This window comes from Polistes dominula, unplaced genomic scaffold (assembly GCF_049000335.1).
Source record: "Polistes dominula isolate Pdom_NZ unplaced genomic scaffold, Pdom_raw_medaka contig_32, whole genome shotgun sequence".
Taxonomy (NCBI): domain Eukaryota; kingdom Metazoa; phylum Arthropoda; class Insecta; order Hymenoptera; family Vespidae; genus Polistes; species Polistes dominula.
In genome coordinates, this window is record NW_028300880.1 from 3,411,328 (window position 1) to 3,483,416 (window position 72,089).

The 72,089-nt window shown below is 34.5% G+C and overlaps 3 protein-coding genes across 7 annotated transcripts; all 3 read left to right on the forward strand.

The window, feature by feature from the left end:
- Positions 1-6,473: 6,473 nt before the first annotated feature.
- LOC107073541 (nose resistant to fluoxetine protein 6-like) lies at positions 6,474-23,426 on the forward strand. Of its 2 annotated transcripts, none has more exons than XM_089176776.1 (13): positions 6,474-7,005; positions 18,300-18,544; positions 18,626-18,819; positions 18,905-19,029; positions 19,266-19,493; positions 19,609-19,825; positions 20,462-20,627; positions 20,718-20,797; positions 20,911-21,006; positions 21,991-22,120; positions 22,225-22,399; positions 22,483-22,625; positions 22,718-23,422. In XM_089176776.1, exons 1-13 carry the CDS (start codon positions 6,798-6,800, stop codon positions 22,841-22,843), a joined length of 2,133 nt encoding a protein of 710 aa, XP_089032902.1. In that variant the 5' UTR covers positions 6,474-6,797; the 3' UTR covers positions 22,844-23,422. The 2 variants fall into 2 exon arrangements, with proteins under 2 accessions (XP_089032902.1, XP_015189712.2); XM_015334226.2 differs by lacking the exon at positions 6,474-7,005 and adding an exon at positions 12,421-13,628 and having other exon boundaries at positions 22,718-23,426.
- A 984-nt stretch (positions 23,427-24,410) lies between these two features.
- Positions 24,411-34,324, forward strand: LOC149033570 (uncharacterized). Its single transcript, XM_089176770.1, has 3 exons — positions 24,411-28,958; positions 29,315-30,471; positions 33,412-34,324. The coding sequence occupies exons 1-2, from the start codon at positions 28,355-28,357 to the stop codon at positions 29,455-29,457; spliced, it is 747 nt and encodes a 248-aa protein (XP_089032896.1). The 5' UTR covers positions 24,411-28,354; the 3' UTR covers positions 29,458-30,471; positions 33,412-34,324.
- Positions 34,325-54,115: 19,791 nt separating this feature from the next.
- On the forward strand, positions 54,116-67,844 carry LOC107073464 (nose resistant to fluoxetine protein 6-like). 4 transcript variants are annotated; one of them, XM_089176777.1, is made up of 14 exons: positions 54,116-54,237; positions 59,175-59,321; positions 62,782-63,026; positions 63,110-63,303; positions 63,392-63,516; positions 63,756-63,983; positions 64,100-64,316; positions 65,314-65,479; positions 65,571-65,650; positions 65,748-65,843; positions 66,828-66,957; positions 67,062-67,236; positions 67,320-67,462; positions 67,555-67,844. In XM_089176777.1, exons 2-14 carry the CDS (start codon positions 59,183-59,185, stop codon positions 67,678-67,680), a joined length of 2,064 nt encoding a protein of 687 aa, XP_089032903.1. In that variant the 5' UTR covers positions 54,116-54,237; positions 59,175-59,182; the 3' UTR covers positions 67,681-67,844. The 4 variants fall into 4 exon arrangements, with proteins under 4 accessions (XP_089032903.1, XP_015189628.2, XP_015189629.2 ...); XM_015334142.2 differs by lacking the exon at positions 54,116-54,237 and having other exon boundaries at positions 58,859-59,321; XM_015334143.2 differs by lacking the exon at positions 54,116-54,237 and having other exon boundaries at positions 58,859-59,321; positions 64,100-64,217.
- The last annotated feature ends 4,245 nt before the right edge of the window (positions 67,845-72,089 follow it).

A 72,089-nucleotide genomic window follows, 5' to 3' on the forward strand; every position in this document is an offset into this window, starting at 1 on the left:
TAAATTAAAGAAGTCCAATTAAAAGTAAATTGTAATTTATTATCGTAAATTGCACTTTTTACAAGACTATAAATTTCTCTAGCATAAGTAGAATTAAAAAACAATAAATAATAGATGTAATAAGAATAATAAGTTCATTAATAATTTATGACAGTTTAGAGTATTTGCGAAGATTTTTTGGTTTCAACTTCCGATCGTTTAAAGTACGATCCTTGACTCGTCCACTTATACACCCATGAACAATACATTTCTTTACCATTTTTAAATAAATATTACTTTTTATAAATTAAAAAAAAATTATTACAATTGCTAATGATTCAGTATTGTCAACAATTGTCAATGAAAAATATGACGTCATAAACCTGACTTTGTAGCGGTACGACCGAAGGTCGCGCCCTCTAAAGTTACTAGAAGGCTAGGGAACCACGCTAACAAGTAGTGGTCACCAGACTAGAACAGTCTGTGCGTAGCCGTTGAGAAGTGTACAAGAAAGAAAAGCAAGTAGCATCCTAACAATAATAATCATAAAATAAAATTCAGTCTAATATTATCTTTACTATAGAGAAACCCTCTACAGTAAATTGGTGCCAAAACCCGGGAACGTCCACGTAAAAAAATAAAAAAATAATACAACAACTAAAATAAAAAAAATAATAAAAAAGAAGAACAATGGCGCAACCAACCAGCGAAGCCGAGGTGACCCGTGCCGATACAAAGGAAGTCAACGCCAGTGAGTTTAGAAATGTAACGCTTCCAGCTTTTTGGAAAGAGGAACCAAATTTATGGTTCGTAATGTTGAAAAAGGAATTCACGGCGTACAACGTTAAATCGGATGCCGTAAAGTTTTCAGCGGTGATAAGGAATTTGGATACCACGCTGATAAGAGAGGTACACGACATCTTAGCATCCCCCCCGAGCAATGTACGTATACACATTTAAAGGAAGCCTTAATACTCAGACTAACTAAATCCGACGAACAACGGCTAAGGCGATTGTTAATGGGAATTGAGTTAGGAGACAAAAAACCGTCCGAACTTTGGAGAGAAATGAAACGCCTAGCAGGTGATAGTGTTAGCGAAAAAATGCTCCTAACGTTATGGATGCAAAGGATGCCAACGAGGATACAAGAGATCCTCGCCATTGCAGACGAAATTACGTCACCTGCAAAGTTAGCGGAAATGGGTGACAAGATCCTCGGGAGAGAGCGTCTGCCGGAAACGGCCGCCATTACTGAAGCAGCGCCAATAAGAAGTACCGCTCAAACAACAATCAACAGCGAGGTAGCGGAAATCAAGCGGGAAATCGCGCAACTAACGAAGAAGATAAAAAACCTAATGCGCGGCAGAAGAAAGTACCGAAGTTCCCGCGGAAGATCCCGAAGTCGAAGCCGATCGTCAAGCAAACACCGAAACAATGACGGCCTATGTTACTACCACTGGAAATTCGCGGAACAATCGTGGAAGTGCAGATCCCCGTGCAAGTGGACAGGCCCGGATAAAAGAAAGCCTTCGGAAAACTAATGCAAGCGTCTCAAATAGAGGCAGTTGACGACGCGACGAGAAACCTGCGCCTCATAGTAAATGATAGAAAAACAGGAGCATGTTTTCTGATAGACACTGGTGCAGACGTCTCAGTGATTCCACGTACTTCGATAAGTGAAACCAAAGACAATACGTGTAAGTTATATGCGGCAAATGGTGCAGAAATAGACACATTCGAAAAAAAACTTTTAAACTTAAATCTTGGACTCCGTCGAGATTTTTCATGGAGATTCATTATAGCGAATGTTTCTAAAGCAATAATAGGCGCCGATTTCTTGCATTTTTATAATTTATTACCTGATTTAAGAAACAAAAAATTGTTGGACGGCAATACATTGCTTTCTAGGAAAGCAGAATTAGTAAATATTGACGTTCCAACCATTTTGACCATTAATTGCAATAGTCCGTATTTAGAACTTTTTAGGGAGTACGCAGATTTAATGAAACCAACTTCAAGGAAACCCATCAGCCACACGGTGAAACATCATATAATCACAAAAGGTCCTCCAATAGCAGAGAGAGCAAGAAGACTAAATCCGGAAAAACTGCGAATCGCACAAGCCGAATTTCAGCAACTAGTCAACGAAGGAATCTGTCGCCCGTCCAAGAGTCAATGGGCGAGCCCTCTGCATATGGTACCAAAGAAAAATGGCGAATGGAGGCCATGTGGAGATTATAGGCGATTGAATAGCGTTACGGTACCAGACAGGTACCCCATTCCACATGTACACGACGTCACGCAACAATTTCGTGACTGTAATATATTTTCCACAATAGACTTGTCTAGAGCATATCACCAAATTCCGTTGGCTGAGGAAGACATAGAAAAAACAGCTGTAATTACACCTTTTGGTCTGTTCGAATACACAGTGATGCCTTTCGGTTTATGTAACGCGGCGCAAACATTCCAAAGGTTTATGAACATAGTATTAAGCAAATTAGATTTCTGTGCCTGTTACATAGATGATATAATTGTAGCGTCTAAAAATAAGGAATCCCATGAAAAACATCTGCGTGCAATATTCGATAGACTTAGGCAATATGGACTAACAATAAACATTTCAAAGTGCAATTTTTTTCAAAATAGCGTAAACTACTTAGGTTATAAGATAGATAATAAGGGTATAGCGCCGTTGGATGAGCGAGTCCACGCTATACAAAACTATACCAAACCAAAGACTGTTTCAGATATGCGACGTTTCCTTGGGGTAGTGAATTTTTATAGGAGGTTCTTACCAAAGGCTGCAGAATGGCTTGACCCACTTAACAAATATATGGTAGGTGCCAAGAAGCACGACGAAAGACTGATAGAATGGAATCAAGCAGCGGAAGAAGCTTTCAAAAAAGCCAAAGAAGCAATTGCCACAGCAACGTTATTGGCATACCCAAAAGAGAAAGCAGTGTTAAAATTAAAGACTGATGCTTCCGATAACGCAATTGGAGCAGTGTTAGAACAATTCTGCGATAACAAATGGGAACCACTAGGATACTTCTCAAGGAAACTAGAAAAAGCGCAAATTAGATATAGTGTGTATGATAGGGAATTATTAGCTATCTATAAAAGCCTAAAGTTTTTTAGGTATTTTGTAGAAGGAAGAGAATTAATAATAGAGACTGACCATAAACCACTGTCATACGCTTTTAAGCAAAATACGGACAAAGCAAGCCCAAGACAAGCCAGACAGTTGGATTATGTAGGACAGTTTACTTCCAAAATTGTTTACGTTGCTGGAAAAGACAATGTGGCAGCTGACGCTATGTCAAGACTGGAAACCATAGACATGCCAGTCCTGGTATCAACAGAAGAGCTAATGGCAAAGCAACAAGAGGATGACGAACTAAAGAATATTTTGGCAGAAGAAAAATGGAACCTGCAGAAGATTTTCCTCGATAGCTCTGATAAATATATTTATGGCGACATAGTAGGAAAAAGCATACGACCATACGTCCCAGTCTCTTTACGGAGGCAGATTTTTAAGAACGTACACAATTTGTCACATCCCAGCGGCAGAGTAACAAAACACCTTATAGGAAAAAGCTTCATGTGGCCAAAAATGAACAAAGATATTGCAGAATGGTCAAGTACATGTTTAGCATGCCAAAAGTGCAAAATAAGCCGTCATAACAAACAGGTACCTTCGAAAATAGAAGTACCACAAGGACGTTTCGAACATGTGCACATAGACATAATAGGTCCATTACCAACGATTAAAAATATGAGATACTGCCTAACTATGATCGATAGGTTTACTCGATGGCCAGAAGCAATTCCAATGCCAGATACCTCAGCAGATACAGTGGCAACAACATTCTATTCGCAGTGGATTTCAAGATTTGGTTCTCCTATTACAATTACAACTGATCAAGGAACACAATTTGAAAGTCAACTATTTGAAGCGTTAACCAAATTAGTCGGAGCGAAAAGAATTAGAACAACAGCATATCACCCTGCGTCAAATGGAATGATAGAAAGATGGCATAGATCACTTAAAGCAGCAATAATGTGCCATGAAGAAAAAGACTGGGTAGGAATACTACCAACAGTGCTCCTTGGTCTACGCACAAGCCTAAAGGAAGATATAAAAGCTTCAGCTGCGGAATTGGTATATGGTGAAAACATCAGACTACCAGGAGAATTTTTCCTCAGCGAAGAACTATTACAAGATCCACACATATTCCTAGAAAAATTAAGACAACATATAAGGCAAATCAGACCGATACCCACAGCGCACCATATCAAAAAGAAACATTTTATTCAGGATAGGTTGTATACATGTACGCACATATTTTTAAGGGTCGACGCTGTAAAAAAACCATTAGAAGCGCCTTACGAAGGTCCATACGAAATTATACAAAGAATTACAGATAATATTTTCAAAATTAACTATAAAGGAAAACATATAAATGTATCTATAGAAAGACTAAAACCAGCGTTCGTCGAAAAAGATTGCAATACCGATTCGTATGTACCAATTAAAACTTATTAAGTTAGGATAGAGATAGTGCAATATTTTTATATATCTTTATATATTTTTATATATCTTTATATATCTTTATATATTTTTATATATCTTTATATATCTTTATATATTTGTAAATATCTATAATTTTAAGTTTCGCATTTTATGTAATAAGAAAAATGCTCCGAAGGGAGTAATGTAGCGGTACGACCGAAGGTCACGCCCTCTAAAGTTACTAGAAGGCTAGGGAACCACGCTAACAAGTAGTGGTCACTAGACTAACACAGTCTGTGCGTAGCCGTAGAGAAGTGTACAACTAAGAAAAGCAAGTCGCATCCGTTAAATAAAAATCATAAAATAAAATTCAGTCTAATATTATCTTTACTATAGAGAAACCCTCTACAACTTCAGCGAACATAACGAAACCTAGCGGCGTATTTCCGAAAATAATCTTTCCTTTTCTTTCCATTCGTATTTGCTAGTTATTTTCCTATGTCGTTCGCATATTTGAACAATGTGTAAAACAATGCGTATTGTGTCCATGTATTTCTCCACGACGCGTGGTGGGGGTATTATTTCTCCTTTGTCGCGCAGCTACCTCGGCTTCCCTGCAGTGCTGTCAGATCGTGGGTAAATCTTACCCTCTCCCTGTGCCACTGGGATTGCACACAATGAAAGTTTTCCATGTCCGTGTGTTTGGGATGTCGAGGAAAGTCGAGTGTAACCGAAGTTGGCGGGCACGCCGGAGTGGCATACTATGAAAGCGACTCGTGTCGTCCGAACACATGGACACGAGGAGAGGGTAAGATTTACCCACGATCTGACAGCACTGCTTCCCTGGACTTCTTTCAGTTTTCCAGTTTTCCGACACAACGGTAAATTTTGTTGTGTGCAAGGCGTGCTGCCAGCGATCCCATTCGTACGATAATTCTCTGCCGCGTACGATAATTTTGCGCCCCTGTGTCCATCAAACGAACTTGATCGTTTGATTGATTTAGTCCCAGAACTAAAGTCTCTGGGATCACTGCGTGCTGGGCTCGAGAGAAGGATTAAAATGTTCCACGATCTGGCTTCACTGATCTGGCTTCGTAATAAGCACATGAAAAGGGAAGCCTTCGCCTTCTTGATTCGGTGCGACTAGTTGTGAGTGAGTACATTCGTTAGTGTAATACGAGTCAAATAGCGGCTTCTAACTATTGTTACTTACTTTTTTCTTTTCGATCTTTATATTCAACCTTTATATTTAAGTATTTGTTATATTATAATAAATATTTTTCCCATTTAAATTCAATAAATCTTGCTTATATAATATATAATATATAATATAAGGTTTATTAAAACAAAGTAGAATATAAACTACTATCTTCTAGGGTTGTTTCATAGAAAATATATTTCTTGTAACATTCATCCTAAAAGAAGTTCTACCTTATGAAATATTCATTGATTGAAGAAACTATGAGTAGTTGATATAAAAAAATAATGATAATGTAAGTCGTAAAAAAAAGCAATTAACTAAAAAAATTTCTTAACATGATATAAATGTGAGTGACGTAATGAATATAGGTCGTAATATAAAATGATATTTATTATGGATTTTGTGGAGATGGCAGTGATTCAAGGAGGGATAAATTAATAATAAGACCTTTTTTGATACGCAGTCAAGCAACGATAGTCATTCGCTTTAATTGGTGTGATAATATTCCAATTAACGCTTATAGATATTGCACGTTTGCCGTGTTATAATAATCAGGTATAATTTCAAATAATATCATTCTTTTATTTTTTTGTCATGTTTTTTTTAACTTCAAATATTCATATATATATTTTGATCTCGGTATAAACAATAACTCTGTGAAATAATTATATTATTATTTAAATATTAATGGTTTTTATATAATTACAATAATATTATACAAGTAGATTAATAGATAGTGAAGAGATGGATTTAAAGAAGACGTTGTTTATCAGGAAGTTTTCCAGCAATTTTCTTTCGCTTGGGTTGTGTGGTAACTTTTCAACGAGTTCACTTAGTTCTTTCACGTTCGTCGTAAATCATTAATCGAGTATGGTTTCAAGTAATATCATTAGTTCATCTTCTCTTTTCATGTTTCTTTCCTTTTAAATATTTATGTAGTTATTACTTTGTATATTTACATTTTTGTTCAGTGTAACAATAAAAGATATACTACTCAAATAAGTGAAAGTAGCCTAAAAATTGAATTTTTTTGACAATTATTATACATGAATTAAAAAAAAATTCAACGATTGTACAACAGAACAACATCACATTGTGAAAATGGTACGTCCAAGGTTCAAATTACTCGCAGGATTGCTCTTTTTTCTTAATTATTGTACAGCAAATCAAATGAAAGAATTGAAGATCCATACGTTGCCTGTTTATGCAATGTTAGCAAACTCAGGACTTTTAAACTCAACTCAATGTGGAAAGGAACTTACTGAATTTCGACAAGCCATTGATCAGCAAAAATTATGGAGTTTGAAAGGTATAAGAAAGTACGAAATAATATCTTTTATTAGATATTTTAATCACTAATTGTAGAAAATAATTATTCATCTAATTATAAACGAGAGAAAAAGAGACAAACATTTAGGATTGAGCCTGCGAGAGAATGAAACGGAACATAGCTATACAGTTGTTCCTATTCTCGGTCTCCTCTTTATGCTATGCTTCGTAGTTATCGCTCTTGGTTGTATATGTGTGTGTTTGTGTGCGACAGCATACTACGAAGCGTAGACACACATTATTTCGATACTCGAAATGTTTTGCAGGTAGGAGCGATAGAAAGGTAAAAAAATAAACAGAGATAAGCACGTAGGTATGCGGCAAAAGTATATAAATAATAAAAAATATAAAAGTATAAAAAGCAACCGACGGTCGAAATAAAGAAAGAAGGTGCGTGGTCTGTTTTTATTTTACCAAACGTGGTATATCTTTTCTATTTAAAAATGTTTCTATTTTATTGAAAAATTAATATTAAATTATTTATTTCGCAAATATTATAATTAACATTGATGCAATATATAGAATATAATAATTGTATTATCTGCAATATTTTACAAAAAAATGAAATGTTTATCAGATACATCAGAGAAAAAAAATTAAACAACATTGTAGAATATTTTTCTTATAAATATCCAAAGACATGTTTTTTAATTATAATGTTTGCGTATTTAGGAAATCTATAATAATTTTTCAATAAAATAGAAAAGTTTTTAAATCGAAGAAACTAGACACGTTACAAAAACAAATAAACCTTATTTACTTTACATTTCTAATAAGAATAAAATAATATAACTTATTTTACAAATATAGAAAAAAAATATAGAAAACAAATTTTAAAAAAAATATTATAAAATAAAACAACGAAAATAGAAATTGATTTTAAAATCGTTGTAATTCAAAACCCGATGAAATGAAAAAAATACGACCACAATTGTTCCCTTCAATAACAGCATCTACAGGTATTAGTTGCAACACAAAAAGAAATACTTTTGTGTGCTAACCCATGATAAAGATGTCTTAAATTCAAAGGAATAATGAAAAGAATGAAAAAAAAAATTCATCTACCTGAGTTTCAAAAAAAAGTATATTATATTTACTTTGGTTAGGACGGCGTATATATCTGTCGATAAATATTCTACAATATTTGTTTCTATCTATGGCTGTCGCATTCAGCATTCCATCTTGATGGATAGAGTTTGGAAAATATTAGTTTTTGAAAGCTACCTACATGTTAAGGTCAGTTCCTTTTCATGAGAACAGAATTATAAAAAATAGGAAACGTCTGTTGAAATTCGATCTATATTTATTATCTTTATTATCGATGCGATAATATTCATGGGTATACTTTTTTTTTACAAAACGTGTCATATCTTTTCTATTTAAAAATGTTTTTATTTTATTGAAAAATTAGTATTAAATTCTTTATTTCACAAATATTATAATAAATAATTATGAAGTACATAGAAAATATAATGATTGTATTGTCTGAAATATTTAAAAAAGAAAAGGATTACTAGATACATCAGTGAAAAAGAATTAAAGAACACTGTAGGATACACTAGGAGCAGCTGACAAATTCCATTCAAAATCAAGTAAATTACTGTCACAATTTTATATTTTTCTTCTTTATAAAATATATTTGATTCATAAAGATAAAATATGTCTATTAAATTTGATTTTTCTATGTTTTTATAAAAAATATCCAAAGACATGAACTGACCCATGCATATAAAAAAATTACATTATTAATTGTAATATTTGCGTTATAAAGTTATTTACGTTTATTTTTTAATCAAATAAAAACGTTTTTAACAGGATGAACGCCCAGCGTGAATTGGTGGAGCTTACAACTGGGCTGAAATTTGAGACTCGTAGTGTGTGTAGTTCGATAAGCTGAGAGAGTGATACGATTCGATGCATTTTTTACATTTTTCGTTGTTCAGATCATTATTTAGACGAGAGTATTTAGAAAGATAAGTTTGTGGTCCAAAGAATAAAGACGAGATATGTTCTAAATAATAAGGGTCTCGAAGTATGGCAGGCTATAGAGTTGAAAAAATATTTCTAGAGAATATCTGTATTAGATCTTTCATTGCATTTTACCAGAACCTTCGTTTATTCCAGCATTATTTTCATATGTTTTTCGTAATGTCTTTATTTCATCTATCTTAAAATGTTTGTTATACAGCGCAAGAATGTAAATGAAAACGGGAAATTGAAAACCATACTAACAAAAAAAATTTTATACCTGATTTTCAAAGAAAAGATTATTTATATTTACTTAATTTCTGACGAATTATATTTCCTTAGATAAACATCCTACGATTTTGTCGTCTATTTATAACTATCGCGCGCATTCAGCATTCCATTTTTATTACTTGAATTTGGAAAAGTGTACTCATTATCAGCTGTTCCACCCAGAGACCATACCGGTGACCTTTCTTGTATATGGTAAAAATATTATAATAAATAAATCCTGCAATTATATTACTCTTGAAACTGTGCATTTTTCTCATTCTCTCAAAACTTAGTTTTTTGAAGGTTTCACTTCTAACACGTGTGATCTGCAAACATGATTTTTTCATATCACTCCCTATTCTAAAGAAATTTTCACTTTAATAAAAAAAAAAAAATGTTAATACATATTATTTTTTGGAAAGTAACCTGCTTTATCGATTGATATTGATGTTAATGTGAATCTAAACTTGTAGATAATTTATTTCCCTAATTTTCTTAATTGCCGTTAAAAGCGCAATTTTATAGTTAATTTGTCTATCCATAAAAAGAATATCAAATAATTGTATCGTATAAATCGTAATAGGTCCATTGTGTTCTTAAATTTTGCTGTTGTAATTATTCTGATATTTTCATGCAGTGGTATCACAATATAATATTGTCGAACTTTTTTGGTCTGTCCAGACGTGGTAATAAATTGAAGATTTTCCAATTTTCATTCTCATTCATTGATGTCTTATAGAAAAGTTTATACGGTTCATTTCAGATAAAACGCATTCAACATATTTTTAACCAATTTCTCAATTTACCGTTAAAATTTTGTACCAATTTAAAAATTGAATTTTATAATAATTTTTTTCGTACAAAATTTTCATGTCTCACATTTTATTTACAAGAAAGTATTATCATATTTATATAACATGATACACACAACATAAAGTTGTACAATGACCAGGTGCAATCGGAAAATAATAAATGAAGAATTTAGATAAGCAACTTTCAAAATATAATTTTCATGATTCCGTTGATCGGCAAATTTTCTAGTTACAATATCTTCATGATTTTAAATATATTTGTAGAAAATGGCTTCAAAATGAAAAGATCATGTAAAAATGTACTATTACGGTAGCTAACTCGATGTTCTTGGAAAATGGAGTTAGACCACTTTCCAAACAAGCTTATCCAACATATATATAATAAATAACAAAAATAAATTTGTAGTGTGCCTGTAACGAAAAGAAAAAAAAAGGAAAAAAGAAAAACAAATAAATATCTAGGAAGAGACAAAGAAATTTAATACTATGTCAATATTCGAAAAGATCAAAATATCGACGCCTTTTGAGACATTAAGTCCATTAAGAACTGACAAAGCAAGTAAAGTATAACTACTTTTTGTATTATAAAATACCCTTATATTTCTACAGTAGAGCGAGAGGTGAGGTACTCATCAAACCTCTGACATTAATTATTACTATATTTAAGTAATTATTTGTAGAAAAAAAAAAACTAGTATCCAGTTCTTTTCTTTATATTCTATTTTCTGGAAAGGAAAACTCTATGCGAAGATTAAAAGAAAAGATTTAGGAGGGCTATAAAACCATAAAACAAAACTTAAGAATTATTGGGACCTACTGGTGCGATGAAAACCCTTTGTGCAAGTGTCGGGTCCTTTGGATAGTTTCGGATTTCTAAGGAAAAACATGTGACACATAAGGAGGAACAATACTCCATTACTTGAAACGAAGTTCTTTTATGCATGGTCTTTTACTTCGATCTTTACCTAAAAAAACATAAGCTGTACCCATCGGTTGACTATAGGGCGTGTACCCTTTTGCTATTGGTCAAAAGGATTCGTAATCCTCTTCCTTCCCCAAACGGGTGTAGCTCATTTCTGATATAAATATGTGGAAAGAAGTAGGAAAGTGTCCTTAGTGCTCAGTCTGTATCTGACCTTAGTTATTTTTAGTCTGTATCAGCCCTTAGTCAGTCTTTAGTCTTCAGTATCTGTCTGTGTGTTATATCTCTAACTCTTTTTGCATTCTGTATTTCTGTAACCACGCCACTTTGTGTGTAAACTTATGTAAATACCGCTCGACATCACATTATCATAATTTATTAAACTATTTTATATCATCTTCAGTTTATATATTTTTCTCTGTCTGAACCCCCACATATTAAAAAATTAAATAAATTGTTTTTTTTATTAATTGTAATATTTATTTTTATAATTTTTATTATTATTTATTATATCCGAATTATCAACTAGAGTTTTTATATCGTAAGACTTTTCTCTGATGAGCCAATAAAGTATAACAGATACTTTCTATTAGTTCAATGACGTGTTTTATTTCTTATTTTAATTAACCTTTTATCTTCCTCATCATATCAGCTAATGACAATAACCACAAGACTCAATGTTTGAGGAATTGTCCTGATTCACATTTGTAACATATGTTTGGTTATTGTGTCATGCTAAAAATTTCACAATCATATTTATTCATTAGTCGTAATGTCTTCGTATTGGTCAAAACAACCATAAAAATCGACTATAACAAGATTGGTTTTTGTGATTGCAACCGTCTATTAAAATAACGCAAAAAAAGGGGATCAGAAAATACTTATAATTAAAATTATGTTGTTTTCACATGCATTTTCTGAAGCATGCAATAGCTCGTATGACGACTCGTTACAAGAATGAGGATGGTGGTGAGAATGGAAAAGTATTCTGTTTTTTTTTTTTGCATTTTTTGTTTGTTCCACATTTATTTGTGAAAACTTTGCATATATGTGTAAGATTCGTGAAAAAAAAAACTGGACCGCTGATAACTGACTACTGGACCGGGACTCGAACCAGGATCTTTCACTTTTTGGGCAACTGCTCTTTTATGCATTAAGTTATCCAAAGCCCACCGACCAATTCTTCTCAACGAATAATCAATAAGTTTGGCATGGAGGCGCTCGTCCCACATATGTTTCTTTTTATTTACCTTCGCTAGAATACGTGTCCACTGTAATAATAGTTTAACGTGTTTTTACAGCTGTAACTTTCAGAATTTTTAAAAATAACTAAAAAATATATTTTTATATATTCTTTTAATTAACATTTATAAAATATTATTAAATGTTACTTTACTAGATGGAAAAAAAGCAACATATCAAATATAGAAAGTGAAAGTTGTTTAAAATGTATTCATTCAAGGTTATCAAGTTGTTATATAAATCGAATTTTTGTTACTTTCAATTTATTTGCAATAATTACTTTTTCAAAAGTTATCGACCTTTGAAGCATTCGATTTTAAAAGGTCAAGGAAAAGTTTAAATGTTGTCGACGTGATAAAGTAGTAGAATATAAATTATTTATTTAATAGAAATATTTAATTAATAAGAATAGCTAACGATAAGTAAAAAAAACTTTTGCTAATATAAATTATTTATTTATTAAATACAAATATTCATTAAATAATAAAGTAACAATTTTTAAATATTGTAAACAAATATACATACCTCAGTTAACCTCAATGATACAAAAATACTTTAAATAAGATTATACAAACAACTTCTATTATTAATATTCACAAACAACTAATATTTTTGAAGATATTCACAGTTATTTTATTTTATTATTATCAATCATCACAGTATGCAATAATTAAAAATACATAAATAAGTTTTACTTGTATCGATATAAACACGTGTTGTGTACTTAGAAATGCCAAAATAAATATCTTGAACTTAGATAGCAATCCACGCTAAACTTAAAGGAGATTTATCGACTAACTTTTTTCTGTTAATTTCATGTCGCTGTGCACGCGCATCGTAAAATTTTGGATCAGGAAATATTACAGCAATATACTTTCACTTGGGTTGTGTGGTAACTTTTCAACAGGTTCATTTAGTTCTTTCACGTTCGTCGTGTATCATTAATCGAGTATGGTTTCAAGTAATATCACTTGTATATCTTCTCTTTTCATGTTTCTTTCCTTTTAAATATTTATGTAGTTATTACTTTGTATTATTTATATTTTTGTTCAGTGTAACAATAATAGATATACTATTCAAATAAGTGAAAGTAGCCTAAAAATTGAATTTTTTTGACAAGTATTCTACATGAATTAAAAAAAATACAACGAATGTACAACAGAACAACATCAAATTGTGAAAATGGCACGTCCAGGGTTCAAATTACTCGCAGGATTGCTTTTTTTCTTAATTATTGTACAGCAAATCAAATGAGAGAATTGAAGATCCATGCATTGCCTGTTTATGCAATGTTATCAAACGCAGAACTCTTAAACTCAACTCAATGTGGAAAGGAACTTACTGAATTTCGACAAGCCATTGATCAGCAAAAATTATGGAGTTTAAAAGGTATGAGAAAGTACGAAATAATATCTTCTATTAGAGACTTTAATCACTAATTGTAGAAAATAATTATTTATTTAATTATAAACGAGATTTTGGAATGCTTATTTTAGTCGAGCATTGATGTATATATGAGTATGCATGGTTATTTACTTCAAAGGAGGAACAATATTGCAGGGATAGGAATATGAAGGGAAACACTTTTATACACAGCAAATAATAAGTTTAATTTATTTAAAAAGTAATATTACATTAGATATTTATTTAGAAAAAGGCTTTTATAAAACGTGAGAAACTTTGTTCGAAATCTTTTTGGTAAAAACTGAACTAAAATTCTTTAAGAAATTACACTTTTTTGAATGTAATTCCATATTTTTTAAATTTTTGTTATTCTTATTATTATTATTACTAACTGGCATTAGGAACTCGAAAGTTCATTGCCGCAAATACCAAATCCTGCCATTGTTCCCGTCCCTGAACGCGATCCTTCCATTCGCGGTCTTCATATCCTATTTCTTTTAGGCCCCTTTTACTATTATCCTCTCATCTATGTCTCGGGCTACCCAGTGGTCTTTTCCTGTTTGGTATATGGACCAATATTTTATGTGCCGCTCGATCCTTCCCCATGCGAGTTACGTGACCAGCCCATCTTAATCGGCGTAATATTTGTTAACATACACTCAGTTTAATCCTACTGATAAGATATATTTAAAATAGGTATTAGAAAAAATACAATAGTAGCCTCACAATCTTACGAAAACAACTGAGAAAAGCAACTCCACTCTTACAAATTGATAATGACTTGCGACCGATGACGACTTCTATTACAACTGCGACTGTTACGACTGACTACTGACTGCCCTTCGCCTCAATCCGCGTCCCTTTATATTTATCCGCATTGCTTTAGAATTTTTCAAACGTCCGGTCCGATGCAATAAACAAAACATCCATATCGCTCGAGAACCTTCTAGACTCACACAGAATCACACACACAACTTAACAACTTACGAAGAACGAACCTTACACCGCCTTTCGTTATTTCGACTATCTGTTTCTTTGTCCTTTATTCTTTCGTCGCCTACACGCTTACCTATGTTTATTCTTCTACACTTAAAACTTTCCTACATAAATATTTTTAAATCTATTTAAAAACTTTAGTTTAACTATATACTATTAAGAATTATAATTACAAAAAGACTGCAATGGTCAATTTTTCAAGTAGATAAAGTGAACAATTTATTAAAGTGAAAACTTCTTAGTATAGGGAGTGATTTGACAAAAATAAAACGCGGGTGGGTCAGGCAACGGAGCGATGGGCTTCTAGGCAACAGCAACGATATTTAGTTAGAAGAGAAATAGAGAAAAATATATAGGATTGAGCCTGCGAGAGAATGAGACGGAATATAGCTATACAGCTTTTCCTATTCTCGGTCTCCTCTTTATGCTATGCTTCGTAGTTATCGCTCCTGGTTGTATATGTGTGTGTTTGTGCGCTACTGCATACTACGAAGCGTAGACACATATTATTTCAATACTCGAAATGTTTAGCAGGTAGGAGCGATAGAAAGGTAATAGTATATTACTCACCACGCCAATATTACGCGGGTCGGAATGCCATACTTTGCTCCCGTGGTGAGTATACAATTTTTTCTCACACCTGGATCGAAAGTTCGCTTGTAATTAAATAATAATATACTAATTTTCTACCCGGGCGAAAAGCGCCTACTTTTCTCCCGCTGCATCTGTAAGAAGCGAAGTTGCCGCTTTCCGCCTTTCTCTCTTCTCGCTGCGTAAAACGAAGTTGACGCTTTCTTACTATACTGTCCTAGGTATTTAATATACTATTTTATTTGTTGTCAATTAATACATTTTGCGAAGATTATGCAAATTTAACAACAATTAAGGGGTCCAGGGGTCAAACCCCTGGTGGGGGCCTGGGGCGAAGCCCCTAGAAAAAAAAATTCAGGGGGGCCGGGGGCACAGCCCCCGGCGGGTGTTGAGGGGGCGATGCTCCCCGCCGGGGTTGGGGGCGGAGCCCCTTACTTTAAAAAAATTTAAATATAAAAATAAAATAAAATATAAAGAAACTTAAAAAAAAATTTAAATATAAAATTAGATTCTATTAAAAATATACATTATTGTTTAAGTTTAAAAAATATTTTTTAAAATAAAATTTAATTAATTAAATAGGGAGTTTATAAATTATTATTATTGTGGGGAGTGTTGAAAATCGAAGAGGTTGTATGTGTAAGTCTGTGTGAGTCCAAAAAAAAGCATTTAAATGAAATTCAAATCGAGAACGAAGTGATTGATTCTTTGACCGTCAATACACCTTTTGTCACTTTCAAGAATTGTAAGTTTAAACAGATTATAATAAATAATAACATATACAACTCTTATAATCAAGAAAATAACTAAATGTATACGTAGTAACCTATTTATGTTTGTAATATTTAACTAAACAAATATCTTTAAAACTTGTAAAAATAAATAAAATATAAAATATATGAGACAACACATGTTATTAAAATCATTAATTATATATCATAATATATAATATATATAAGCATGAGCAGTAATTTATTAAAACATTTTTAAGGTTAAGAAACTAGTACGCATGCGCTAAAAAATAGAAGCATGCGCACTAATTTGTTACTACATTCAAGCGGGAGGGAATGAGGCACTTTTCTCCCTGGCACAGATTCAAGCGGGCGGGAATGTGGCACTTTGCTCCCTGAAAACAGGGAGCAAAATACGAACTTTCCATCCAGGTGTGAGAAAAAAATAAACAGAGATAAGCACGTAGGTATGCGGCAAAAGTATAAGGTCCAAAGCAACCGACGGTCGAAATAAAGAAAGAAGGTGCGTGGTCTGTTTTTATTTTACCAAACGTGCCATATCTTTTCTATTTAAAAATGTTTTTATTTTATTGAAAAATTAGTATTAAATTCATTATTTCACAAATATTATAATAAATAATTATGAAGTACATAAAAAATATAATGATTGTATTGTCTGAAATATTTAAAAAAGAAAAGGATTACTAGATACATCAGTGAAAAAGAATTAAAGAACACTGTAGGATACACTAGGAGCAGCTGACAAATTCCATTCAAAAGCAAGTAAATTACTGTCACATTTTTATATTTTTCTTCTTTATAAAATATATTTGATACCTAAAGATAAAATATGTCTATTAAATTTGATTTTTATATGTTTTTATGAAAAATATCCAAAGAGATGTACTGACCTATGCATATATGAAAATTATATTATAAATTGTGATATTTGCGTATTTAAGAAACTTATAGTAATTTTTCAATAAAATAAAAACATTTTTAGGATGTTGAACGCCCAGCGTGATTCGGTGGAGCTTACCACGGAGCTAAAATTTGAGACTCGTAGTGTATTTAGTTCGATAAGCTGAGAGAGATACGATTCAATGCATTTTTTAGATTTTTCATTGCTTAGAGTATTTAGAAAGGCAAGTTTGTGGTCCAAAGAATAAAGACGAGATATGTTATAAATAATAACGGTCTCGAATTGTGGCAGGCTATAGAGTAGAAAATATATTTCTAGAGAATATCTCTATTAGATCCTTCATTGCATTTTACTAGAACCTTCGTTCAGTCCAGCAGTATTTTCCATATGTTTTTCGTAACGTCTTTATTTCATCTATCCTAAAATGTTTTTTATATGGCGCAAGAATGTAGATGAAAACGGAAAATAGAAAACCATACTAACAAAAAAAATGTTATACCTGAATTTGAAAAAAAAGATTGTTTATATTTACTTAATTTCTGACGAATTATATTTCCTTTGATAAACATCCTACCATTTCTGTTTCTATCTATGGCTATCGCATCCAGCATTCCATTTTTATTGCTTGAATTGTGAAAAGTGCACTTTTTATCAGCTATTCCACCCAGAGACTATACCGGTGACTTTTCTTATATAAAGTAATAATATTATAATAAATAAATCCTACAATTATCTTACTCTTAAAACTATCCATTTGTTTCATTCTCTTGAAACTTAAATTTTTGAAGGTTTCACTACTAACACGTGTTATCGGCATACATGTTTTTTTGATTTCCTGGGTTGCTTAAAAAACTTACGAAAAGTATATTGTTTTAATTAGAATAATTTCTTACAAAAAACATCTATTACTGTTTAGTATAAAGCTATGAAACTGCAGAGTTATTACAATGCTTTTGATTTTTAAATATCTGGTAACTAGATAATCTGAAGATTTATTGTAGTTATCAATTGGCGAAAACTTTGCCGTTATTAATGAAGTGGGAAATGATAATAAAATTGTAGCTAAATCGAAATTGGTCGAGATCAAAAGTTATTGATTTGACAATAAATGCCCCATATTTTAGCATAAAATGTTGCTGGCTGAAAAAGATGAATACTCAACTTTATAAAGGTTATATTTATGTGATATCGGTGAATCACTTTAATCAAAATACAATAGTAATTCGCGATAGGCAACTTCGAGGAATCCATTTTTTTATTTAGGATAGATTTCGACCATGTTTTGAGAAAAAGTAACTCCTAATATAATTTGTTTAAAAATTCGAAATAAAAAGTATACAAAGTTATAGCGGTTTCAGAGATGAAACTATTTATTAAAAACAATTATTTTTTTACTATTTTATTTTTTTTATTAAGTAATCGATGCTAGCGGCGAACCGAGATCAGGATTTTTATACGGCAATAATTATTGGTTGGGTAGCCGAAGTCAATGCGAAGATGCAGGAAACAGAGAGCCCTATGAATTGTCGCCAGACGTATTACGAAAAAATTCAAAATATCGTCATATGGAGGAAGAATTTCCACCATTCAAAGTGAAATTTTTTGTTGCTCATATTCGACATAATAGCACTTTACAATATCACTTCGAATTGTCCGAAGAAGTAAGTTTCTATTAAGAACAGAACACACACACACAAGTGATTTAAAAAACTTCTAATTTAATTTTTGAGTTTTCTTTATAGGATTTGATTATATTAGGTATGTGCTTACCAGCATCCTGTTCGAAGGACCATCTTTCTACTCTTCTAGAAATCTTGTTCAGAAATAGAACTCTTTTTAAAGGCGAATTATATTCAGCAGACTTTACGTTAGTTGAAGTAAGAGATCTAGTCGATGACCATCGATGGTTATTAAGTGGAACATTTATTACAATGACGTATACCAATAATTCTTTTACAATTTTCGATTGTCCCGCAAGAAATATACAATATAATTATATTTTGTTGTTGTTTTCTGTTTAGAGTAATAATCGTACTTACATTACTATTAACGATAATAGGAACGGCTTACGATCTTCTGATATATCAAAAACAATTAAAGAAACATTACAAATATATTCAAGACCGAGACAATTTACAAGCAAGAGGTTAGTTTATTTAATAATTTGTAACACTTTTGTTGTAATATAGTTTTGTGCTTGAATTATTTCTTAAAAAATTTTTTTGTTTATACTTAATTATCGCTTATAGATTAATAATGGCCTCCTGTATGTTCTTGTTGTTCATATGAGACCTTAAGTGATTAGTAAAAATAATAAAGTGATATTGTAGTTAACTTTTAAGAAAATACAATTGATTTATATTATTATATTAATCTTTTTAGGTGACACTCAAGAGTTAAACGATAATAACAAGGATCAACAAGAAAAACTAAATTACCAAAGTTTTCTTTGGAACATGTTCTTAGCTTTTTCTGCATATACAAACACGAAAAGAATATTTAATATGAAATCTGAGAATACTGGTATTCCGGTTATACACGGATTACGATTTTTTGCGATGATAATGATTATTTTATTTCATCTATCTTACTATTCAAAGGATTTTTTAGGTAAAGATTTATTTATTAAGATTGAATTTAAATAACTTTCTCAAAAGATATTTTAATTAAATTTATTTATTATTATACATTAACTTTATCTTCATTTTTCTATTTTTAATAAAAGAAAACCGGTCAATTGGTTTAAGAAAAAAACAAGAATTTGCTGGTCAAATAATATACAATGGAGGAATGCTGGCAGTTGATACATTTTTTTATATTGGTGGTTTCCTAGTCGCATACTTGTATGTAAAAAAAGACATGAGCAAGAATATAAGTAAACCGAATGATTATTTAAATACAATAAAATTATATTTTATCGTTCTCCTGAAAAGGTTTATTAGGTAAGACCATTTTTATAAATGTCAAATATCTAATATAATTGAAGTAATTTATGTATAAGGTTTTTCAAATCTAAGCATGGTAAGTATAATTTTGTTATTTTACAAAATATATTAATAACAATTATGTCTCGTATATTGATCGCTCAGAAAAACAATTCTTTGTTCGAAAAACTTTATATGTGTGGATAGGTAAATAACACTTTTAAAAGCTAATATTAAATAAAATGACTATAAAAACAAAGAGAAAATAATATGTTTTTTTCGAATTATTTGAGCAATGCCCGCCCAGGCATACTGTGGAGTTTCTACGTTAAATAGGTAATGTGTAAAAGGAGAATGACTTTCACGAATTGTTCGGTTATTCTATAAAATGTAATGAAAGTATAAATCAACCTAGAAAATTCTTTTTGCTAGGAATTTTTATAGTATGAAGGTAGGGAAAAAAATCTCAATAAATTTTAATTGTACCTATCAATTAAAATTAGAAACTTCACAAACACAAATTTCTTGTAAAATTTTAGTCAATCTAGAAAAGTGCTAGAAAACTTTATGGTTTTCTTACATAAATTGGTTCAAAATAAGAAATATAATTAATTAGAATATCTTACTTTTTTTTCGCTACTTCTGCTATTTTAGATTGACACCTACATTCATGGTATTAATCGGATTAGTGCAGATAAGTGCAACGTGGTACAGTAAAACGTCCCTCTTTCCCATAACGGAACGTAACCACGAAAATTGTCAAAAATATTGGTGGAGAAATATCCTTTATATTCACAACCTTTTTAGTCAACAAGATTTGGTATGGACTTACGATAACAGCAATTTTTTAATTCTCGTATTCCTAATGAATAATCGATATAATATTAATTATCGACATCGATCCTTGCAGTGTATGAGTTGGAGTTGGTACTTGGCGAACGATATGCAGTACTTCCTCATAATAAATTTTCTGTTATTTTTATCTTCAACGTAAGTAAACTCATATTTTTATAAAACATTGTTTTTGCTTAAAAAATCTATATTAAGCAGAAATTAAGAAACTTAAAAAAGAGTTTAATTAATCAAGCATTATTGCATTTCAGGTACTTCAAAATAGCAGCTAGTTTGTTGGGTATATTGTTTACCTCGTCAATAATTCTTACTGGCTACATATCATACATTTATAATTTTATTCCTACGTAAATATCAATATTAATAATTATTCATGTATATGGTAATGTATACTTTACGAGCATTATATAGAAGGTTTACCTAAAACGGATATTGTACGTAATGAGAAGGATTTCACACATTGCTTTGTTATTTTACAGAATGCAAAAATGGTTTCGTTTAATCTGTAAAATAGGTTTTAGTTAATTGTGTTTTATGCTGAAGTGGGGAATCTTAAACTATTGTTAATTAAACTGGCTGTGAAAACTCGAGTAACCTATAATCCGACTCTAGACGCAGTCAACTTAAGCATATTTTTTAGATTGGTCGAAACTCGCTTGACATTTTATAGACTTAAAATACATTTAATTAAATGTTCTAAAAAATCGGGATTTGTACTAACTTTTTGTAGTAATACATATCCTTTCTTTGGGTATTAAAGACACTAACTCTTTTTTAATAGCGACTTACGCATTAGTTGACCATATTATTACATTAACTACTGTGACTAAGGAAAGCATTGGAACACTTGCTATGAAATATATTATTTACTATATTAACTTCATTACACAACACATATAAATATAATATTAACAATGATTGAAGGTTTAACTTTTTTTATTACTCATGAAAATTTTTAGGCAAATCGAACAATATATATTCAATAGTTTGGATTCATTACTTACTAACGTAAAATTGCTAGGATATTTGCATATAGTATCTGAACAGATATTTTTGAAGTTTTGAATATTAAATATGACTATCTTTGAGAAGAGTAACGTCTTGTAAACAATTATGCATACTCTTTACTAACTTTTCTGTAACCCTTAGTTATATAAAAATCCATACTTTGAGCATTTTAACTGTCATCATTTAAGCATAACAATTAAACATATATTCAGAATGCTGGACACTTCGCGACAAGCGTATTTATATAGATAGATAATCACATAAAAGTATTCTTTAATGAAAGAGTTATTTGATTAATAGTTTTTTGTTGAATTGCATTACAGAATGGATAAGCTATTAAATTTTATGGACGTAATATACTATCCACCATGGATTAGGATAGGACCTTACATAGTGGGTGTGATGACTGCCTATATTGTTGTCAAATTAAACAACAAATTATTATGGAAAAGAGTAAAAAAATATTCTGATCGTTTAGCGCTTATAAATACTTCATTATCATATTATTTTCTTGATGATGTTAAAGTTTACACTAATGTTGAAAAAACTGATTTTAGAAAACAATAATACTCTTTTCGATACTGGCCAGTTTATGTAATTTATTAGTACTGTTTGGATTATATAAAAGAAGAATATCAGTTTTAACTACTGCTATTTACGTTGCTCTCAGTAGAACTGTATGGGCAATTGGTATTGCATGGCTATTAATAGCATGTTGTACAAATAATGGAGGTATAAATAAATATCTGATTCTATTCTTCATTTCGACACTATTACTTAACAATTATTATTAATTAAATCGATTTATATTTTAGGAATAGTAAATAGTATTCTTTCGTGTAAAGTTTGGATACCTTTTAGTAGATTGACTTATGCAGCTTTTCTTTTAAATCCAATTATTATAAGTTCTATGAATTTCTTAAGTGAAAGTTCTCTTCACTTTAATTATTCTTCTTTCGTATGTATTTTTCTATTATTTTTGGATTTTAAAGATTGATTAAATGAATTATTAATTATTTTCCTCTACGTTATTTTTTTTTCATTTTGCAGATAATTTTATTTACTGCATACTCAGTAATTACATACATATGTTCTTACATGGTATCGTTGATGTTTGAATTGCCATACATCTACTTGATGAAGGAAGTGATGGATTATTTAAATATAAAGACATGATTCTGTTTTTTCGTTTTCATAATATGTTTTTGTCATTGTAACTGACGATTGCAATGAAAACAAACGATACAACTACTTGTCCTCCATGTTTCTATGTGTTTTTTTTAAAATGTGGGATCTTTGAAAAGTCTATAATTCTATTAAAATATTTTATTCATTAAGCATATGATTGTTTTTACTTTCTATAAGTATCATTATTTGGCATTTAGAACTCGAAATGTCATTGCCGCAATTACCAAATCCCTTCATTGTTCTTGCCCCCGTGTGCGATCTCTCCATTCACGGTCTTCGTATCATATTTTCTTAAGATTCCTTAATAATATTTTTCTCCAATCTTGATCACGGTTTATTCGGCGGGTAATATTTCTTCTATGTTTAAATGTTTCTAATTTATTGAAAAATTCGTACAAAATTCTTTATTGCGCAAATATTATAATAAATAATTATGAATTACATCGGATATAATAATTGTATTTCCTGCAATAATTTACAAAAAAAAAAAATGATTACAAAATACATCACAGAGAAAGAATAAGGCCACACTGTAGAATATATTAGAAGCAGCTGAAAAATTTCGTTCAAAAGCAAATAAATCATTGTTACATTTTTTTTTCTTTTCTTATAAAATGTACTTGATTCATAATAGATTTAATACGTTCATTGAATTAATTTTTTATACGTTTTTATATTAAATATCAAAAAATATGTATCGACCACAAGGCATATAAAAAAATTATATACCTAATTGTAATATTTGCGTAATTAAGAAACTTATACAAATTTTATAATATAATATAATAAAAAAATATTTAAATAGAAGAAAAATGACACGTTTTTTACAATAATAAACCATACTTTCTATTATTCTTGCAATAAAAATAATATAACCTACTGTAGAAAAATAGAGAAATAAGATAATAACAAAAATAAATAATAAATTATTTTTTTCGTGATACTACGAACTCGTCTGATACTCTCAAAACTTGCTTTCATATAGGTTTCACTTATAATTTGTGTGATCTACACACGTAATATTTTTCTTTTCAATTTGATCATACTGACCTTGGGCCACAGCAACGCTTGGCGGAGCACAGCTATAACTTATAAAATTAGAAAATTTTTATTTTATTTTAATTATATAAGTATAATTTTTTTAATGATGTATAAATGAACGTTATTTAAATTAGAATATACATATAAATTAAAACTTTATTAAATATAAATAATATTTTTGTTTTATTATTTTATCTTATTTTCTATAATTGTAGAGTGTTAGCACAAAGGATTAAATTTTTGGAGTAATTTATTCTTTGGTATGCCAACGTACTATTACTAATTACCTGTGTACATATATAGGAACACACACCCGTTTTTTTTCATTTTCATAATATTTTTCCATCGGATACTAACAATTACGTTAAAAAAACAAAATGATTACTGTTTCATAATTTGTTGTTTTATTTATGATTTTATTTTTGTACATCTTAATCGGAAATTGTGGATAGGTCTTTAAATTACTCTATAATTGTAAAAATAAATTATAATAAATAATTATAGTAAGCTCAATTGTAGCTGAATTATTACACCATTTTTTACTCGTTGAATGCCCTCTAATGTTCATTATATCAAACTAAAAATTTCATAGCGTTCTTTTTCACCACTTCCACCTAGGCACGAATAGGGTGTGACTATAAAATATTTACCATTTATAAAAATATAAATACAACTGAGAGTATGCAATGTTATGTATAATATGCTTCATCATTTTCACTTGCATATAAATTTTATTTTGCCTTTTTTTTTTTTAAGTTAACTTAGGTAACGCAGTAACCATAAAAAACTGTTTTTTCGAATTTGAATTTTTACTTCGGTCGATACGTAGAAAACCGAACATTAAAAATGTTTCTCTCGCCTCAAGCATTTTGTTTAAATTTAGGCAATCATTGATTTCCAAAACAACGCACGATCGTTTGTTCAGACAACATATTAAAACTGTCCGGGCAGCAGGTTTTCTATAATTTGTTTACCTTTTCAACAACATATGAAATAAATTAAAAATAGAAACTTTATAACGATATGTGGCATAAAAATAAATCGCTTTATAAGATGAGATATTTGTATCGCAGTTTTCAAAAATCTAAATTTATTAAGTAAATAAGAATGCTAATGCATTGTAAAAAATCTAAAACCAGGACACTTTAATGACTTTTTACAGTTCTTTGGAATTTTTTCTTAACCTTTGATGGAAAAGATTGCTTTTTTTCAGAAAAAAAGGATTACAGTTAAATATGTTTTTAATGTCGTTTTTTAAAGAATTTTAGGAATTTTAAGGTTTTTTTAAATTTTAGTGTATTTTTTTGCTATATTATTCCTAAGCATAAGATAAAATATTTTTAATTAGTTATTTATTCTTAATTTATTCTGATTATTTTGAGTGCACGTAGTGTGTGGACTTAATTATTTTTAAAGAAAATTATATATATCTTCTACTTTTAAGGAATATAATATTTGTTTTACCCATGAAGCATTAATATAAAACACGATTAATTATTCCATGGAGAATAAAGTGCTTACACTTTAAAGCCTTATATTTATTGCCTAAGTAATCTTAAAATCGAACTAAAAATCCACATTTTTAGACTAGAACATAAATTTCTTTTGTATTAATAACAATATATATAATATAAGATTTATTAACACAGTTGAATATAAACTACTAATTTCTAGGATTGTTTAATAGGAAATACATTTTTTTTAATATTCATCCTAAAAGAAGATCTACTTTATGAAATATCCATTGATTGAAGGAACTATGAGTAATTGATATAAAAAAATAATTACAATGTAAGCAGACAAAGATAATCAATTGACTAGAAAAATTTCTTAATCTGTATAACCCGTAACTGTGAGTGACGTAATGAATATAGGTCGTAATATAAAATGATAATTATTATGGATTTTGTGGAGATGGTAGTGATTTAAGGAGGAATGAATTATTAATAAGACCTTTTTTGATACGCAGTCAAGCAACGATAGTCATTCGCTTTAAATGATGGGATAACATTCTAGTTAACGCTCACTAATATTTCTCTCTTCCAGTGTATTAATAATCAGGTAAAATTTCAATTAATATCATTTGTTCATCTTGTTTATATTTTTTTTTGAAGTGAAAACTTTTTTAGAAGTGGCGTGATTTGAAAAAATGTAACGAAGACTTCGTAACGGACGCTGTAGCAGGGGGGAACGGACGTTGTAGTAGGGAAAAAGAGAAAAAGAGACAAACATATAGGATTGAGCCTACGAGAGAATGAGACAGAATATAGCTATACAGTTTTTCCTATTCTCGATCTTTGATTCGTGGTCCCCACTCCTGGCTACTAAGCTTTGTGTGTGTTGTGTGTTGTGTCAAGACAAAGGTCGTGACGTAATGTTGCTACGTCAGAGCATTGCTATGGTAATCATCAACGGTTTTTCACATACGATTAAAGCGTACTTTGTCCGTTACAAAAAAAAATCTTTCTATTTCTCTATTGGACGTCTTCGACGATACATCTAAGACAATCTGTGAAAAAATAACAAAATAAGCGACTAAGAGTTGTCGAAATTCGACAAAAAAGGCTAAGTACCACACTATTATTTATATTTATTTTTATTATTATAATGATTATAATTATAAATAAGACTTTGTCGTTGCATTTGCATACAGGCGAAGTCAAAGTAAGGTAAGCTACTTGTCCTATATTTACTTGGACAACATTCAATTTTTATTTAATATTTCTACTATATAAACTAGGGTTTTTAAAGAAGGGAAACTTTTCTTAAACAAACAAATAAGGTTTTATTATCCCATCTAATAGGTTCAATCACGTGTTTTATTTCTCATTTCCACCTTATCATAGCTTTTCGCTTAGGCCAGAAGATTTTTTTTTATATATATTTATTTAACAATTTAACAAATGCCACTAATCAAAGACAAAAAGTCTGAAATTAAGGAGAAAAACACAATAAGGAAGATTCCAAAGAGTTCAACCGAACGTGCTCGTGCATTTCGTGCACGCTAGAAGGCGTTATTAAATTTGCAGAATAATATCTCTACTGCGGGTAATAATGCGTCCACTGTAAGAAATAGTGAAAACGATCATCGTAAGTCATTAAATAGCTTTCAATCAATATATTTCTTTCTTAATTGTTTCTACTCATACTAGACAAGCATAATCTCAATAGATCACTTTTGCAACAATATTTCTTATTTTCTATTTAGACGATTCGCAATTGGAAATTGTGAATTGTGATTCAAGTGTTTCGACATTTCCGCAGATATAAAGAATATATAGACGATCAAGAAGTAGCAGCTATTGCCTAACAAAACAATAGTAAGATTTTCGTCATTATTTTGAAAGGAGATAGGGTCATTACCCTGTTGCAGTTTATCTCTTGTTTTTACACCTTTTAGTTTATGAAAAGTATTAAGTTGGTACGCTGAGCATGGAGAATTAAAATCTAAGTTATCTCTTAAAAGGGTATTTACACGGATTAAAAAAAAAACAAACAAATATTTAAATTTAGCTCGCTATTGGAATTCGTAATTTTCTAGGAGCTCGCCCTTTTCAGTGGAGCGAGTTGAAAGAGGAAGCGTCTTAGTTTTTGGCCCTTACGATCTCTTAGAGGTTTTTATGCCATGGTTTTTCCCACCAGGCGGAACCAACTTAAACTCCGGGTGAATACAAGGTCGAAGTGTGGTGTAGAGGATGCCATGGCAGTGTATGTCGCCTCTATGTCGACTGTGCATTACAAAGACTATTTGATGCTGTATACATCCAACATATCAAAGATATATCAAAGATATAAGCAACTCATTTTATTTCTTTAAATTGTGAACTTGCTTACTGTGTAATGTGTTATGTATTATATGTCAACAATAATAAAACGTAAAACACACGTGTTAGAAGTGAAACCTTCAAAAACCAAGTTTCGAGAGAATGAAACGCCCGCCGCTTCCGCCTCCGTCACCCGTCTGACGCCACCGTGAGTGACGGTGGCTGTAGCGAGGGGCGTCTAATTCTCTCGAAATTTAGTTTTCAATTGTTTCTTTCGTCAGAGTTCGTTTTTTTTAAGGGTATTTTATTGTATGCGTTGTATGCGTAATGTATGTATGATATAACATTTAACCATATAGATAGAATATTTAACCTTATTCTTAAGGGGTTACATGGGTTTCACGGATTCAAAAAATTGATTTTTTTTTGTTGCTTATTAAAATCTACAACATCTCTAGAATATTATCCGACAATTTCAACTTGATCCGAGTAATAGTTTCAGAGATACAGCCTTTTAAAGTTGCGCGCTCAAGGCTACCTGCTGGGCTCCGCTTGCCGTAGGTATAAAAGAGCAGCTGCTCGCCTATTTTTCATTCGTCCTTGGTTATTTTTCTCATCTTCATTTGGTGATTGCTTGTTGAACCACGAGGTTTATTTTGAGGTTATAAGTGTCCAAAGTAAATTATATTAAAAAATGCCTAAAGTTTCAAGATCTCAATTAGTGGACGGTGCTCGTAGAAAAGATCGACCCAAGAAACAGAGACAGTCGTTCAATCCTAAAAATCCTGAGCAGCATGATGATTCTTTCACGAGCACATCAGCAACAAACACTCTTTCATCGTTCAAACACGATTATACACCATTATCAGATGATGTTTTGACTGCAATAAAACCTATTTACAAAAATCTGAGTAAGGATGAGCTTTTGGAGCGATGTGTTGGAGGTTTTACACAAAATAGCAACAAAAGTTACTACCAGTTGATCTGGAAAATTACTCCAAAAATACTTGCAGCTGGTTCTAAGATCGTTGATATTGCTGCATTGACTGCTGCTTGCATTTTTAATGAAGGAACATCACCATTATTATTAATCATGCACTGTATGGACTTAAAACTTGGCCCAAATTCCCACGAATATGCCCGAAATGCTAACGAAAACTGTACTGCGCCGCCGAGAAAAAATCTGCGAAAGAGACTCGTGAAGCCAGGATTCGTCATAGACAGAAACAAAAGAAGGCCGAGGACATTGCAGATGCAGCAGATTCATTACTTTATGGCCCAGGAATCGACGATTCAATGTAAGTCAAGAAAAAAAATTTTCTTTCCTGTTCTATGGTCACTCAAAACTTTAAACGTGTTTTTCTCAAAACTATGTTTTCAAAGTCGGTTGTCAAGATTTCTCGAAGGCTACTGCACGATCGATCTCGATGAAATTTTAAACAGGTCTTCGAGATACAATTTACAAGGACTTGGACGAAGGATTTTTTTTTTTCAATTACAACTATTTTTTTTTTTAAATGCCGCGGAATTTTTACTGAATTTTGCATTTTTTTGTAAAAACTGCTGTCAAACATCCAATTTTCACTTTTTTTTCCTTCGTATAATTTTTAGTTTAAAGCCTTAACTAAAACAAGTATTTTTTTTTTCACTTCAGATGATCCTGCTTGGAGTTCTGCTGTCAACGCGAATGCACCTTTTTTCCGAGGGCTCGCCGGGAATGACGTCACAATGGCGGAGTTTTTAATATTTTTTTTTTTATTTCAGAAAATGTTTATTAAATATGTATCTTTAAGATAATACAAAATTTGAATCAAATATTTCATATATATTTAGGAATTCCTTCCCTGAGGTTACTCGGCGCGTTAGGGTGCGTTTGCACTGACGCAAGGAATGGGCCAATGAACTCCGTGTGGAGGAAAGAAATTTCTGTTTATTTCTTTGATCCCGTAGGACGATATTTTATTTGTCGGCGTGGTGTGCCACGTGGTCACGTACAGAGAATAAGTTTGTACACGAGAGCGCGATGAGAAGAATGCGACCGGACGGTGCGATGGACGAAGCAGAAGTGAAGTGTTTCTTCCTGCGTGTGTACCGCTACGGCGATCCAGGCATCCGGAAGTGGGGAGAGCAACGGTCGCAGTGGTCACTCTTCCGCTCTGGCCAGCCAAAAGGGCGTGGTCAGGCCCAATCGGATGCCCCTGTGGAACCGCGATACGAGGTGCTTGCGTAAGTTAGTGCTGTCGGCCGAGAGATGTCAGCACGTTTCCTGCGCGCGCTGCTACAGCTGCGCGCTGTTGGCCGAGAGGTGTCGACACTGCGCTGGTGCGAGACGCCACAGCCACTCCCCCTCTGGACCGGCTGCCGGAGGCAGGCGGAAGGTACCTCTGCGGAGGATGTTGGGCCGATTCTTCTGTCTGGGCGCTCCGCTGTTAGGCATGAAGGTGCTTGGTTTGGCGGAGGGCGGTGGCGAGACGATGAGAGGTCTGGACGCCGGAGGTGGGTCCCGAGTCACTAGCCGAGTTTTAGGTGCTGGCAGTGGTGAGGACGATGAAGCTGACGACGGCGGCGGCGGTGCCGAAGGCTGTGTCGTGGTGAGAGCCGGTGCACGGTTCAGATCCTCTGGAGTCTGGGCGGCTGTGCGGAGCGAGCGGGGTAGGTATGGCCGTACTCGCCCGTCGTGTATGTCGCATGTCACCTCGAATCCTTCGATGTTGAGTCGCTGAAGGTTGAGTGAGGTGCGTGCTGCGAGCGCTGGGAGCTCGTCGTCCTTGTCCTGTGCTGCGGCGATGGCCTCTGGGCTAAGTGCCGAAGGTAGGCTGATGGTGGCGCAGGTTGAGGTTGGCGGCGTCGGCGAAGACGTAGTGGCGCTTGTTGGCCCATCCGGAGCTGGAGCGTCCTCCGTTGTCCGGGAGAGAGCATCGGCGACGACGTTGTCTGCGCCGTCCACGTGCTGGAACGCGATGTCGAACTGGAGCAGGAAGTCCAGCTGACGTTGTTGACGTGGTGAGGCCTTGTCCGAGGGTTGGTTGGCCGCGAAGGTGAGCGGACGATGGTCCGTCAGTACGGTGAATGGACGACCCTCGAGGATACGCCGGAAGTGGTGAACTGCTAGGAAGACGGCTAGGAGCTCCCTGTCATAGGTGCTGTAGCGAGCCTGCGTTGGTGAGAGCGTCTGCGAGAAGAAACCGACAGGCTGCCAGTCTCCGTTGACTAATTGTAGGAGCGCGGCGCCAACGGCCGTGCTGGATGCGTCGGTAGCCAGTCGAAGAGGAGCAGTAGGCGACAGGAAAGCGGTTTCCACTGCTCCGGCAAGGCTGCGTCGGGCGTCCTCGAAGGCTCGATCTGCTGCGTCGTTCCAAACCAGCGGACGCCGGCTGCTCTTGGGAAGACCCCGAAGAAGCTGGTTGAGCGGCGCCTGGATGTGAGCAGCGTGTGGTAAGCTCCTCCTGAAGAAGTTGATGACGCCCAGGAAGCGTCGCAGTCCTTTTGGTGTTGTTGGCTTCTGGTAGCTCCGTATGGCGTCGATCTTGCGCTCCGGAGGGCGAATGCCGTTGGCGGAGACCTGGTAGCCCAGGATGGTGACGCTGGGTAGTCCGAGCTGGACCTTGTCCACCTTGTAGGATAGGCCGGCCTCCCGTAGACGGTCGAAGAGCATCCGTAGGTGACGTAGGTGTTCTTCGTGCGAGGCGGACCGGATGAAAAGGTCGTCGATGTAGCTTCGGACGAACGGTAGGTCCCGGAGTAAGGAGTCCATGAACCGCTGGAACGTCTGTGATGCGTTTCGAAGACCTAGCGGCATCCTCTGGAACTCGTACAGTCCGAACGGCGTCGTGACCGCTGTTTTCTCGATGTCTTCCTTGGCCATCGGAATCTGGAAGTATGCCTCCTGGAGGTCCAGTACCGAGAAGACCGAGCAGCCACCGCTATCCTCGAGTAGGTCCTCGATGACAGGAAGAGGATAGCGATCCGGAAGCGTGATGGCGTTGAGACGACAGAAGTCTCCCGTAGCTCGGAACCCGCCTGTGGGTTTTTCCACCAGGTGCAGAGGGCTGGCCCATGGACTCGATGAAGGCCTGATGATCCCCTGACGCAGGAGGCGGTCGAACGTGGCTCTCGCCGCTGCTAAGCGCTTGCCGGAGAGGCGGCGCGGTCGCTCGAAGACAGGCGCTCCGGAGGTTGTGATGCGATGCACCACTGAGGAGCCCTGAAGCGCTGCGCCCCTCTCCGAGGGCTGGGCGAGGTCTGCGTACTCAGCGAGCAGCTTGTCGTAGGCGGTGCGATAGTGGAGATCCGAGGGTCCCGCGATGGCGTCGACCCCGTGAACGGAAGCCTTCCGGTAGTGCATCGTCGATTCCTTGGAAGAGGCCGGGTCGACCAGTCGTTGCCTGCGAATATCCACTAGGAGGCCCGTGTGGTTGAGGAAGTCTGCTCCTAGGATGGGTACGGGCACGTCGGCGACGGTGAATACCCAGGGGAACTCGCGCTGAAGACCCAGGGTGAGCGTAAGTAGGCGTCGTCCGTAAGTGGGGATCGGTGACCCGTTGGCCGCGATGAGCTGGAGACTGTCCTGGGACAGCGGTCCGGAAACCAGGCGGCGCGGCAGGAGTGATACCACGGAGCCGCAGTCGATGAGCATCGCTTGTCTGAGCGAGTGCTCGTGGACGTGGAGGCGGAAGTCTGAGAAGGATCGAGCGGCGCCACCGTGTACCGCCAAGTTGTGCGGCGGCGCTACTAGTTTAACGCCCCGTCCTGTTCGTAGCTGCATGGTGGAACGCAATTCCGAGCCTTATCCCGGAATTTCCGATGGTAACGACACCAGGATGATTTTGCTGGCGCGGTGCTCCCCGAGGCTGCGCGTGACCGGGCGCGTGATTGAGAGCGTGGTTGAGCGCCGAGGGTGACGGTCAGCTGGTGGAATTGATCGGTCATCCGGTTGAGTTGATCGGCCATCCGGTTGAGTTGATCGGCCATCCGGTTGTTGGAGCTAGTCAGGTTGGCGAGTACCGCGTGCGTTGCCGTGTGTTCCCCGTCCCCGTTATCCCGCTGGAGTGGAGGCCTGAGAAGGACGGTGCCTGGCGGAGAGAGATGGCATCCCCGTCGGGTGGCACAGACGCCCGGCGCGAACTCGCAGACGCCGTCGGCTTTGGCGGCGAGCTCGTCCAGGTCCATGGTCTGCAGGAGTCGCAGCAGCTGAGAGATTTGCGGAGGCAAGAGGTCGAGCCACCGGACCTTGATGGCGTCGTCACTGACGCTGTCGCCGGCGAAGTGGCGCATGTAGCGGAGGAGCTGAGACGGCGAGCGGTCGTCCATGGTGAGGCCGGAGAACAGCTTCTGCAGCCGTTTCTCCACGGTGTCGCCGAAACGAGCGATGATGTGCTTCTTAAGCTGCTCGTATTTGCCGGTAGCGGGTGGCATCATCAGCACATCCTGGAGCTCCCCGATTGTGTGCTGGTCAAGCTCTGCTACGGCGGCGTAGTAGCGGTCGTCGTCCGAGTGCGTCCCGTATTTCCCGAAGATGGCCTCTAGCTGCACGAACCAGAGGGCCGGGTATTGACGCGTGAAGGGTGGAAGGCGACCAGGTAGGCGTCCGGTGTTGCAGGGCTGGCTGGCCTCGGCGCAGGTGCAGGTGCAGGCGGTGGTCAATACGTTGGAGGTCGGCGTAGCAGCCGGTGCCGTATTCTGGCGTTCGGTGTCGCGCTGGGAAGCCTCGGCGCGTGTGATAGGCATCTTTCTCTCTTTTATTTCCTTTAGAAGGCGAAGAGGTGCCGGTAGTAAAGGAGAACGTGGTACTCACGCGAAGATAGATGGCGCCGGAGAGCACGTGGCGTTGATGTGCACGTGGTGATGCAGAACACGTGGTGTTGCCGAGCACGTGGTGCTGAGAATCCAGTGGTGTGGAGAGCACGTGGTGCTGAGAATCCAGTGGTGTGGAGAGCACGTGGTGCTGAGAAGATGGTCCTCGGGATCACGTCGGGGTCACCAATTTAGGAATTTCCCTCCCTGAGGTTACTCGGCGCGTTAGGGTGCGTTTGCACTGACGCAAGGAATGGGCCAATGAACTCCGTGTGGAGGAAAGAAATTTCTGTTTATTTCTTTGATCCCGTAGGACGATATTTTATTTGTCGGCGTGGTGTGCCACGTGGTCACGTACAGAGAATAAGTTTGTACACGAGAGCGCGATGAGAAGAATGCGACCGGACGGTGCGATGGACGAAGCAGAAGTGAAGTGTTTCTTCCTGCGTGTGTACCGCTACGGCGATCCAGGCATCCGGAAGTGGGGAGAGCAACGGTCGCAGTGGTCACTCTTCCGCTCTGGCCAGCCAAAAGGGCGTGGTCAGGCCCAATCGGATGCCCCTGTGGAACCGCGATACGAGGTGCTTGCGTAAGTTAGTGCTGTCGGCCGAGAGATGACAGCACGTTTCCTGCGCGCGCTGCTACAGCTGCGCGCTGTTGGCCGAGAGGTGTCGACACTGCGCTGGTGCGATGTGGCGATACGTGCCTAGTGTATCGACGCGGCACACTGGCGCCCTTCCTCCCTATGCGGGTACTAGACTAACTAAACCCAAGTTGAACGTAACGGTCGAAATGTAAGTTAGTCCTATATATGGCGTCCAAGAGTTTAGTTGTATCTTGTTAATAAATTTATATATTTTTGTTACTTTAATTGACGACTATCGCGTAAATCTCCAGATCAACCTTTTCCGTTAACCTTGTTCCCCACATAAATAATTGGTGCCGAAACCCGGGAATATAAAAAAAGGAAAAAAAATGGAAATTCAGGGAACAAAGACCGGTACAGCAAAAAATGGCGCAGATAGTCGAACAGAGAACAAAGGACCCGAGATACAGGCAAGCGAATTTCGTAGCGTTAAATTAGCTCCTTTCATGAGAGACGAACCAACGCTATGGTTCATGATGCTAGAGCGTGAATTCGCAGCTTATAATGTACGCTCTGATGCCGTAAAAAGCGCAGCAGTTGTCCGACATTTGGATGTTGCGACCTTGAAAATTGTGGCGGACATAATTGCCACCACGTCTAACGATTCATATACTGAAATAAAGGAGGCATTGATCACACGCTTAACAGCGTCGGAAGAATCAAAATTTCGACAACTCCTTACAGGCTTGGAGCTACAGAACAAAAAACCTTCAGTTCTGCTAAGAGAAATGAAATTATTAGCAGGAGACAATGTAAGTACCCAAGTCCTACAAACCCTATGGTTACAGAGATTGCCAACGAGAATACAGGAAGTACTAGCAGTCGTAGAAGACGTTGGTCTCGAACGTCTAGCAACCCTAGCCGATAAAACAATAGAAAGAACAGGGCATTATGAGGTAGCAACCATAGTTGACAAAAGCTCGGGAGACGAAACACAAGATAGAAAACTACATGACGAAATGGCACAGCTCACAGAAAAAATGGCCCACCTGGAAACCTTAGTAAGAGGTAAATATCATGGCAGACAATATGATCGACCAGTTTATCATTCCAGGAATAGATCAAGATCTAGGAGTCGTAATAGGAATAGACCATGCTATTTCCATGCAAAATTTGGCGAAAAGTCATGGAGATGTCGTAAACCTTGTAACTGGACCGGCCCAGATCAGCGAAAACAGGGAAACTAGATACACCATCTAATATTGAGGCGATTGGAGATGGTGCACAGAGACAAAGCCGCCTCATAATTCCAGACAGAATATCCGGAATAAGATTTTTGATAGACACAGGCGCTGATATATCTGTTATCCCAAAAACATCTGGTGACAGGAGAACATTAGACAGCGAATATAACCTATATGCTGCAAACGGTTCAACCATTCATACGTATGGTAAAAAAGTACTTTCCATAAACCTAGGCTTACGTAGACAATTTATATGGAAGTTCACAGTTGCAAAAACAACAAGAGCAATTTTGGGAGTAGATTTCCTAGGATATTATAATTTACTGGTGGACATAAAAAATAAAAAATTGATTGATGGCAAAACGCAACTTTCTAGCAGAGGTGAAATTAGCAATTCCAGTCACCCCACAATTACTACGATCAATAGCAGTAGTGGATGTCACGAGCTGCTAAGGAAATTCGTGGCGATCACCAAGCCAAACTTCACCAATAGTACAAAGCATCGAGTTCAACATTACATAGTAACTAAAGGCCCTCCAATTACAGAAAAAGCGAGACGTCTTCCACCCGAAAAACTTAAAGCTGCAAAAAAAGAATTCGAATTAATGCTAAAACAAGGTATTTGTCAACCGTCAAAAAGTCAATGGGCTAGTCCTTTACATATGGTAAGGAAGAAAACTGGAGAATGGAGACCATGCGGTGACTACCGTAGGCTCAATAGTATAACTCAACCAGATAGGTATCCTCTTCCTCATATACACGACTTTACACATCAGTTAGAAGGCTCAAAAATATACTCAGTTTTAGATCTCGCTCGTGCTTATCATCAAATTCCCATAGCTCCTGAAGACAGAGAAAAAACAGCATTAATTACACCATTCGGTTTATTCGAATATCTGGTAATGCCTTTTGGTTTATGCAATGCAGCACAATCTTTCCAGAGATTTATGGACACGGTATTACGTAACCTTCACTACTGTTATTGCTATATAGATGACATATTAATAGCTTCTAAATCAGTAGAAGAACATTACCAACATCTACAAACAGTATTTAAAAGATTAGAGGAGTACGGTTTATCTATAAATATAGACAAATGCATATTGGCAAAGGAAAAAGTCAGGTATTTGGGTTTTGAAATAAGCTCTGCTGGTATTGCACCGTTGACAGAACGAGTTCAGGCAATTCAGAATTACCCCAAACCTAAAACGATAACAGACCTAAGACGTTTTCTAGGTATACTAAATTTCTATAGGAGGTTTATACCAAAAGCAGCAGAAACTCATATATTGCTAAACTCCTTACTAACTGGAACAAAAAAAGAGACAAACGTCCGATAAAATGGACTCCACTCACAGAAGAAGCATTTGAGTTATGTAAAAAACAAATATCAGATACATCACTGCTACACTATCCTAAGGAAAACGCAAAACTACGATTATCAACTGATGCTTCAGACAAGGCGATTGGAGCTGTCTTGGAACAATTGGAAAATGACGAATGGAAACCTCTCGGATTTTTCTCTAGAAAACTCGAAAAAGCTCAACTCAAATATAGCACTTATGATCGAGAACTTTTGGCCATCTACAAAAGTATAAAATTTTTCAAACATCTTCTAGAAGGCCAAGACATAACTATACAAACCGACCATAAACCATTGACTCAAGCTTTTCACCAGAAATCCGACAAAGCCACTCCAAGACAATTAAGACACCTAGATTATATCGGCCAATTTACAACAAAAATAGTACATATAACAGGCCAAAATAACCAAATAGCAGACACGCTATCGAGAATCGAGCAAATTGACATGCCAACCATAATCTCCACTGAAGAACTCATCAGAGAACAAACTACAGATGAAGAACTTCAACAGATTTTAAAGGGAAGCATGCCTATGTGGAAGCTGTACAAAATTAGAATAAACGATTCAAACTCCTACCTGTATTGTGACATAGAGAAAGATGATATACGTCCATACGTACCGAACAGTCTACGTAAAAGAATTTTCAATGCCACCCATAACTTATCGCATCCCAGTGGTAGAAACACCAAGAGAATCATCGCGAAAAGTTTCGTATGGCCAAAAATGAACGCAGACATCAGAGAATGGAGTAGAACATGCATTAAGTGCCAGAAAAGCAAAATACAACGCCATAATAAAATCACTCCGGAAAAAATAGAGGTACCCAAGGGACGATTCGAACACATCCATATAGATATCGTAGGACCATTACCACCATCAAAAGGATATACATATTGTCTTACAATGATAGATCGTTTTACAAGATGGCCTGAAGCCACTCCAATAAAAGATATAACAGCTGACACAGTAGCAACCGCATTATATAGCACATGGATCGCTAGATTTGGAGCTCCGGTTACGATTACTACAGACCAAGGTACACAATTCGAATCTCAATTATTTAATGCACTGACTAAACTTTTAGGTTGCACAAGAACTCGCACAACAGCTTATCATCCAGCTTCAAATGGAATAATAGAGCGATGGCATCGATCTCTCAAAACAGCTATAATTTGTAGCGGTTCAACAGAATGGGTTGATATTTTACCAACAGTTTTATTAGGTTTACGTACTAGCTATAAGGAAGATTTAAAAGCAAGCGCAGCAGAAATGCTATATGGAGTAACGCTAAGACTTCCCGGAGAATTTTTTCTAAATGAAGAGCTACCAGATAATCCACAGATGTATATAGAAAAATTCAGAGAACATATGAGAAGAATACGTCCTGTACCAACAGCACATCATATAAAAAGCAAACCTTTCGTACACAAAACCTTGTACAGCTGCACCCATGTTTTTGTAAGAGTAGACGCAATGAAAAAGTCATTAGACGCACCATACGAAGGACCATTTCCAATAATAGAAAGACTGACAGATCATGTTTTTAAAATAGATTACAAAGGAATAGCAACAAATATGTCTACAGAACGTTTAAAACCAGCGTTTTTTGAAAACCTACAAGAAAAGAAAACTGTGCAATTTAAAACTTATTAGGTACCAAAGATTATTAACCTCAAAGACTGTACATATTGTTAAGAATAAGATAGGTTAAATGTTAGGGAGGGAGTGGTTGTGGCGATACGTGCCTAGTGTATCGACGCGGCACACTGGCGCCCTTCCTCCCTATGCGGGTACTAGACTAACTAAACCCAAGTTGAACGTAACGGTCGAAATGTAAGTTAGTCCTATATATGGCGTCCAAGAGTTTAGTTGTATCTTGTTAATAAATTTATATATTTTTGTTACTTTAATTGACGACTATCGCGTAAATCTCCAGATCAACCTTTTCCGTTAACCTTGTTCCCCACATGCGAGACGCCACATATATATTTCAGATCCGCGAGGTGGCGCTGTACTTGTATCACTTGTAGAGGGTTTCTCTATAGTAAAGATAATATTAGACTGAATTTTGTTTTATGATTTTTATTGTTAGGATGCGACTTGCTTTTCTTAGTTGTACACTTCTCAACGGCTACGCACAGACTGTACTCGTCTGGTGACCACACTTGCTAGCGTGGTTCCCTAGCCTTCTAGTAACTTAGATGGCGCGACCATCGGTCGTACCGCTACATTACTCCCTTCGGAGCATTTTTCTTATTACATAAAATGCGAAACTTAAAATTATAGATGTTTACAAGCATATAAAAATATAAAAATATAAAAATATATAAAGATATATAAAAATATTGCATTATCTCTATCCTAACTTAATAAGTTTTAATTGGTACATACGAATCGGTATTGCAATCTTTTTCGACAAACGCTGGTTTTAGTCTTTCTATAGATACATTTATATGTTTTCCTTTATAGTTAATTTTGAAGATATTATCTGTAAGTCTTTGTATAATTTCGTATGGACCTTCGTAAGGTGCTTCTAATGGTTTTTTTACAGCGTCGACCCTTAAAAATATGTGCGTACATGTATATAACCTATCCTGAATAAAGTGTTTCTTTTTGGTATGGTGTGCTGTGGGTATCGGTCTGATTTGCCTTATATGTTGTCTTAATTTTTCTAGGAATATGTGTGGATCTTGTAATAGCTCTTCGCTGAGGAAAAATTCTCCTGGTAGTCTGATGTTTTCACCATATACCAATTCCGCAGCTGAAGCTTTTATATCTTCTTTTAGACTTGTGCGCAGACCAAGGAGCACTGTTGGTAGTATTCCTACCCAGTCTTTTTCTTCATGGCACATTATTTCTGCTTTAAGTGATCTATGCCATCTTTCTATCATTCCATTTGATGCAAGGTGATATGCTGTTGTTCTAATTCTTTTCGCTCCGACTAATTTGGTTAACGCTTCAAATAGTTGACTTTCAAATTGTGTTCCTTGATCAGTTGTAATTGTAATAGGAGAACCAAATCTCGAAATCCACTGCGAATAGAATGTTGTTGCCACTGTATCTGCTGAGGTATCTGGCATTGGAATTGCTTCTGGCCATCGAGTAAACCTATCGATCATAGTTAGGCAGTATCTCATATTTTTAATCGTTGGTAATGGACCTATTATGTCTATGTGCACATGTTCGAAACGTCCTTGTGGTACTTCTATTTTCGAAGGTACCTGTTTGTTATGACGGCTTATTTTGCACTTTTGGCATGCTAAACATGTACTTGACCATTCTGCAATATCTTTGTTCATTTTTGGCCACATGAAGCTTTTTCCTATAAGGTGTTTTGTTACTCTGCCGCTGGGATGTGACAAATTGTGTACGTTCTTAAAAATCTGCCTCCGTAAAGAGACTGGAACGTATGGTCTTATGCTTTTTCCTACTATGTCGCCATAAATGTACTTATCAGAGCTATCGAGGAAAATCTTTTGCAGGTTCCATTTTTCTTCTGCCAAAATATTCTTTAGTTCGTCATCCTCTTGTTGCTTTGCCATTAGCTCTTCTGTTGATACTAGGACTGGCATGTCTATGGTTTCCAGTCTTGACATAGCGTCTGCTGCCACATTGTCTTTTCCAGCAACGTAAACAATTTTGGAAGTAAACTGTCCTACGTAATCCAACTGTCTGGCTTGTCTTGGGCTTGCTTTGTCCGTATTTTGCTTAAAAGCGTATGACAGTGGTTTATGGTCAGTCTCTATTATTAATTCTCTTCCTTCTACAAAATACCTAAAAAACTTTAAACTTTTATAGATAGCTAACAATTCCCTATCATACACACTATATCTAATTTGCGCTTTTTCTAGTTTCCTTGAGAAATATCCTAGTGGTTCCCATTTGTTATCGCAGAATTGTTCTAACACTGCTCCAATTGCGCTATCGGAAGCATCAGTCTTCAATTTTAATATCGCTTTTTCTTTTGGGTATGCCAATAACGTTGCTGTGGCAATTGCTTCTTTAGCTTTTTTGAACGCTTCTTCCGCTGCTTGATTCCATTCTATCAGTCTTTTGTCGTGCTTCTTGGCACCTACCATATATTTGTTAAGTGGGTCAAGCCATTCTGCAGCCTTTGGTAAGAACCTCCTATAAAAATTCACTACCCCAAGGAAACGTCGCATATCTGAAACAGTCTTTGGTTTTGTATAGTTTTGTATAGCGTGGACTCGCTCATCCAACGGCGCTATACCCTTATTATCTATCTTATAACCTAAGTAGTTTACGCTATTTTGAAAAAAATTGCACTTTGAAATGTTTATTGTTAGTCCATATTGCCTAAGTCTATCGAATATTGCACGCAGATGTTTTTCATGGGATTCCTTATTTTTAGACGCTACAATTATATCATCTATGTAACAGGCACAGAAATCTAATTTGCTTAATACTATGTTCATAAACCTTTGGAATGTTTGCGCCGCGTTACATAAACCGAAAGGCATCACTGTGTATTCGAACAGACCAAAAGGTGTAATTACAGCTGTTTTTTCTATGTCTTCCTCAGCCAACGGAATTTGGTGATATGCTCTAGACAAGTCTATTGTGGAAAATATATTACAGTCACGAAATTGTTGCGTGACGTCGTGTACATGTGGAATGGGGTACCTGTCTGGTACCGTAACGCTATTCAATCGCCTATAATCTCCACATGGCCTCCATTCGCCATTTTTCTTTGGTACCATATGCAGAGGGCTCGCCCATTGACTCTTGGACGGGCGACAGATTCCTTCGTTGACTAGTTGCTGAAATTCGGCTTGTGCGATTCGTAGTTTTTCCGGATTTAGTCTTCTTGCTCTCTCTGCTATTGGAGGACCTTTTGTGATTATATGATGTTTCACCGTGTGGCTGATGGGTTTCCTTGAAGTTGGTTTCATTAAATCTGCGTACTCCCTAAAAAGTTCTAAATACGGACTATTGCAATTAATGGTCAAAATGGTTGGAACGTCAATATTTACTAATTCTGCTTTCCTAGAAAGCAATGTATTGCCGTCCAACAATTTTTTGTTTCTTAAATCAGGTAATAAATTATAAAAATGCAAGAAATCGGCGCCTATTATTGCTTTAGAAACATTCGCTATAATGAATCTCCATGAAAAATCTCGACGGAGTCCAAGATTTAAGTTTAAAAGTTTTTTTCCGAATGTGTCTATTTCTGCACCATTTGCCGCATATAACTTACACGTATTGTCTTTGGTTTCACTTATCGAAGTACGTGGAATCACTGAGACGTCTGCACCAGTGTCTATCAGAAAACATGCTCCTGTTTTTCTATCATTTACTATGAGGCGCAGGTTTCTCGTCGCGTCGTCAACTGCCTCTATTTGAGACGCTTGCATTAGTTTTCCGAAGGCTTTCTTTTTATCCGGGCCTGTCCACTTGCACGGGGATCTGCACTTCCACGATTGTTCCGCGAATTTCCAGTGGTAGTAACATAGGCCGTCATTGTTTCGGTGTTTGCTTGACGATCGGCTTCGACTTCGGGATCTTCCGCGGGAACTTCGGTACTTTCTTCTGCCGCGCATTAGGTTTTTTATCTTCTTCGTTAGTTGCGCGATTTCCCGCTTGATTTCCGCTACCTCGCTGTTGATTGTTGTTTGAGCGGTACTTCTTATTGGCGCTGCTTCAGTAATGGCGGCCGTTTCCGGCAGACGCTCTCTCCCGAGGATCTTGTCACCCATTTCCGCTAACTTTGCAGGTGACGTAATTTCGTCTGCAATGGCGAGGATCTCTTGTATCCTCGTTGGCATCCTTTGCATCCATAACGTTAGGAGCATTTTTTCGCTAACACTATCACCTGCTAGGCGTTTCATTTCTCTCCAAAGTTCGGACGGTTTTTTGTCTCCTAACTCAATTCCCATTAACAATCGCCTTAGCCGTTGTTCGTCGGATTTAGTTAGTCTGTGTATTAAGGCTTCCTTTAAATGTGTATACGTACATTGCTCGGGGGGGATGCTAAGATGTCGTGTACCTCTCTTATCAGCGTGGTATCCAAATTCCTTTTCACCGCTGAAAACTTTACGGCATCCGATTTAACGTTGTACGCCGTGAATTCCTTTTCCAACATTACGAACCATAAATTTGGTTCCTCTTTCCAAAAAGCTGGAAGCGTTACATTTCTAAACTCACTGGCGTTGACTTCCTTTGTATCGGCACGGGTCACCTCGGCTTCGCTGGTTGGTTGCGCCATTGTTCTTCTTTTTATTATTTTTTTTATTTTAGTTGTTGTATTATTTTTTTATTTTTTTACGTGGACGTTCCCGGGTTTCGGCACCAATTTACTGTAGAGGGTTTCTCTATAGTAAAGATAATATTAGACTGAATTTTGTTTTATGATTTTTATTGTTAGGATGCGACTTGCTTTTCTTAGTTGTACACTTCTCAACGGCTACGCACAGACTGTACTCGTCTGGTGACCACACTTGCTAGCGTGGTTCCCTAGCCTTCTAGTAACTTAGATGGCGCGACCATCGGTCGTACCGCTACACACTCTAGCTTCACATCGTCCGTAGTTTGTTTAAACTTTATAAATTATTTTTTGTTTGAATTTGAAAATACTCTTATCTACGTTTACAGTTGAATCTACTCTTTCAATTGATATATAAATTTTAATTGGGACATGTGGGATTTTTCATATATTCGTGGGTGAAGTTTTGTGGTTATACAACCACGTTTACTTTATACATACTATATATATATATACAGTGTTTTAGATATTAGTTGGATATCTCCTGTTTAGTGTCTATCTGTACTTTTACTATAGCTCCAAAAACTCGTAAAGATTTTTCTGCCTCTGATTCTGTTGGCTCATATAAGTGTAAATTCAGAGAGTGTAAATTAGCTACTAATGACTATACACTCTGCCAGCATTGCAAGGACAAATTTCACAAAGAGTGTGCTGCGAAATCAAGATGTTTATTGGATTATTTAGATAATTCTTTGACTTGTGCTTCCTGTGCTACAAGGATCACAGAAAGTAATCTATCTAGGTTAAGTTTATCGTCTCAAGAGGCAGTGTCTAAACACGCACATCATCATACTCGACCTAGCAATCTTATTTCATCTCAGCACTCTGTGGATAAAACCACTAGAAATCACATTGTAAGTTGCATAAATGATGTATTAAAAGACTCCTTAGATTCTCATATTGATGCAATTAAGTCAGTTTTATTGGTAGAGATCGAATCTCTCAAGGCTCGTGTAGACAATTGTGAATTGAGAGTTGAAAGTTGTGAGTCGGGTATTATTGACATATCCAATAGAGAACAATCTATTGAGAATAAATGTAGTGTTGGAAATAATTTGTCTACTACTGAACTATATAATGAATTTAAAGATATTGAATATAGATCTAGTAACTTGATGCTCTATGGTATTATGGAAAATTCTCTGCCTTCTCATGAAAATAGGTTATCAGCTGATGAGGTATGTACTAAGCAGGCTCTGAAAGCTATTATTGAGGATGACAGTATTGGCTTAGATTGTGTGGACATCTTATCAATTAAACGTTTGGGAAAGTTCAGAGCCAACAAATGTCGCCCTCTATGTGTAAGGATGAGGACAAAGGATAATGTATTTGCTGTCTTAGCCAATCGTTCCAAATTGCCTGATGGGATCAAGGCATCTACTGACAAAACAAGGAAGCAACAGGAGGAACTACATGGTGTTTTAGAATCTATTAAGTTACACAACCAAGCTCATCCTAATGATCTTTGGAGTATGAAGTACATTAGAAATATTCCTTCTATTGTTGATGTAGATGGTAAATTCTTACCATCAAAAAACTAATTAATAATTCATTGGGCCTTTCAATTTATTATCAGAATATCAGGAGCCTTAGGCCTAAATTACTTGATTTGCAGAAAAATTTGGCTATATGTTCTGTGTGTCCTGATTAAATTGTATTTACAGAAACTTGGTGGTCCGATGATCTTGAAGTTATATCATTAAAGCTGGAAGGATACCATATTTTCAAGACTGATAGGGACTACAGACTAACTAATCGTACTAGAGGTGGAGGTACCCTTGTAGCTGTTAAACGAGCATTCAACTGTTTCAAACTTCAGGACGTCTGTGAATCAGTAGAACATTTATTTGTGAGAATAATCACTCCGTCATGTTCTCTGATTGTTTCCTCTACGTACATTGCACCTTGGAGCGACCCAAATGTTTATCAAGAGCATGTTGATACAGTGGAATCTCTTATGGGTAAATTTCCTTCTGATAAATTTCTTTTATTTGGTGATTATAATTGCCCAAGGATTTCTTGGTCCACCCTTCCATTGGAGTTTAGTAGCATTGGCTATGTGTCACCTTTAGAGCATCTCAAGGCCTCTATATTGAGAGATGGATTTTCTCATCTTGGTCTCTCACAATTTTTTCCGGTCACACGGGCAGACAGTGGATACATCTTAGATCTACTCTTCAGTAATTTTTCTGAGATTGAATATTCTTTGTCGCCAGATAATCTAGTCAAGGTAGATGTTTATCACCCTCCAGGGTTTTTTGCTGTGAACATTTGTGCTGCGAATAGACATCACAGATCACACACTTCCAATAACTACAAATATGCTGATTATACTGCATTGAAAGATTTTTTAAGTAAGGTTGACTGGAGCATATTGGCAAACCAATCCTGCTCAAGTGTTGAAGATTGTTTAGACTTTCTCTATTCTAAAATGGATTGTGCAATTGACTTATATGTGCCGACAAGACGTTTTAGAAACAATGATTTCCCACGATGGTTCAGCAAGGATTTGATTGATCAAGTTATTTTGAAAAGGCGTGCTCATCAGCGTTATAAAGAATCTACTCAACTTCAAGATTCTATTGAATTTAAAAGACTTAGAGCGTTATGTGTTAAAGAACGTAACAGATGTTATATGAATCATATTCACTTAGTTGAAAGTTCTTGTGTAAATAATATTAAGTCGTTTTGATCTTTTGTTAAAGATCTAAAATCTAATGAAGGTTTTCCATCTAGCATGTTTCTGGATGACTGTCGTGTTCATGAAAAAGTTGATATTGTGAATTTATTTGCTAAATACTTTGAGTCATTTTACTGTGCTAAGGATCTTCCTGTTCCTGCTTTGCTAGATCCAGAAAACCTTTGTCTTGATTTTACGGTATCTATTGCTGATGTTATGGAGGCTATTATGGGATTAAATATTCATGCTGGTCCTGGTCCAGGCGGAATCCCACCAGAGTTTATTGTTAATTGCTCTTCAATTTTCGCTGAGCCCTTGAGTATTATCTTTTCTAAATCTATATTGGAAGGGTATTTTCCTTCGCGTTGGAAACGGGCTTTCGTGCGTCCTATTTTTAAGGCGGGGGACTTATCTAATGTACGAAACTATAGACCTATATCAACTAGTAGTGTCTTGCCAAAATTATTTGATAAAATTGTTACATTTAAATTATATAATAAGCTTTCTACGTATATATCTAGTCTGCAGCACGGATTTGTTAGATGTAGGTCTACTCTGTCTAACTTAGTAGTGTTCACGGATTACATTCACGAGGCTTTTGAAGATAGGCGGCAGGTACATACTATTTACACTGATTTCTCCAAAGCATTTGACTCAGTCAATCATAGCCTACTCTGTTCCAAGTTGTATAATTTTGGTATCCGTGACCCCTGCTAAGTTGGATTAAATCCTTTTTAGTCGATAGGTCATTAGTTATTAAAATAGATGGATGTTTCTTTAAACCGTTCTTTGCCAAATCTGGCGTTTCACAGGGTTCGCACCTAGGGCCATTATTGTTCCATACTGTTTATCAACGACGTAATAAATAGTATATCTAACTCTAAGATTATCCTGAATGTAGATGATATTAAGATCTACAAAAAGATTGAGGGACCACGTGACTGTGTTTTGCTTCAAGAGGATCTGATCTCTTTCTATAATTGGTGCTTTTTAAATGGTTTGACCTTGAACGTTGATAAATGTCACATTGTCTCTTTCTCTCGGCTGCTGAATCCTATGCAATTTAATTATCTACTTAACTCAGTTGTACTTTCTAGACTTGATCAGTGTAAAGACTTGGGTGTAATCATTGACTGCAAACTATGTTTTCAAGGTCACTTTGATTACATCACTACTAGAGCATACAAAATGCTTGGCTTTTTTGGTAGGGCTACAGTAGACTTTAAAGACCTGAACACCTTAATCTATTTGTATAAATCTCTGGTTTTTTCAATTTTGTGCTACGCATCGGTTATATGGTCGCCGCATTTTGATAAATATATTTATCAGCTTGAAAAGATTCAACATAGGTTTTTAAGACTACTTTGTTTGCGCTCTAAGCGACCTTTAGATCCTTTTGAGCATAATTACTTTCAATCAGCCTTGTCTTTTGGTTTACCTACTCTAGAATCTTCTAGGATCATAGCTGACATTTTATTTGGATTTGCAGTATTATGTGGCGAGATTGATTGTAATTATCTCAGGGGTAGAATTATCGGTAGAGCTTTGCCTTATACTATTCGAAATTCCAGACTTTTGATTGAGCGTACTCATGGCACCAACTTAGCTTACTTTAGTCCTATTCCTCGGATTATTAGGCTCTTTAATTCTTTGCCTGAATCAGTTAATGATGTTAACTCTAAGCATCAGCTGAAAATGCTTCTGCGTGGATACTTCAATATATAATAAATATTAATTGTGCTCTAGCTATCTAACCACCATGCGTCTTCATTTTTTGGATTTTTGTATTTTTACATACTCTGTATTGGGATTACTCCCGTATTATTATTTGAAATAAAAAAAATAAAAAAAAATATAATATGAAAAAAAATCTTGAAAATGCGCCGTTTTTACCCGGATGAAACCCATGTAACCCCTTAATGGGAATTATACTATAAAGAATAATGTTATTATAACGGATCAACATCGTGTAATCTTTTCAAATCAGATTACACGAAGAATCATGTTAGCTTCAAGGGAGAATATCAAAGTTGTTCTTTTTTGAAAAAGAAAAAAAAACAACAACATGTGTGCAGATCACACGTGTTAGAAGTGAAACCTTCAAAAACTAAATTTTGAGAGATTACTACTGCTGCTGCTGCTTCTCCTTCTTCTTCCTCTTGTAAGCGATGTTATGTGAATCTTGAGTTGTATCGAAGTGCCGGGCCTGGATTCTTGCGCCCCTTTACACCCAGAATTGGTTTCCGGACACCCCTTTCCCAACTTGATTGACCAATAGGAGCAAAGTTCCCCCACTCTACCGTGTTCTCTAATGAAAGGACTTGTGTTTTAGTGAGGACTAAAGAAGTGCAAGAATAGGTAAAGCACCAACCACGCATCAATGCTTTGTCGAAACTATGTTATTCACAGAACACTTCCACAAACACACTGCAGCTCATGCCTTACGTAGCGTGCTACGCAACAGTGAACGACTGGAGCGCCTCTTGACCATCGTGGCGCTGCCCTTTTACTGTCTATTCATTCGTTATTTTTTATCAGACAGATCACACATTTGGAGCAAGTGAACAGTTTTAACATATTTTATTATTAATAATAGAGATAAAAAATTATCAATGGGTAGTAGCAAGAAGAAGAGCTTAAAAGGTCATGATCGTTTAAGGGAAAGGACATCCAAAAGACTTCGCAAGTTAGAGGATAAGATGGAGGAGATAGCAACAGGGTTTACTTTAATAAAGGAAGCCATCTTGGGACTCTAACATACAGTCCGTGAGACGCCGGAGCGATCTGTTAGACCTAACGTGAACTATACCTGCTTGGGTGTACTCTCATGATTTCCTGGAAAACCTGTTTAAACCTGCCAGACCTAGTAGATAAAACCTACACCTGCGCTGCATACTAATTTAAGGAACTTCCGTTTCTATTATTTTACGCCGAACATAAAATTTGGAATTTTAGGCAATCCCCCACTGCACCGTGGGAACACCAATAAGAAACCCTTGCCTATGAAAAAACGCCCTTCTTCTAGAAGATTCCTTGTTCCGATTTCCCTTAAAAGGGGCTCCTCGACATCCGAAACTCTCTTCTATCCTGGCCGTTACGCTCGTAAGTTGTTTGTAGCCGAACGTGAATAAAAGTTATTCTTTCCAAAAATTTGGAAATCCTTGTTTTCAATACAATTACAAGAATTCAATAGACCGAATTCTTACGTTATTCGGAAATCAACGCGAATTTAACTTCACGCGAACATTTCCGCGTAACAGATCGAAATCAGATGCGAAACGTAATTGTATCCATTATAACAACGGATTAATTGTCAGCATGATATGCAATCACAATTTTCGTAAATTATACCTTCACGTCCGAGAGGCTTCACCTGATTATAAATAATCATAATAATTACTTCTGGGCATAGTAGTGCTCTGTGGGTATGGTAGTGTTCTGTTTATATGAGAGGTAAAGTGGGCCTTATATACTAATCTGATTTTATCTGGAAGGTAATGTAGAGATTAAAATTACTCTAAATGACCCGGGAGGATAATTCAGAGTAAACAATAGACTACCTAATCTTGTACAATTGTTAAATAAACTGATGTGTGGAAATCTATAATAATATGAATTAAATTGATTTTGAATCCAGTCTCCATGGGAGCTGGATGCGGATGCTCTCCGCATCTTTGGAGAAGATCCGGTGCAGGAAGAACTTAAATTAGTCCTGCACTCCAGTGTCGCTAATCGTTGAGAAAAAAGAAAAATATATTTATCCAAAGGTCTAAAGTGAGTCACTCCTAAGAAAATATCTCAGGAAGGACAAACTCTCGTTGAAGCCGCCGATTTTAATTGGAGAGGTGACAGTTAACCTAAAAGAACCGGCTCTGAAGAGGGACAAGTACTCTGGTGCTACGCAAAAGCTAGCAGGATCTGCTTGGCTGCTTTAGCTCCGAAAGAAATGCATGCGCATCTAAGCCGGTAATAACTGAACAGCAGCCTAAAAAACGAGCGGTCGAATAAGTGTTAAGAGATTTGAGCAAAGTTGGGATGCGGCAAAATTACCAATTGAGATCCACAGATCTCAAACTGTTGCACGCAGAGTTTGCAGCTTGCCGACATTGTCAAAGCGGTGGGTGACAACATTAGACAAAAAGTAAGCTAATGATTATTTGTTCTGCGATAAATTAGTCGACAAGGTTAAGGAGATCAAGGCCTTTGGGAAAGTTTAGAAGAGTTGAAGTAGACATCTTACCTATAGGTCTTATAGCCAATATCGTCAGCAGAACCAACGGTCTCAGAACCGTTAAACTTAGATGAAAATGTAAGTATATTTGTGGGCCGTCCAAAGTATTTCGTAAAAGCCTAGGAAACAATAACTGAGGACAAAATTGTCAATCAGTGTGTGGAAGGGTATGAAATACTTTTTCAATCGATCCCTGTACAAACTTGTCCACAACCTAACAGGGTTTGAACGGGTCAGGAACTGGCATGCATCCAATCAAAAATTAACAGACTGCTTTCGATAGGCGCGATTGAGGAAGTAAAAGAGATTCCTGGAGATTTCTTTTCACCGTTCCTTTTGGTTCCTAAGTTAGATGGTCAACAGAGGTTCATTCTGAACCTGAAGGTTCTTAATACGTTTGTTGATGCAAAACACTTCCAACTCGAGGATCTTAGATCCGTTTACAGCCTTTTGGTGCGTGATATTTTCATGGGTACGGTGGATCTTAAAGATGCTTACTTTCTGATTTCAGTATAGTAATCACATCGGAGATTTCTGAGATTTCTTTTGAAGGGGAAAATTTATGAGTTTGATTGTTTGCCCTTCGGCTTATGCACGTGTCCAATAAAATTTACCAAGTTGTTGAAGCCAGTGATAAACTATCTCCGGTTGAGAGGTTTGTTGTCGGTAGTATACTTGGACGACTTTCTATGTTTTGGTCATTCGATTGCGGAGCGCAGGGAGAATCTGAGTCAGACGATTAAGTTACTTGAGAGGTTAGGATTCATTTTAAATTTTGATAAGTCCAAGTTAAAGCTCAAGAGAAGATTTTAATTTTAGGGTTTATTTTTGACTCATCTACAATGAGGGTGAAGCTTCCAGGAGAGAAAATATTCTCAATAAAGAAACTGATCAAGGATCTTAAGAAGCAAGACACGGTGAAGATTCGTGATTTTGCCAAGGTTGTTGAGTCAATAGTAACGTGTTGTCCGGCAGTTAAGTACAGTTTGCTACACTGTAGATCATTGTAGATCAATTAAAAGTCCAAGCTCTAGAAAGAAGTAGAGGTTGTTTTGATTCAGCCATGTCCATACCGAAATATACCCTAGAGGACTGGGATTGGTTGTTTAAGGCCTTACCAGATGCCAGTAGAAAGGTGAAAGCGCCAATGGATTATGGAGTCAGGAGGAGAGAAGTCTTCATATAAGCCACCTGAAGCTTAAAGCAGCGCTATTGGCCTTGTAGTGTTTTGCGACGGACCGGAGGGACAGTGATGTTTTACTCATGGTGGACAACACGACAACGATGGCATATATCAATAGGATGGATGGTGTTAGTTATGCCGGGCTACATAGCTTGGCGAGTGAGCTATGGAATCGGTGCGAGGGCCGCCAGTTATAGGTTTACGCCTTCTTCATCCCGTTGAAGGAAAATGTGGAGGCTGACCGATCATCAAGAATCGAAAACTTAGACGCGGAGTTAGAATTAGCAGACTATGCGTTTAAAAGAATCATCAGAAGATTCGGGAATCTGGGGATCGATCTATTTGCTTCGCGAATCAATACTAAACGTAGCCTATTGCTCGTGGATGGGAGATCCGGATGCCTTCGCGTTTGATGCTTTTACAGTTAGTTGCTCAGATGGGATATTTTATGCCTTTCCCTCCTTTTCCATCCTAACTAGAGTAATTAAGAAAATCAAATATGATGAAGCAAAACGTTATCAGCCAGGCACTTTTAATCAAGGGCATGTCTAAGATCAGTGGATATTTCACTATCTTTACTAGCAGAAGCAACATTAAAAAATTACAATGGAATTTTGAAGCTTTGGTGGCGTTGGAATAATCAGGTCATCGGAGACAAATATGAGGTGTCTGTGGAGAAGTTTTTGAGATTCTTGACTGAAAAGTTCGGTGATGGAGTTGGACACAGCGCGCTAAACTCAGTCAGGGCGGCGTTATCTTTGATATCGAATGAGAATATCTCGAACAGCCTTTTATTAAGCCGATTATTAAGGGTTCTTCGAGGATGAGGCCTGGATGTCCTAAGTACGAATCTACTTGGGACGTAGACCCAGTTTTGTCAAAGCTGACGGAATAGGGTCCAGTGGAGGAACTTCCTTTGAAGATGTTGACTGAAATGTTTGTTGTGTTATTGGCTTTGGATACAGTGCATCGCTGTCAAGCATTGGCGCTGATTAATATCTCGAGTATTATCGTTTCAGAGTCAAAAATTGAAATCTGAATCCCTGGGAGAATCAAAACCTCTCGACTAGGAGCACCGCAGCCGGTTTTAAGACCTCCATTCTTTTTAGACAAACCAGAATTATGTATTGCCAGATCTTTGAATCAATATCTGTTGGAGACTAAATATCTGCGAGGAAGTGTTGACTCCTTGTTCATCTCAATTAACAAGCCGCATAGTGCGGTCAAGAGTGAAACGATCAGAGTTGGTGGATAAGGATGACGTTGGTGTCGCTGGTTGTTGACAAAAGAATTACGGTATACTCTGCGAGGCATGCAACGACATCAAGAGCATATGACATAGGCATTAGTATCGAGGAAAATAAGAAAGTGGCAAATTGGTTCAAAAACTTTAAAGTATTTACCTAATTTTACCACCAGCCAATAATTATTCACAACAATAATTTTGCAGAGGTGGTGTTAATACCCAATATATCTGTGTAATTATATTAACAATAGGTATAAGCCGTTGGAAGTGTAATGTATTTTATGTTTCTTCTTTTTATTCGTTTTAATCAGATAATTAGCACTGATACGAAGAGATTGTTACTCTAAACAGCTACCTTCGTAATCTCGAAGTGCGAGACACGAAGGATAATTGGAAGATCTTATGAGCCCGCCGAAGGCGGGTGAAGTTTGATCTTGATTGTTCGAATGTCTCGCACAAGAGATTCCCACCCAAACATTACTAAATATTACCCCACCCCCTTTCCAAAGAAAAGAAAAAGAAATGCGATAGCTTTAAACTAATGAATAGATAGTAATAGGGCAGCGCCACGATGGTCATGGGGCGCTCCAGTCGTTCACTTTAGCTTTGAATTGTAGTCCAAGCCATAAAAGTAGGATACTACCTTCGTAATCTCTCGTGCGAGACACTCGAATAATTAAGATCAAACTTCGCCCGCCTTCGGCTGACTCGTGAGTTTTTTCAATTACATATTTGTATATAAAAAGAAATTTAAAAGCTTAAACAAAAACATTAGTAAACCTAATTTCTTTTCAGGTTTTTCAAAGTAGTAGCCAGTTTGTTGGTTCTGTTGTTTACCTCATCGATAATCCTAATCATCTATTTAGCCAACATTTATGATTAGGTTCCAACGTAAATATCAATATTAACTATTATGCATATAATTAAATCGAACGCTTTCATTACTAGCGACTTACATATTATTTTTCCATGTAATAACTCGTATATACAACTGGCCGATCAAGTAATTGTACTTTCCAGCAATTAATATGTACAAGCGAATTTTAATAGAATGATCCTCTTGTCCAAGTACACTGTAATGAAAGTGTTATATAATCAAATAAATTAACGTTTTATTGAATTATAGATACGACAGACAATTCAGTACTGCAAGAGTAATATATTATTTACCATTGGTTAGAATAGGACCTTATTTCGTTGGTGTGATTACTGCATATATTGTTGTTAAATTAAAAATAAATTATATTGGAATAAGGTAAACAGATTAAACTAACCGTTTATTTTTTAAACAATTTTTTATCTTTAAATATGCTTATGGATGATATTAATGTTTACCTAATGTTATTTTTATAATCCGATATCTTAGTTTCAATCGTAAGTCTGTAATTGTTGATAAGTTTGTGTTTGTCGGTAAATCTGTATTCATTTAAGTAATAAGTCCTTATTCAATTTCAATAATAAGTCTGACTTCTGTTTTTGTTTAGGTGTGTGTATCCAGTATTAATCAGTAAGTTGGTATTCTGTTTAATAAAATTCGTAAAGCATTTATAAGATTGATTAGTAGAGAAGTAGAAAAAATTTAAAGATAAAAGAATTTGAGTGTTAACAGAGTGTTATTGTTACCCGCTATTAATAATATTCTGTTTGTGTTTTTCGAACCAGAGGCAGAGATCTATCTTACCAGCAGCAAGAAAAGGTAAGTATCTCATATTAGTTCTTATTTATCTATCTTCACGGTATTACAATTTCAATAAATTTTATTCTTTAACTACCTTCTCTTCCTTTTCAGTTTTCATATTTAAATTTCATATTTCGCCAAGTCGTCCACAATTCTTTAGGTCATTTCCTGTTAAAGGTTTATCTGACCAAAAACCGATCACACCTTTTATTACGTCACAGGACGTGACGTAGATTTGTTAAAAATACATTTATTAAGAGAATTCGTGAGTAAAAGTGTCGTCAAAGGTAAGAAACTGAACAGATTTAATGCAAAATTTATTGGGAGTACAAATAATTTCGGTCTGTTTTCAAAAAAATTGTTCTGAAAGCATTAAATTTTTAAATAATAACAGATTATTCCCGTGGTTTTGGACAGATTGGACATTTGCCGATAACATCCATGATCCTGGATTTTAATTTTTTACTAAAAGCCTCGTGCGCTTGCGATATCAAACCCTATAAAGTAGTAAAAGTTTATTTTCATTGAAAACATTATTTTATAAGATTCGTGTTAATTAAACAATTTGCACGTTTTCTTATAAGTACTATGACTTCTTAAAATATATATTGAATTCTTTTTATTATTCTATAAAAAAAGTAAAATTTAAAAATATATTATAATTAAAAAAAATAGTTATAATTAAAAGAGAGTATACATGAATACATATATAAGACAATTGATATTATTTATATATGTTTTCATATAAATAAATATATAATACACTTTTCATTTTGTACGTATGTGTTCGTATGAATGTATCATATAAATGAATATCATATGCATGAATATAGGATATAATAATATATACTATAATATGAATAATCGTAAATAGATATTTTCGATACATATGTGCGAAGTGAGGCATTCCAGGGCTTAAAAATTGAAACACGAGCCAAAGAAATGGCGCGTTTACAACGGGGCCGAGTACGCTGATTACCTCCACGAGCCGTTAGGCAAGTGGTGGTAAGCGTACTCGGTCTCGTTAGGACATATTTATCGAACAATATTTTTTGTAACGACTGCTTCCAAAGTTCAATAGAGAGAAATTTTTCATTTACAAAGAAATGTTGTAATTAGCTTAACTATATTAGTTATCAAAAAATTTTAATCAATCCACAATAGGGTTACATTTTAAATAAGGTTGTCATGTGTAACATTTTTAGCAGCAGATACTAGGTCTTGAGGCGTACAAGGTCTCGTTAATTCATTCATTGTTCACGTAGATTTTTAACAATTTTTGAAGTGAAAACTTCTTTAGAATGGGAGTGATCTGAAAACAAAATAAACGGAAATGGAGCTATGAAACGGCTGCTATACTAAATAATATACTAAATTAATTTATTACTAATATACTAAATTAATTAATACTAAAATTTTTTTATTCTATTGAAAAATTAATAAAAGTTTCTTTATTACGTAAATACTATAATTAAAAATATAATTTTCTTATATGCCTGAGTCAATATAAGTCTCTTCGTATATTTTTTATAAAAACATATAGATATGAAATTCAATAAACATATTTTAATGTTAATGAATCAAATATATTTTATAGAGAAGGAAAATAAAAATGTTACAGTAATTTACTTTCTTTTGAATGGAGCTTGTCAGATCCTTCTAATGTATTCTACAGTGTTGTCTAATTTTTCTAGTCTAATTTGTCTAGTTTTTCTCTGATGTATCTGATAATCATTTTTGTGTGTAAGATATTGCAGACAATACAATTATTATATTCTATATATTTCATAATTATTAATTATAATATATGAGTAATAAAGAATTTTATATTTATTTTTCAATAATATTGTAATAGCTTAATTATTATTAGTAAGGCTCTTAGTAATACAGCAAGTTTATATAGTGGATTTACATTGTACAAGGTTGTTCAGTTTTAATTATATGGTCTGGTTATGTTATCGTGAAGAATTTGCATTACTTTTTATTAGATTTTTTATCATATTAGATGCAATTAATTCTAGAAGAGAAATAAAGTCGAGTTTTATATTGTTGATCTTTTAATGATACCGCAAAAAAATAAATTAATTATGCTTATCCGTATCGGACGTCATATATCGATTTTCCTGGTAGTATAGCATTGAATCGAATCGCACTCTCAGCTTATTGAAAAATGTACACAACCTGTCTTAAATTTCAACCGCTAAGAAAACTCCAAGGATTCAATGTAGGCATTCAGCGTGTTAAAAATGATTTTATTCTATTGAAAAATTAACAAAAATTTCTTTATTACGAAAATAATATAATTAATAATAAAATTTTTTTGTATTATTGGGTCAGTACATGTCTCTCTCTTCGTATATTTTTTATAAAAACATATAAAAATGAAATTCAATAAACATATTTTAATATTAATGAATTGACTATATTTTATAAAGAAGCAAAATAAAAATATAACAGTAATTTACTTGCTTTGGAATGGAATTTGTAAGCTGCTCCTCATTTATTACACAGTATTCTCTAATTTTTTTTCTCTGATGTACCTGGTAATCCTTTTTTTTTTTAATATTTCAGACAATACAATTATTGTATATATTCTATGTACTTCATAATTATTTAATACAATATTTGCGAAATAAATAATTTAATATTAATTTTTCAATAAAATAGAAACATTTTTAAATAGAAAAGGAATACCACGTTTGGTAAAATAAAAACAGACCATGCACCTTCTTTCTTTATTTCGACCGTCGGTTCGTTTGGACCTTATACTTTTGTCGCATACCTATGTGCTTATCTCTGTTTATTCTCTACTCTTCTATCGCTCTTACCTACAAATAGGTATAGGATCGAAATTATTGTATATGTGTCTACGCTTCGTAGTATGCAGTCGCACACAAACACACATATAGACAACCAAGAGCGATAACTACGAAGGAGAGCATAAAGAGAAGACCGAGAATAGAAAAAGCTGTATAGCTATATTCTGTCTCATTCTGACGCAGGATCAATCCTATATGTTGTCTTGTTTTTCTTCTTACTTTCGTTTTGCCACCGCTCGCCATAGCGTTACGCCGCGCTGTGTTTCATTTTTTTTAAATCACTCCCATTATAATAAAGTTTTCACTACAAAAAAGAAAATTTGTAATAATATCAAACATAAGGATAAATCACTATATAAAACGAGACTAGTCTTGCAATTTCGAACAATCCAGATGTCAAGAGTAACTAAGAATACTGACAAATTGTTTTTAAAAATTTCGATATGTATTTATTCGGCAAATCATTTGTTATAAAACAAGCAGGACATCAAAATCCAGCTAAAGTATCAAAAGCCAGGACATTTCAATGACTTTTTACAATTTTTTGAAATTTTTTTTTTAAACTTTGATTGAAAAGATTGCTTTTTTGCAGAAAAATAGTGTAACAGGTAAAAGATGTTTTTAATGAAATTTTTTTGAAGAATTTTAGGAATTTTAAAGTTGTTTTAAGTACAGGTATACTTTTTGGCTATATTATTCCTAAGTATAAGATAAAATATTTAATTATTTTTTTGACTATTCTATTCGGTTCACTTAGTTTAAATTTATTCCGATCATTTCGAACACATGTAATGTATGTATTTAATTATTTATAAAAGATAAATGTACACACCTTCTACTTTCAGGGAATATGATATTTGTTTTACTCAAAAAGCAATAATATATAAAACAAACTATTTTTTTTTTAATACGTTCCGAGCTGACGCATTTCAACGCTATATATCGGGATTTTCACTAACCAGCAATCATTTTTTTTAAAGTTTCGCTTTAAAGTTTTCTTTATTTTGCTTTTTTGTTTGCTTACAGTTGTGGCATTACAACCACTTGAATAAGTAAATTTTTTCATTGAATCTGTCTGTATATTTCTCAATTCCCTATACTGTAGGAAAAAAATCTAGTATTCAGCTCTTTTCGTTATATTCTATTTTCTGGAAAGGAAAATTCTATTCAGAAACTGAAGGGAAAGGTTAGAAGGACCATAAAACCATAAACAAACCTAAGAATTATCGGGATATATTGGTGCAATAAAAACCCTTTGTGCAGTGTCGGGACCCATTGAGGAGTTTCGGATTCCTATGTAAACATATGCGATATCATAAAAAGAGATAACATTCCGATGTTCTAGATCAAGTTTCTTTATGCATAGTTTCCACTACCAAAAACCATAGGCTGTACCCGTCGGTGGACTATAGGGGTGGATCCTTATGCTATTGATCAATAAGATTCGTAAGCTCCTTCCCTCTCAAAAAGGGTGTAGGTCATTTCTGATATAAAATAAGTGGAAAGAAATAAGAATTTAGCACTAGTCGTAGTCGCAGTCGCAGTCGTAGTCGTAGTCGTAGTCGTAGCCGTAGTTAGTCATCAGTCGTAACAGTCGCAGTTGTGTTATAAGTCGTTATCAGTTGTAAGAATACAGTCGCTCATCTAAGTTGTAATCGTAAGATTGTGAAACTATTATTGTACTTTTTCTAATATCTGTTTCAAATAAATCTTATTAGTAGGATTAAACTGGGTGTATGTTTACCTCGCACCTCTCACCCTAAATAAATCTCCCTACATATATATAATATAAGATTTGTTAACAAAATTGTACATAAACTACAAACTTCTAGGATTGTTTAATAGGAAATAAATTTCTTTTAACATTCATACTAAAAGAAGTTCTACTTTATAAAATATTCATTGATTAAAAAAGCTATGAGTAATTCATATAAAAAGTAATGATAATGTAAGTCGTAAAAAAAAGCAATTAACTAGAAAAATTTCTTAAGATGACATAAATGTGAGTGAGGTAATGAATATAGATCGTAATATAAAATGATAATTATTATGGATACATAAGTAACAACTTTTCAACGAGTTCATTTAGTTCTTTCACGTGTATCATTAATCGAGTATGGTTTCAAGTAATATCACTTGTATATCTTCTCTTTTCATGTTTCTTTCCTTTTAAATATTTATGTAGTTATTACTTTGTATTATTTATATTTTTGTTCAGTGTAACAATAATAGATATACTATTCAAATAAGTGAAAGTAGCCTAAAAATTGAATTTTTTTGACAAGTATTCTACATGAATTAAAAAATACAACGAATGTACAACAGAACAACATCAAATTGTGAAAATGGCACGTCCAGGGTTCAAATTACTCGCAGGATTGCTTTTTTTCTTAATTATTGTACAGCAAATCAAATGAGAGAATTGAAGATCCATGCATTGCCTGTTTATGCAATGTTATCAAACGCAGAACTCTTAAACTCAACTCAATGTGGAAAGGAACTTACTGAATTTCGACAAGCCATTGATCAGCAAAAATTATGGAGTTTAAAAGGTATGAGAAAGTACGAAATAATATTAATAATTTGTTTTTATTATATATTTTAATCACTGATTGTAGAAAATAGTTATTCATCTAATTATAAACGAGAGAAAGAGAGACAAACATTTAGAATTGAGCCTGCGAGAGAATGAGACGGAATATAGCTATACAGCTTTTCCTATTCTCGGTCTCCTCTTTATGCTATGCTTCGTAGTTATCGTTCTTGGTTGAATATGTGTGTGTTTGTGCGCTACTGCATACTACGAAGCGTAGACACATATTATTTCAATACTCGAAATGTTTAGCAGGTAGGAGCGATAGAAAGGTAATAGTATATTACTCACCACGCCAATATTACGCGGGTCGGAATGCCATACTTTGCTCCCGTGGTGAGTATACAATTTTTTCTCACACCTGGATCGAAAGTTCGCTTGTAATTAAATAATAATATACTAATTTTCTACCCGGGCGAAAAGCGCCTACTTTTCTCCCGCTGCATCTGTAAGAAGCGAAGTTGCCGCTTTCCGCCTTTCTCTCTTCTCGCTGCGTAAAACGAAGTTGACGCTTTCTTACTATACTGTCCTAGGTATTTAATATACTATTTTATTTGTTGTCAATTAATACATTTTGCGAAGATTATGCAAATTTAACAACAATTAAGGGGTCCAGGGGTCAAACCCCTGGTGGGGGCCTGGGGCGAAGCCCCTAGAAAAAAAATTCAGGGGGGCCGGGGGCACGGCCCCGGCGGGTGTTGAGGGGGCGATGCCCCTCGCCGGGGTTGGGGGGCGGAGCCCCCTTACTTTAAAAAAATTTAAATATAAAAATAAAATAAAATATAAAGAAACTTAAAAAAAAATTTTAATATAAAATTAGATTCTATTAAAAATATACATTATTGTTTAAGTTTAAAAAATATTTTTTAAAATAAAATTTAATTAATTAAATAGGGAGTTTATAAATTATTATTATTGTGGGGAGTGTTGAAAATCGAAGAGGTTGTGTGTGTAAGTCTGTGTGAGTCCAAAAAAAAGCATTTAAATGAAATTCAAATCGAGAACGAAGTGATTGATTCTTTGACCGTCAATACACCTTTTGTCACTTTCAAGAATTGTAAGTTTAAACAGATTATAATAAATAATAACATATACAACTCTTATAATCAAGAAAATAACTAAATGTATACGTAGTAACCTATTTATGTTTGTAATATTTAACTAAACAAATATCTTTAAAACTTGTAAAAATAAATAAAATATAAAATATATGAGACAACACATGTTATTAAAATCATTAATTATATATCATAATATATAATATATATAAGCATGAGCAGTAATTTATTAAAACATTTTTAAGGTTAAGAAACTAGTACGCATGCGCTAAAAAATAGAAGCATGCGCACTAATTTGTTACTACATTCAAGCGGGAGGGAATGAGGCACTTTTCTCCCTGGCACAGATTCAAGCGGGCGGGAATGTGGCACTTTGCTCCCTGAAAACAGGGAGCAAAATACGAAAATTTCCATCCAGGTGTGAGAAAAAAAATAAACAGAGATAAGCACGTAGGTATGCGGCAAAAGTATAAGGTCCAAAGCAACCGACGGTCGAAATAAAGAAAGAAGGTGCGTGGTCTGTTTTTATTTTACCAAACGTGCCATATCTTTTCTATTTAAAAATGTTTTTTATTTTATTGAAAAATTAGTATTAAATTCATTATTTCACAAATATTATAATAAATAATTATGAAGTACATAGAAAATATAATGATTGTATTGTCTGAAATATTTAAAAAAGAAAAGGATTACTAGATACATCAGTGAAAAAGAATTAAAGAACACTGTAGGATACACTAGGAGCAGCTGACAAATTCCATTCAAAAGCAAGTAAATTACTGTCACATTTTTATATTTTTCTTCTTTATAAAATATATTTGATACCTAAAGATAAAATATGTCTATTAAATTTGATTTTTATATGTTTTTATGAAAAATATCCAAAGAGATGTACTGACCTATGCATATATGAAAATTATATTATAAATTGTGATATTTGCGTATTTAAGAAACTTATAGTAATTTTTCAATAAAATAAAAACATTTTTAGGATGTTGAACGCCCAGCGTGATTCGGTGGAGCTTACCACGGAGCTAAAATTTGAGACTCGTAGTGTATTTAGTTCGATAAGCTGAGAGAGATACGATTCAATGCATTTTTTAGATTTTTCATTGCTTAGAGTATTTAGAAAGGCAAGTTTGTGGTCCAAAGAATAAAGACGAGATATGTTATAAATAATAACGGTCTCGAATTGTGGCAGGCTATAGAGTAGAAAATATATTTCTAGAGAATATCTCTATTAGATCCTTCATTGCATTTTACTAGAACCTTCGTTCAGTCCAGCAGTATTTTCCATATGTTTTTCGTAACGTCTTTATTTCATCTATCCTAAAATGTTTTTTATATGGCGCAAGAATGTAGATGAAAACGGAAAATAGAAAACCATACTAACAAAAAAAATGTTATACCTGAATTTGAAAAAAAAGATTGTTTATATTTACTTAATTTCTGACGAATTATATTTCCTTTGATAAACATCCTACCATTTCTGTTTCTATCTATGGCTATCGCATCCAGCATTCCATTTTTATTGCTTGAATTGTGAAAAGTGCACTTTTTATCAGCTATTCCACCCAGAGACTATACCGGTGACTTTTCTTATATAAAGTAATAATATTATAATAAATAAATCCTACAATTATCTTACTCTTAAAACTATCCATTTGTTTCATTCTCTTGAAACTTAAATTTTTGAAGGTTTCACTACTAACACGTGTTATCGGCATACATGTTTTTTTGATTTCCTGGGTTGCTTACAAAATTTACGAACAGTATACTGTTTCAATTAGAATAATTTCCCTCAAAAAACATCTATTATTGTTTAGTATAAAGCTATGAAACTGCGGACTTATTACAATGCTTTTGATTTTTAAATATCTGGTAACTAGATAATCTGAAGCTTTATTGTAATTATCAATTGGCGAAAACTTTACCGTTACATCGGCTGTTTAATAGAATTATCGAAAAGGTTTCTAATGAAGTTGAAAATGATAATAAAATTGTAGCTAAATCGAAATTGGTCGAGATCAAAAGTTTTTGATTTGACATTGAATGCCCCATATTTTAGAATAAAATGTAGATGGCTGAAAAAGATGAATACTCAACTTTATAAAGTTTACATTTATGTGATGTCGGTGAATCACTTTAATCAAAATACAATAGTAATTCGCGATAGGCAACTTCGAGGAATCCATTTTTTTATTTAGGATAGATTTCGACCATGTTTTGAGAAAAAGTAACTGCTAATATAACTTGTATAAAAATTCGAAATAAAAAGTATACAAAAATATAACGATTACAGAGATGAAACTATTTATTAAAAATAAATATTTTTTTACTATTTTATTTTATTTTATTTAGTAATCGATGCTAGCGGCGAACCGAGATCAGGATTTATATATGGCAACAATTATTGGTTGGGTAGCAGAAGTCAATGCGAAGATGCAGGAAACAGAGAGCCCTATGAATTGTCGCCAGACGTATTACGAAACAATTCAAAATATCGTCATGTGGAGGAGGAATTTCCACCATTCAAAGTGAAATTTTTTGTTGCTAATTGTCGACATAATAGTACTTTACAGTATCACGTTGTAATACCCGACGAAGTAAGTTTCTATTAAGAACAGAACACACACACACAAGTGATTTAAAAAATTTCTAATTTTAATTTTTTGATTTTTCTTTATAGGATTTGATAATATTAGGTATGTGCTTACCAGCATCCTGTTCGAAGGACCATCTTTCTACTCTTCTAGAAATCTTAATGAGAAATAGAACTCTTTTTAAAGGCGAATTATATTCAGCAGACTTTACGTTGGTTGAAGTAAGAGATCTAGTCGATGACCATCGATGGCTATTAAGTGGAACATTTATTACAATGACGTATATCAATAATTCTTTTACAATTTACGATAGTCCCGCAAGATATATACAATATAATTATATTTTGTTGTTGTTGTTTTCTTTTTAGAGCAATAATCATACTCACATTACTATTAATGATAATAGGAACGGCTTACGATCTTCTGATATATCAAAAACAATTAAAGAAACATTACAAATATATTCAAGACCGAGACAATTTACAAGCAAGAGGTAAGTGTATTTAATAATTTGTAACACATATGTTGTAATATACTTTTGTGCTTGAATTATTCCTTAAAAAATCTTTTCTTTATACTTTATTATCGCTTAGAGATTAATTATGGCCTCCTGTATGTTCTTGTAGTTCATAGGAGACCTTAAGTGATTAGTAACAATAATAAAGTGATATTGTAGATAACTTTTGAGAAAATACAATTGATTATTTATTATCATAATAATTATCGTTTTAGGTGACACACAAGCGCTAAATGATAATAACATTGATCATCCGGAAAAACTAAAATACCAAAGTTTTCTTTGGAACATTTTTTTAGCTTTTTCTGCATATTCAAACACGAAAAGAATATTTAATATGAAATCTGAGAATGCAGATATTCCGGTTATACACGGATTACGATTTTTTGCGATGATAATGATTATTTTAATTCATTGTTATTACTTTTCAATGGATTTTGTAGGTAAAGTTTTTAATTATTAAGATTGAATTTAAGTCACTTTCTTAAACGACATTTTAATTAAATTTATTTAATATTATACATTATCATTATCTTAATTTTTTTATTTTTATTAAAAGAAAACCGATCAATTGTTTTAAGAAGAAAGGAAGAATTTTTTGGTCAAATGATGTACAATGGAGGAATGCTGGCAGTTGATACATTTTTTTCTATTGGTGGTTTCCTAGTCGCATACTTGTATGTAAAAAAAGACATGAGCAAGAATATAAGTAAACCGAATGATTATTTAAATATAGTAAAATTATATCTTCTCGTTCTCCTGAAAAGGTTTATTAGGTAATACCATTTTTTTTAAATGCCATATATCTAGTAAATTTGAAGTCATTTATGTATAGCATTTTTAAGGCAGGATTCTACTTTAGTCGCTCGAAAAAATAGGTATTTTTGTCAATTTTTTATTAGAAAACTAAGAAAGATATTGATATAGGGTTTTTTGTGATTCATAAATATACTTTAAAGTACATTAAAAAATTTTATTTATTTATTTTATACGCTCTATATACATTGGAAAGGCCCTTGAACTGAACGCCTAAAAATAGTCTAGCCTTTGCGGTGTTGTAAAAATCTTGACTGCGGATTATCTGAAATGAAAAACTCGAATAGTTCTATGTTCACAATGACTTCAGCAACCGGTGGTAGCAGATTTTTTCATTTACAAGCAAAAATAACAAAATGGCGTCAGTTGAAAAAAAATCAAAAAAATCTCTTTTTTTTCTCATCTTTTGTCAAAAAAAAAATAGTAAAAATGAAAATTTTTTTATAAATCTGCTACCACCGGTTGATATATGTGTATAGATTATGTGGTAAAAATTTCAGACGAATCGAATAGCTAATTTTGGAGATTTTTACAACACGCGGTTCAAAAATGTGATTCCGAGAAAAACGCATTTAAAGTTTTTTTAAATACTTTTTTTACCCGCGCACGGGTAGATTCGAGGGACGAAAAAGTAAAGTTAGGATGCTCTGATCGTTTTGAAATTTTCAGAGAGTATTCTTAAATATATTTACTTACGAATAATCGAAAAAAAAAATTTGGAGAAAAAAAATTACAAAGTAGAATCCTGCCTTAACTCTAAGGAGGGAAAGAACAATTTTTTTATTTTACAATTAATACTAATAATAATTCTGATCTATATATTGGTTGATCCTATATTTAATTCTTTGTACTAAAACCTTTATATGTGTGAATAATAAAATGAGGCATAAATAAAAGAATAAAAAATATTAATAAAATTACAAAAGAGAGTATATTTCGCTCTGTCTGCTATTTTAGATTGACACCCACTTTAATGATAATATCAGGATTAGTGCAGATAAGAGCTGCGTGGAACGGTAAAGCTTCACTCTTTTATATAACAGAACGTTCACACGAAAATTGTCAAAAATATTGGTGGCGAAATATCCTTTATATTCACAACCTTTTCAGTCTACAAGAAATGGTATAGACTTAAGCTTACAGAAATCTTTATAATTCTCGTATTATTAATGAATAATAGATATAATATTAATTATCGATATCGATCTTTGCAGTGTATGAGCTGGAGTTGGTACTTGGCAAACGATATGCAGTACTTTCTCATAATAAATTTTCTGTTATTTTTATCTTCAACGTAAGTAAACTCATATTTTTATAAAACATTGTTTTTACTTAAAAAATCTATATTCAGCAGAAACGAGTTTAATTAATCAAACATTATTGCATTTCAGGTACTTCAAAATAGCAGCTAGTTTGTTGGGTATATTGTTTACCTCGTCAATAATTCTTACTGGCTACATATCATACATTTATAATTTTATTCCTACGTAAATATCAATATTAATAATTATTCATGTATATGGTAATGTATACTTTACGAGCATTATATAGAAGGTTTACCTAAAACGGATATTGTACTTAATGAGAAGGATTTCACACATTGCTTTGTTATTTTACAGAATACAAAAATGGTTTCGTTTAATCTGTAAAATAGGTTTTAGTTAATTGTGTTTTATGCTGAAGTGTGGAATCTTAAACTATTGTTAATTAAACTGGCTGTGAAAACTCGAGTAACCTATAATCCGACTCTAAACGCAGTCAACTTAAGCATATTTTTTAGATTGGATGAAACTCGCTTGACATTTTATAGACTTACAATACATTTAATTCAATGTTCTAGAAAATCGGGATTTGTACTAACTTTTTGTAGTAATACATATCCTTTCTTTGCGTATTAAAGACACTAACTCTTGTTTAATAGCGACTTACGCATTAGTTGACCATATTATTACATTAACTACTGTGACTAAGGAAAGCATTGGAACACTTGCTATGAAATATATTATTTACTATATTAACTTCATTACACAACACATATAAATATAATATTAACAATGATTGAAGGTTTAACTTTTTTTATTAGTCATGAAAATTTTTAGGCAAATCGAACAATATATATTCAATAATTTGGATTTATTACTTACTAACGTAAAATTGCTAGGATATTTGCATAAAGTATCTGAACAGATATTTTTGAAGTTTTTAATATTAAATATTACTATCTTTGAGAAGAGTAACGTCTTGTAAACAAATATGCATACTCTTTACTAATTTTTCTGTAACCCTTAGTTATATAAAAATCCATACTTTGAGCATTTTAACTGTCATCATTTAAGCATAACAATTAAACATATATTCAGAATGCTGGACACTTCGCGACAAGCGTATTTATATAGATAGATAATCACATAAAAGTATTCTTTAATGAAAGAGTTATTTGATTAATAGTTTTTTGTTGAATTGCATTACAGAATGGATAAGCTATTAAATTTAATGGACGTAATATACTATCCACCATGGATTAGGATAGGACCTTACATAGTGGGTGTGATGACTGCCTATATTGTTGTCAAATTAAACAACAAATTATTATGGAAAAGAGTAAACAAATATTCCGATAGTTTAGCGCTTATAAATACTTCATTATCATATTATTTTCTTGATGATGTTGATGTTTACACTAATGTTGATAAAACTGATTTTAGAAAACAATAATACTCTTTTCGATACTGGCCAGTTTATGTAATTTATTAGTACTGTTTGGATTATATTTGAGAAGAATGTCAGTTTTAACTGCTGCTATTTACGTTGCTCTCAGTAGAACTGTATGGGCAATTGGCATTGCATGGCTATTAATAGCATGTTGTACAAATAATGGAGGTATAAATAAATATCTGATTCTATTCTTCATTTCGACACTATTACTTAACAATTATTATTAATTAAATCGATTTATATTTTAGGAATAGTAAATAGTATTCTTTCGTGTAAAGTTTGGATACCATTTAGTAGATTGACTTATGCAGCTTATCTTTTAAATCCAATTGTTATAAGTTCTATGAGTTTCTTAAGTGAAAGTTCTCTACACTTTAATTATTCAACTTTCGTATGTATTTTTTTTATTATTTTTTGATTTTAAAGATTGATGGAATGAATTATTAATTATTTTCCTCTACTTTATTCTGTTTTATTTTGCAGGGAGTTTTATATGTAGGATACATAATAATTGTTTACATTTGTTCTTACATGGTATCGTTGATGTTCGAATTGCCATACATCTACTTGATGAAGGAAGTAATGGATTATTTGAATATAAAGACATGATTCTGTTTTTTCTCTTTCATAATATTTCTTTGTCATTGTAGCTGACGATTGCAATGAAAAGAAACGATACAACTACTTTTCTTCCATGTTTCTAAGTGTTTTTTTAAAAATGTGGGATGTTTGAAAAGTCTTTAATTCTATTAAAATATTTTATTTCTAAAGCATATGATTGTTTTTACTTTCTATAAGTATCATTATTTGGCATTTAGAACTCGAAATGTCATTGCCGCAAATACCAAATCCCTTCATTGTTCTTGCCCCTGTGTGCGATTTCTCCATTCACGGTCTTCGTAGCATATTTTCTTAAGATTCCTTAATAATATTTTTCTCCAATATTGATCACGGTTTATTCAGCGGGTAATATTTCTTCTATGTTTAAATGTTTCTAATTTGTAAAAAAATTAGTATTAAACTCTTTATTTCGCAAATATTATAATGAATGATTATGAAGTATATAGAATATATAATAATTGTATTGTCTGAAATATTAAAAGAAAAAAGGATTACCAGATACATCAGTCAAAAAGAATTAAAGAACACTGTAGGATACACTAAGAGTAGCTGACAAATTCCATTCAAAAGCAAGTAAATTACTGTCACATTTTTATATTTTGCTTCTTTATAAAATCTATTTGATACCTTAAGATAGAATATGTCTATTAAATTTGATTTTTATATCAAAAATATCCAAAGAGATGTACTGACCCATGCATATATGAAAATTATATTACAAATTGTGATATTTGCGTATTTAAGAAACTTTTACTAATTTTTCAATAAAATAAAAACATTTTTAAGATTTTGAACGCCCAGCGTAAATCGGTGGAGCTTACCACGGAGCTGAAATTTGAGACTCGTAGTGTACACAGTTCGATAAGCTGAGAGAGCGATACGATTCAATGCATTTTTTAGATTTCTCGTTGTTCAGATCTTTATTTAGACGAGAGTATTTAGAAAGATAAGTTTGTGGTCCAAAGAATAAGGACGAGATATGTTATAAATAATAAGGGTCTCGAAGTGTGGTAGGCTACAGAGTTGAAAAAACATTTATAGAGAATATCTCTATTAGATCTTTCATTGCATTTTTACCAGAACCTTCGTTCAGACCAGCAGTATTTTCCATATGTTTTTCGTAACGTCTTTATTTCATCTATCCTAAAATGTTTGTTATATAGCGCAATAATGTAGATGAAAACGAGAAATAGAAAACCATACTAACAAAAAAAATTTTATACCTGAGTTTGAAAAAAAAGATTATTTATATTTAGTTAATTTCTCACGAATTAAATTTCCTTAGATAAACATCCTACGATTTTGTCGTCTATTTATAACTATCGCGCGAGTTATGTTACAAGCGTCCGAAATAGAGATTTACGAACACGCAAGAAAATAACGATAACGAATTTGTTTGGTTCGGATAGTCAAGTAAATAATCGAACTAAAAGCGTTGATTAAAATACTTCCGATTTATTCACGTCTTTACAATTAAGAAGCCTGACAGAGAGTGAATCGTCGCAGATGCGAAGGCAGCGATTGATAGCACCTTCCCTTGCCCCCCCCCCCCAAATCGTAATCGAGCACCAGGAGGATGTTTAGTCTACCCACGCTGATAACGAGGCCGGCCGCCCGGGAATTCCAGAGGCCCGGTGGCCGAGTCATGTGACTCCTCCCTGCCGAAGTTCGAGGACGTCCTCGTCCTTGACGTCTGTGGTATGTTGCCTCCCCCCATGCTGCCTCTCCCTGTTCTTACATTTATACAACAAGTAAACAAGCATGACCGACATCAGCAAAAACACCAGTACAATCGAGGTTATCGATGTATGAAATTCCAATCCGAATGATTTATTAGGAGTTATTAATTTTGGGGTAGGTATTGTGGGTACTACCAAACTTTTCAGCGGTTCGAAATTCAGTTGATGATTCCTGAGAGATTGTAAAAGATTAATCTGCTTTGCTTCTCCGAAATCCTTGTCGAGTTCGTACCCTTGGATTTGTAGGTTACTCCCTTGTACCAAATGTGTCCCCTTGATCATGGTCCCGTTGTTACCATACTTAATCCTTATATAGTAGTTGCTTGATATTAACGTTGAATTCTCGGTTAATTTGTAAACGAGCACCAGTGAGGAGCCCACACCCACAATGATCGGCCCCGCTCCGACGGCTGTTATTTGTTGACATAAGTGTACTTCTTTATCAACGAGCCGACATTCCTTTGCATATAGCTTGATTGTAGGTCCAATTAAAGTCCAAGGTGTGGCAATAATTTCCGTTTGATTATTATTATTGATAATAGCAAGTCTTTGAATTAAGGCGAATTCAATGGGATTTAGGATAGGAATTTTAAGGGCATATATGATAGAGTCTTGGGTAAATACGATTGTTCCCTTAGTAAAGCGAAAATCTAACAAGCTATGATAATGTAACATAAGCTCCTTATAAGAATAAATACCCAAAAGATGTGCACGAATATTTGACATTTGTTCGTATGTAAGTATTTCCAAATCGAATAATTGTTCCGAAAAGATGAAAGATCTTTTTATTTTGCCTAACAAATCGAGAAAATTTTGTCCCTGTATAATAAGTGTGGTTATTCCCTCGAAGAGATTAAATTTGATGTTTTGGTCATTCAAAGTTTTTGCCATATTTAACAAGCTCCCGTTGATAATTCCTATGTTAGCGTTTATGTCCTTGCCGACCTTATATATTACACTTATTGATTTATTTATTATGACTATATCCTCTTGCTGTTGATAGTTAAGTAGTTCTAAATTACTATTGATTTTTCTCAAATCTTCCGCATCCGGGTTCCCAAAAAATATTTAATCGCAGTGCCCAATCCATCTACCAAGCCTTTCCTACTCCTTTCATTGAAAGGTGCTATCTGTTGTAAATTTTGACGTATTTCTTCACAAATGATTGCAACTTGTTTTAATAATCCTGATTCTTTAATTTCTTGTTTTAGAGATAACATATGGTAATTAGTGAGAATTTGAGTATATATACTTCTGGGATTATGAATGTTTATGTTGAAGTGTATGTGGTGATACTCTGCTATGATTCTTCCAACCCCTTGCCGATAATCACAATGGGCCGAACCAATGTCCCCCCCCCCCCATTGCCACCCCTCGCGAGCATTGCCGTGAGCAACAGGATCAGTGCAATTCTCATCGTCCCGTGAAGAAGAGATCTTTCTTAATTTCTTGGCGCTTCGTAAATTATAGCGTCGGGGTTGACCATGTATATAACACTCTAACGCGGGACCTTTCTGTTCGTTTACGAGTACTTTCTGATATCGTGCTGCCGTTCTATCACGCTGTTGTTTATGTGTTTTAATATAGATTTCTTTGTTTTCTAATGTTTTATCGGAGTCGTTAGGTAATTTTTGCTTATTTATTTGCTTATTATATAAAGTGTTATAGAAAGGTAAAATTTCATTTTTCCGTATCTCATTATATTTCTCGATCGTGTTGGCCTCCGGTTCGATTACGTGTTTATGTAAATCTTCGTACGGTCCATATAGAAGGGTAAAAGGTGCAAAGTTTGTGGTTGAATGAATACTTTGATTATAAATTAAAATTGCTGTAGTCATACGGTTTTTGATCGTTTCTCCAGGATTTTGTTCCATAAGGATACTTAATTTCTCTCTTAGAGTGGAATATAAACGTTCTATCGGTCCATTTGACGTATGGCGATTGATGGTGGTTTGGTGGTAATCTATCTTGTGTATGCGGCAAAACTCCCTGAATACAGCCGAATTAAATTCACTGCCGTTATCTGTAGTGATTTTGTCTGGAAAATTATGATGTGAGGCAAAATGCCTTAATTTATTTAAAATTGTTGTGGTGTTTCCGTCCATTAGGTGATAGGCTTGAGCGTATTTGGAAAATATGTCTATGATCGTTAAGAATTTTTCTTTACCAATATGAAAAATATCCATGTGTATGTGTTGCAGCGGTTTATTAGCAATTATAGGGCCATAAGACTCCGTTGTATAAGGTCTTTTTTCATATTTATTCTCTAGGCATAGTTCGCATTGGTTTATAAAATTTTGAATGATACGGTCCATGTTTAAAGTGTAAAATTTTCTTTTAAAGTGAGTTATAGTTTCCTGTATGCCGTTATGGTTTTGGTTATGATACTCCTCTAATTTTTCCACAAAGTTTTTTCGATCTATTACAGGTGTGTAGATGTTAGTTTTAATCAATTTCAATCTTTCTTTGAAATGTTCCTTGAGTATTTTATACATAATGGTTTCCAAATTCTCGTCTGCAAAGTAAATTCCATATTGTTTATCAGGGTTGATGTTTCCTCTTAAAAATTTTAGTAATTGTGTCTCCGCATCATCTTTATTAATTTTGACCGTATATAGTATTTTGAGTTTATCTTTGATCGTTTTCACCTCATAGTCT

Coding starts and splice junctions, on each gene's coding strand:
- LOC107073541 (XM_015334226.2), top strand. CDS start 13,391: ATGTACAACAGAACAACATCAAATTGTGAAAATGGCACGTCCAGGGTT. Junction 13,629..18,299: donor AAAATTATGGAGTTTAAAAG/GTATGAGAAAGT, acceptor TTTTTTATTAAG/TAATCGATGCTAGCGGCGAA. Junction 19,826..20,461: donor CTCCTGAAAAGGTTTATTAG/GTAAGACCATTT, acceptor CTGCTATTTTAG/ATTGACACCTACATTCATGG.
- LOC149033570 (XM_089176770.1), top strand. CDS start 28,355: ATGCCTAAAGTTTCAAGATCTCAATTAGTGGACGGTGCTCGTAGAAAA. Junction 28,959..29,314: donor CCAGGAATCGACGATTCAAT/GTAAGTCAAGAA, acceptor TTTTCACTTCAG/ATGATCCTGCTTGGAGTTCT.
- LOC107073464 (XM_015334142.2), top strand. CDS start 59,084: ATGTACAACAGAACAACATCAAATTGTGAAAATGGCACGTCCAGGGTT. Junction 59,322..62,781: donor AAAATTATGGAGTTTAAAAG/GTATGAGAAAGT, acceptor TATTTTATTTAG/TAATCGATGCTAGCGGCGAA. Junction 65,844..66,827: donor ATTTATAATTTTATTCCTAC/GTAAATATCAAT, acceptor ATTGCATTACAG/AATGGATAAGCTATTAAATT.